This window comes from Arachis ipaensis, chromosome B5, assembly GCF_059453495.1.
Source record: "Arachis ipaensis isolate K30076 ecotype BB chromosome B5, ASM5945349v1, whole genome shotgun sequence".
In the NCBI taxonomy this organism is placed as follows: domain Eukaryota; kingdom Viridiplantae; phylum Streptophyta; class Magnoliopsida; order Fabales; family Fabaceae; genus Arachis; species Arachis ipaensis.
The window spans coordinates 15,596,398-15,650,165 of NC_142440.1; the positions used below are offsets into that span (position 1 = coordinate 15,596,398).

Sequence of the window (53,768 nt, forward strand, 5' to 3'; positions counted from 1 at the left end):
TTAGAAAGATGTGTTGTACTTGTTACACTAAGACGAATTATACTTATACACATGTGAATGAGGTTCATGATTAGTGTGTGACTCTAACGGGTATAACAGCTCAGCTAATAAATCAACTAACTGAATGGTGCCAACTCACTAATTGCTAACTGTATCTAACTGGCGTACCTAACACTCCTCCTCAAACTAAGGAGTGGTTCTGCCACACAAAGTTTCAGTCTAAAGCTGAGGAATTGAGCTTGCAAAACTGGTTTGGTTAGAACATCCGCAATTTGATCTTGGGAAGGAATATGCACAACATGATATATTTGTTGTACCATTCTATGCCTAACAAAATGAAGGTCAATTTCAAAGTGTTTGGACCTATGATGGAGGATAGGATTTTTAGTCATCAACAATGTGCTTTAGTTATCGTAGTACAAGGTTGGAGCAGGACCTGATGGGAGGTGCACTTCATATAACAACTTTTGCAATCAAATAGTGTCAGTCATAGCATCAGTTAAGGCCCAAAACTCAGCTTCTGAACTTGATCGAGAAATTGCTCCTTGCTTGCGGCTCAACCAACATATAAGATTGGTTCCGAGAAAGACATAGTATCCTGTCATCCTGTGATCGACCTCTGATCATCCAAATCGGCAGCTCAATCCAAATCATTGAAGGCAATGATTCTGAATTCAGAATTTTTGTGCATCTGAAGACCCATTTTTGAAGTACCAGCCAGGTAGCGCATTATCCGTTTGTTGACAATCCAGTGCTGCTCATAGGGTGAATGCATATCTTGCGAGACTTATTCACTGCATAGGGGATGTCTGGCCGCATTATTGTGACATACTAGAGTCCGCCTACTATTGATCGATACAGTAAAGGATTGTCAACTAGAGTGTCCTCAACTGCTATGAGCTTTAAGCTACTCATCATTGGGGTCGGAGCTGGCTTGGCATCAAAGAGCTTTGCTCTCTTCAGGAGATCTTTGATGTACTTGGTCTGCCTTAGTGTCAGGGACTGATCTTTATGTTTTATAGCTTCAATACCTAAGAAAAAACTCATTTCTTCAAGATCTTTCAAAGTGAATACAGCATCAAGTTGATGAATTAGCTCATCGATGAATCAGCAGCATTAGTGCCAGTGACCAGTATATCATCAACATAGCTCAAAAGATAAATTGTAGAATTGAAGCAGTGACGCACAAACAAGCACATGTCAGAGATAGTGTTGGAGAAGCCAAACTTATTTAAAGTTCAACTGAGCTTGAGGAACCAAGCATGGGGGGACTATTTGGCCCATACAGAGCCTTTTCCAGCTTGCAAACAAGCCCAGTGCCAAGCGTGTAGCCATCAGGTTTAACCATATGCATTGTTTCAAACAAATCACATTAAGAAAGGCATTGTTGAAGTCAAATTGGCGCACTTTCCAGCCAAAGGTCAAAGCCACAAAGAGCACTATTCAAACAGTGGCGAGCTTGGCAGCCGGACTAAAGACTTGATCATAGTCTAGCCCTTTTCGCTGATGAAATTCCTTCACAACAAGTGTCTCTTTGTACTTTTGAACCCTCCCATCAGGTTGTCGCTTCACTCAAAAAACCTATTTGCACCGTATTGCCTCATGCGCCACTATATCTGGGACTAGCTTCCATGTTTTGTTCTTGAGGAGTGCTACAAATTCCTTATCCATAACAGCTTTCCAGTACGGTGAGGCGAGCACTTGAGCCATTGTTGTGGGCTCCTGCTATGTGAGATCAAGAACTTGTTCTTGTAGAAGTGAGACAAACACTCTTGGTTTGAAGATTCCTCCCTGGCTCTGAGTTGTCATAGAGTGCATATTTCTTGTTGCATCTTGTGCAGCAGCTTCAGAGTTCTCAGCTAACCCTGCAATACATGAGAAAAACACAGAAGTAGAGAGAGATAAATTGATATTAGCAGGTAATGAATAATTATTAACATGATTAATATTGGTAGGATCTGCAAAATTTTTTTGGGTTTGTGATTGATTCGGAAAGGTCTCTAGGGTGTGGATGACTCTACGGTTAATGGAGTACAAGTTGATGTTTGCATGATAGGTGTAGGGTCTTGAACTATTGTGATTGGAAGAGGTGAGGTGAGTGGTGCTGGAGCTATAGAGCAGTGTGGTAGTGGAGGCAGATTTGTCTTGATTAGAACTATGGTGACAGTTGTAAGGTTTGGGAGATGAGGGACAGAGCTGTGTCGAGGTTTGGGATCACTGATTTTGAAGAACATGGATTGGTAAAGGAACTCAGTTTCGTTAAACAACACATGCCTAGAGATGTATAACTTTCCACTTTTATCCAAGCACTTATATCCCTTGTTATGAGCTGAATATCCAAGGAAGAGGCACTTTTCAGAGTTAAAGCTAAACTTGTGAGGTTGGTAGTATCTTAGTTGGGAAAAGCAAGCACACCCAAACGTTCTAAGAAACTTGTAATAATATTCTTTATGGTGAAGTAACTCAAATAGGAACTTTTGAGAGGTGATTTGGGAAGGCAATAGGTTGATGAGATGAGCTACTGTCAGGAAGGTCTCATCCCAAAACTTGAGTGGCATGGCTTCCTGAGCTAGAAATGCAAGCCCAGTCTCTGTAACATGTTTGTATTTGCATTCTATTTGCCATTTAGCTAGTGTGTGTAAGAACAACTTAGTCTGTGAGCTATTCCATTTTGAAGAAGAAACTACATGAATTTTTGGGAGAAAAATTCTTTAGCATTATTATTTGGAGGGTTTTGAACTTATTTCCACTTTGGTTTTCCACCATTTACTTGTATTGAGTAAAGGCTTGATAAACATGTGCCTTGTTTTTAAAGCAAGTAAACACTTGTGAACATGGTTGCTGCATCAATGAATCAAATATGATACCTAAAGCTTAAGCTACTAATGGTAGGAGCTGGTCCCCACACATTTGAATACACAAGTTCCAGAGAGTTCTTATAAACTGTACTTGAATAAGAAAATGGAAGGTTATAATGCTTCCCTTGACAATAAGCATTACACAATGATTTAATCACCAAATTTGATTGTTTGTTAAATTTGCTAGTATCAACATTACACAATTCCATAACTCTCTTTACAACCTTACATTGGTTGTTGGATGTCCCAGCCTTCTATGCCATACATCATACAGTTCTCCAAACTTACACGCATCAGCTGCACTAATTCAATATCTCTATTATTGCCACTAGGGTTACTTTTATTTTGATGCTCAACATCAGAAATAAGAACTTCTACAACCTCATTTATTTCAATTGAGCTACTAGTATCTTAGTTCGCAACATCAGACTCACTGTGTTCTACAACTACACTATTCTCTAAACCAGCAACATTAGAAGTGCTTACAATGCGATTCGAAGCTCTTAAACTTTGTGAGTTTTGAGTATGCACTTTATCAAGACTAGGTTGTTGCGCACAATTTATTGATGCAGCCTTTGCAATGATACCAATGTTATTAAACTGATAGAGTCCTCCCTAAGAGAGCCTTCAAGCAGTATTTTCCTAGTCGCCTAAGATTTCACAAAGCAGTCAAAGGGATGAAATTCGAAGAATACATGGTTGTCACGGGCAAACTTAGCTACATTAATAAGGTTCTTGGTTATTAAAGGTACAAAGAGCAAGTTTAGCAATTTGAAATAGGATGAGGGGTGAGACTCAGAAAATAAAGAAGATTTACCAATACCTCTTATGTTCATACCTTGTCCATTACCTATGAATACCTTATTTGTGCCTTCATACTCTGAGCCTGTGATGAGGTTGTTGCTGTCAAACGTGAGGTGGTGAGAAGTACTAGTATCTAAGTATCAGGCTCAATCTGTCAGAGAGGTTGAAGGTAGAGCAGCAACAAGGAGAGCTCTAGCTTGTTGTTCCTATTGTGATTGTGGTTGATGGAAGGAAATAGAGGGAGATACTGGTGAGTGTGAAGTTGTGCCTTGTAAATTTGGATTGGAGAAATTCTGGTTGAATCTGTGGTAGCATTTTCAGACTGTGACCGAGCCTTCTGCATAGTTGACACTGGATACGAGCTCCATAAAAGTTAGATATACCACCTCTGAAGCCTCTTCCTCTAAATCTGCCTCTGAAATTCCGACCTCTTGCCTAATAGCCTTGTTGTTCCAGATAGCTTTTTGTCCTTGATAAACCATTATTGGATCTGTCTTAGAATCAGACTTTTGTGACAAATTCATCACCTGAATAGCTTCTAGTTTCACCTTCTTGAACCGCTCAACTAATTCTTTTTGACTCACAAGTAGTGCCTCCACTTCACTTTCAGTGATAGTTTTGGCTCTTGATGAGATCATGGTGATGAATGCACTATATTCTTCAGCGAAACCTTGTGTTACTGATTCTACAAATTTTTCATTGGAGGGTGGCATTCCTAATGTTGAGAGAGCGTTGGATATCTTTTTTATTTTTGTCAAGTATTCATAAACTAAGCTTTACAACTTTACGATTTTCACTTGCATATTTGATTGCTTGACCTTCGACTTCATTCTTTTAGCAAAATAATCATCTAATTTGTACCAGATCTGACATGCAAATTCACAATCTACTAATAAACTAGTAAAATCTGGATCTATTGAGGTGAAGAATCACAACACGAGAAATTGATCATCCTCTTCTCATTATAGAAATTCTTTTATTTCAATTTCAACAAGTTTGTGTCAATCAAATTCATACTGTACCGAAATTTTTCTCGCACTGAGGCGATTTTTGAGACCGTTCGACTTCACAAACACTAGGGCTTGGTGGTAAGATATATAATTAAGAAATAGTTAAAATTTACTGAAATATCAGTGTACTAGTATACTTGAAAGATATATATATATATATATGTGTGTGTGTGTGTAAAATTGAAATTGAATAGTGTATAATAAAATAATATAATATAATCTTTTATATGAAAGTTATACAAATAAATTTAATACATATAATCATATAGATAAGATGTGATTAAGTTTAAAAGTTCATAAAAAAATTACATGATTTTTTAAAATATTAAGTTACATGACTTTTGATTTTAAATAATGGTCATTCATACAAAATTTAACGATTAAAATTTGCTTGTTTCTTTTTTTTTTTTTTGGTGACTAAAATTTGCTTGTTTCATTCTCATATAACTGTTACTCTGAAAACCAATTTCAATTTCAAAGCAACAACAAGCAAAAAATCATGAGTATTTTGTTGGTTATGATTTGTGATTTATTGGTTTATATTAAGCATTATAGTTTGATCTGTGATATACAATATTAGCTTAAACATTTTTAGAAAAATTAACTTTTTATATATTTAATTTCAATGAAACTTTAAAGTAGTAATTGAGCATTTATTAATAACATTTAACAAAAACCTTATTTTGTTTATTACACGACAATATATTCATTCACTATTGTCAGATTTCATCAGATCATACGAATTTCGACGGAAATATATTACCATTGAATTTTGTATCAGATATAATCAATATTAGTTAGGAGACCATAAAAATAAATATTGACAAATATATTCTTAGAATATGATATTTTTTCTGTTAAAAAATTTGATGGTAATAGTTGTGTTTCTAGTAGTGTTATGTACTGTCGATTTTGTAGAGATTCTATTCTATTTTTATAATCTTCCGATAATATTTGGAGGGAAACAAAAATGAAATAGTGCGTTTTTTATTGTTGGATTTATTGGCAGATTTTTTCGACGGTAAAGCCAATTAGTAAAACGATGTATTTTGGTGACCCGCAAAATTTTGCCGTCAGAAAAGTCCGACAGTAAATTCGACGGTAACTGAAACGTAAATTCAAAATGCAAACCCTCTTTCTCTTCATTCAGATTCACTCACTCTCTCACTAAACCACCAAAACCACCATCTCATTCCCTCTACGTTCCCTCTCCTCAAAACCACCATCTGTCGCCGCTGACACCGCCACCACCACAGCCCCCTTTTTGTCACCGTTAGCCCACCCACCCCCAAGACCCCTTCGTTCTTCTTCTTCTCCCTCTTCTCTCCATGACACTTCACCGTTAACCTTCTCCGTTCTCCGAACCGCCGCGCACAACAGAGCCACCACCGCCGCTCTGCAGCTTCGACTCTCTGGTATATGCTCGTCACCACCGCTGCCTAGCTTCTCCTCTTTGAATCAATTCTGCCTCTGTAATAATAAGTAATAGATTCAATTGTGAATATTAAAAATAGAAGCTTGTATGCTTAATATTGGTGCATGTTGAAATTCAATTAGATTATACTTTATTTTGTTAATTGAAATCTCTATATTAGGCTAAAATATTTTGTTGTAAATTGAAAAAATTGCCAAGCTGTCTATTTTAACAGATCCAAAAATGATTGAGAAATTAAGTTATATTGAAGCATATGTTGCTTAATAAGGATGCATATTTAAAAAAGAAAACTAGTTTAACATGTTCTTCTGTTTGATAAAAGTGAAGATGGGTGTTTATGTCTGGTTGTTTATATCCAACTATTTTTCTTTTAATAGATTATATTGAATGAGACATTATCCTAACAGATTTTGTTAGTAGAGTGAAAAGAACTTTGTTTTCTATTTAATTGTTTTTTTTTTCCTATGAAAACCTGGTTAGATGATGTATATGAGGAGTATGGAGACTGTGTTTTTATATGTGTTTGAAGATGGCTGAATTTGAGTTTATGAATATGCTGAGGTTTTGTTGATTGTTGAATTGGTTTTTCTTATTTTGATTTTGAATTTGAACTTTGAATTTTAACTTTGAAAAGTGTTTTGATTATTGAATTGAATTGCTAAATATTATTGCTGGAGTTGTTTGACATTGTTTGAAAGATATTGATTGACTGTGTTACGGCTGATTTTGATACATGCAGACATGACGACTAGAAGAGGTGCTGCGGATTAGGCTGCCAGTCGTGGTCGCACCGTGGCTGAGATAGACTGAGGGTTTCCTCCGGTACCCCCGGGACTTTTGGATCCTCTCCCTTTACTATGACCACCCCAGTCACGTCACAGGTTGCGGGTTTAGCGAACCAGCTGTTCCTCATAGTCCCTAACTCAAACTACGTGCCACCATCCACGACGATAATGCCGCATCCTGCCACTCAGCAGTCCGCATCCACGGCGACGCCAAGTCCAGCGATGGATGTCGCAGCCCCGGAGTCCACCCACGGCAGTGAGACAGTAGCTGATGCTCCTTCATCACCTACCATCATATAGTTGCGCATTTGGCCTGATGACGGCACAAGATAAGTATCACGTTCAATGCTCATATATTTCCTATTTATTGTTTTCTAGTTTTATTGATTATGATTCCTATTGTTGCTAAGATTTTCTAAAAATTAATTCATGTTTAGTGGATTTAGGTTGATTTGGAAAGCTGTTGGTTATTGTTTTCTAGTTTTATTGATTATGATTCCTATTGTTGCTGAGATTTTTTGAAAATTGATTCCTGTTTAGTGAATTTAGGTTGATTCTTGTTTGTGGGTTGTTGTTAGGTTTTTTCCAAACCCAAATGCATGTACTCAGGAGATGATGAATGTCATCAAGCTGATGTACGACCAGCTCTGACCCAGCTACACCGAAGATCCCCGTTGAGACCAAGCAGCGCTGGTTTGAGAAATGGGAGGTAATTACTTTCATTGTTTCTATTTTAATTATTTTTAACTAGTTTATATCCTCTATCATGTTTAATTGAATTTAAAGCTTCTTTGTTGCAGCTGCACTTCATTTGGGATGCTTAGCATGACTTGGCCATCTGGAAGATATTTGACTATGGGATGGGTCAGGGGTTCCCGTAGATGCTGGGTGATGTTCACCATGACCGAGACCAGCAGACACGCTGGCTCAGACTGAAGATAAAAAAAAGGGCCTGTTAACTCATTGGGAGGTCAATGCAGGATTTAGGCATCGGCGTCTCACCAACCGAGCTAATAGGGCATCGGAGAGGTCATCAAAGTACACCGACGGCTCGGTGACCTTCATGAAGATGAAGGCCAGGCTGGCATGTAGTTCCTTTAATATTAATAATAACTTTGATATGTAATCTGTTTTGCATATCATTACTAGGCATTCTAATAATTTTGTATTTCAATGCAACTTGTGTAGTCGAAGTCATTGGACCGCGAGGCCATATTGGCGGAGACTTTTAAGTACACCCGCACGCTAAAGGAGAACAAAGTGAGCTTTGTTGATCAACGATCTCGGGACCATTTTGTGAGTAAATGTACGTCTGATTATCTTCTGCTATGAAACTATTAGATATTAATTGTATATCTGTCTTAGCTTACTAATCACATAGCAACTTGTCTTAATTGCACAGAAGTCCTACACACAGAGACTACACTACAAAAAAAGGCCTATGGCCACGCTTTTTTTTGCCACGTTTCAAAAGCGTGGCCAAAAGTGGTCAATGGCCACGCTTTTGTGTGGGTGGCGATTGAATAGAGATTTGGCCACGTTTTTTCTTGCCACGATTCAAAAATGTGACGAAAAGGGTCAACGGCCACGCTTTTGGAAGGGTGGCAATTGATTAGAGAAACGGCCATGTTTTTTTTCTGTCACGCTTCAAAAGCGTGGCCATAGAGAGAAAGAGGGATGTTTTAAAAGAGTGGCGACATGGTTTCATTACGGCCACAATTACAAAATGTGGTCATATCCTGGTACTTTTTTGGCACACTTTAAAAGCGTGGCCAAAATGTTATTTTTAAAAAAAAACCCTAATGACCTGGCCCCCAATCCCGTTCCCAACCCTAATGACGCTCTTTCAACCCGGTCCCCAACCCTAACGACACTCTTTCACCCTGGCTACCCTAATCGAGCTCACATCCCTTGGTCACTCTTTCACCCTGGCTACCCTGGAAGAGCTCACATCCCCGTCGTCACCGGCACCACCCTCGCTGCGCCGTTAGCCTCTGCTCCCTCTCCACCTCGTCTCCTCGTCACGGTTACCAGCATCCTTACCGTCAGTGTCAGCGTTAGTGCCACCTCTTTTAACCGATTCCTTCCAAAAGCGAATACGACAAGGGACAATGTGGGAAGATGTCAGAGCTCAGAGGCGGCAACTGTTTTCCGCATCTCTTGCTCGGTGTCAATGTCGGTCTTGCCCTTGTTGAAGGAATCGTTGCTTTCGTTGTGTTGTTTCAGGTTCTTCTCCTCTTTCTTTCATGTTTCAATTCACGCCGGCATTGCTTTTCGGATATGAAATTGGTTCGTGCATTTGCAAATTTTTGGGGTTTTTTTAGTGTTGTGCACAATTTGGGGGATGTTTTGGTGGGGAACGGGAATTGAAAAATAACGATGAAAAGAGGATGGGTGATTGGTGTAACACCCTAATTAGCCTAAGTTTTACCTCGTGTCGTAAAGCAAAGGTTAATCAGAGATTACGACAGTTCTAAACTCATACGTATAATATATATATATAAAAAGAATAGTATAATCTAGAAGCCCGATGAAGGATATAGCTCAAAATAGGATTTCAAAAGCACAAAACGTACTAACGAAGCTACTATCTTAAGGCACAAGAAACAGATAAGATATAATAAAAGATAAGTATATAATATCATAGAAAGCTAGCCACGGCTCGCGGAGTTTAAGCTGGCTAGCCATATACAGATATACAGAACCAGACAGTAAAAATAGCTTATACAAGTTTTGTTCTCTCAAATACAAGCCTCTAAGCAAAACAAAATACAAAAGTGAGAGACATATACAAAATGAGCCAAAAATACTGAAAAGAGATATTCGGATCCTCCGCTTTTGTCACCAACTAGACAACTCACCGAGGTGGGTTGCGACTTGCATCTGAAAAACACAACAGAAATATGGTATGAGAATCGGAGGTTCTCAGTATGGTAACAGTGCCCAATGATGTAGGATATAAGACCCCAGGGCGCCAAAGGTAATCCTAAGCTCCATACCCATCACAAGATTCAATCTTAAGGCATACTAAAACAGATAAGCATAATATATAAACCGTAACATAAATAAACCGGGTAATCTATCTTAGGGGATTTCTACTCTAACCAAACACCGCTGTCCCACAGCCTTCACCAACCTATCCTATGTGCGATCCCATCACCACCGCCTACCTAACCTCCTCAGCACCGGACAATCATAATTAATGCAAACAAATAAAACACAGATAATATTCATATACAACAAGTAGGTCAAGAAGCAGGAAGGCATGTTATACAATTAGGAAAACTCAAGTAAACAAAGCAAGCAAGCATATAAAAGATGTACATGATGAATGTCTGCCCTATTGGCTGTGATATCACATGTCGGTTAATGCCAAACCCGACAAAAAATCCGGCCGACAACTCCCGGATTAGTCTCTCTATTGCGCATAAGGAGGAATAATTCCGAGGGAAAGTGCCCTACCACCTTCTCCTTTCTGAGGGAAATATTCTGAGGGAGCATGCCCTACCACCTTCCTCTGGTTGCCGTATGATTCCGTGGGTTAGTGCCCTACCACCTTACAATCAGAGAGAAATCGCATTTTCAGGAGGAATAATTTCGAGGGATGAGTTCCCTACCACCTTCTCCTTTCAAAGGGAAATATTCCGAGGGAGCGTGCCCTACCACCTTCCTCTGGTTGCGAGAAATATGAATGAGAAGTCCAAATTCAACTTTCACATCCGAACGTAGGTGGGAGACTGCCACAACCCCTACGACGGAGAACACTGCATATCGTAATTACATATTCAGTCTTAGAGGCCACTCCTCTAAACACACTTTCCCTCATACTCATCAGAACCATCATCAAGTCATAAGTTCCATTCCGAACTCTCTAGTTCATCAGTTTCTCAATTTCGTTATCAGAAATCACCATATTCACCACTCTTCCTTCTCTCTCAACCAACTCATCTTCACTACACCAGAAACCTAAATCTCTATTTGCTAACTTTTCAAAGTAAAACCCAAATTAAACCTCCTAAGACCTTTCCCATATTCCAAAATCCAAAATTGAGCCCAAGAGTCTTAAAATGGTGTTATAGAAGCTTACAACCTTGTTGGGAAGATAGAATAGTTGAAAATAAAGGAAAATTTGAGAAACAGGGCGTGTGCGTCCGCACAGGGGTGTGCGTGCGCATGCCCAGGAATTTTGAAAGTGTGCGTATACATAGGAGTATGCGTACGCACAGGTATAAAAACTTGTAAGGTCTGTTCATTTGCACAGGATGTGCTAGCACTCCCAACAGACGACCCTTCCCGACTTATGCGTGCGCACAAGGCTGTGCGTCCGCACAGGTTGCAATTCTTCATTGATGTGCGCGCGCACAAGCTGTGTTAACGCTGCAAGCAGTAAGCCTTTACCTGCCTGTGCGTATGCACAAGTATACGCGTCCGCACAGAATGAGATTTTTGCAGGGTTGTGCATGCGCACAAGGCTGTGCGTACACACATATCAGAAATCCTGAAATTCTGCAACTTTACAGAATTTCAGATTTTCAACACCAACTTTGAATGATCATAACTTCCTTTACAAAATTCCAATTTTCACAAATTTTATATCAATTAAAAGGATTTTCAAAGATCTTTAATTCTAGATAAGTTTCATCAGATTTTGAAAATTGAAGCAAAAGTTATTACCAGACAAAGTTTACCAAAAACCAAATTTTACCCAAAATCACAATTTCCATAATTTCTTTGTAAGCACACAACCAAAACCAAACCAACCCATTCCAAACTCTATTTCTCACCCAAATCAACCCTCTAGGTCATATTATACCAAGTTTACCACATTTTCCTTTATATTTCATCATCCTCAACTTCAACATCTACATATCACATATATCACATTTTGATCAATCCCTTTTCTCATTTTCCAACCATATCATCATTTCATCAATTCCAACATCACACAAATTATCACATTTCACTTCTCAAATTCACACAATTAGTCATCATCACCATATCATCATCAAATCACAATAATTCATCATACATCAATATTCACAACTCATCAACCATTATAATTCAAACCTATCCTATAGGTCAATAGTCTAAGTATCCATGAATATTATATACTACATAGAGGAAACCGAAACCATACCTTGGCCGATTCCCTATATGTACCAAAGCCCAAAATGAGCACAAGCTAGGCTTTCCAACACAATCCAAGCCACCAACAATCACCAATAAGCTACAACAAGTTCCAATAATCACAACTTCAAGCTATAACACACATAATTCACAATAATTCAACCTAGGGCTCATCAAACTTGAAATTTCACAAGGGTTCAAGAGCTCTTACCTTTCCCAATAGCTTTGGAAGCCAAAACCCAATGCTAAGCAAGGATTAGAGTGAACCTAAACATCCAAAATCACAAAAACTCACTTAATCCAAAACCCTAGAAACCCGAAATTTAGAGGGGAGGAACTGGGAAGATTTCAAACTTTTCTTACCAGTTTCTTATATGATTTTTGTAAAGGAACACATAGCCGCTGACGGCACGCAAATCGGAGCACCCTAGCTCGAGATATCGCGAAGAGAAGAGATGTGTGAATAGTGTTCTCTTCTTCCTCTCCTTCCCTCTTTCAAATCTGAAGTGTGTGTGTGTGTTTGAGGTGAGGGTTCATTAAATGAACCTTTTATATGTTGGGCTTGGGCCCAACTTGGGCTCGGTCCAACCCGTTAGCGTTTTTAGCCCGTTTGGCCCAACTTCGGGCCAAACCTTTAAAATCAACGCCCGGTTTTTTATTTCTAAAGTTTTTCTAACGTTTTTGACGGTTTTCACTTTTTCTTGTGCGGTACTGGGAAGACTTGAACCGTTTCAACCGGTTCAACTGCCGGTTTGCAGTTTTTCACGGTTTTTCGCAGAAAGCACATTTTCTGACTCAGAAAGACCTACTGAGTCCAGAAATCACCTTTAAATCCTCAAATTCTCTCTCTAACTTTTCAAAATCCAATTTGGGCAATATAATTACTTAATTAACTGGTTGATTAGTTGCGGTTCTTACAATTGGCGTAATTTGAAAATTTGGGGAATTTGTGAGAAGATATTCAAATTTCGAAACTTGCATTTTGAATTTTGATATTTTAGCTGTTATATTGTTTTACAATCCCTAAACTGTAGCCTACTTTTTTTTTCTTGCCCTAAGAAAATTTTTTCTATATATGAATTCGGTAGCTTCATTAGCTAATAAACAGATTAGCTAAGGTTCTCGAAACCTAATAAATATTGTATTGAAAGATATCAAAACCGGGTTAGTGTGATCTTAGCTTGTTGTTAATATATATGAATCTGTAAAGGTATGTCTTCTTATTTGCATTTTAATCTTTACAATGATGGTTGCCTGATGTTCAGTGTTATCAATTCACTTTATTTTAGAATTTTTATTTTGTATACTTTCTATTTTTCTCAAAAATTGCTATACTTTATGGCAAGAAATCATCAAGCATGTGTTTCTTTACAAAGAGTTATTTATCTTGTTTCTTTAAATAGCTATGTAAGTTTAACTTGCAGAAAATGTGTTAATAAGCTAGAATGTGAGTCAATTTTTTAGCATTTTTCTATTTTCTGTACTAAATTTCAGACTAGCAACTGTGATTAGTTGTAGAATAATCTTATGTATTTCTCTTGTGCTCTTTTGGTTGATGCCTTCTATTTTGAATTCCATCTCTTTCATTGCCTGAAGAGTTTCAGATGGAAAATTTGAAACTTGATTATATCAATAAGTTCCACATTTTCAACACTAATGGCCTTCTTTATTATTAGCTTTCCCCTGAAGAGGTTTTAAGTTACTGACTTGATATGATGTCGTTTCTAATGTTGGATAGTGATTGAGTTTTAAGATAATCATACAATCGTCTTACTTATCAATACTTGATATGATGTCGTTTATTTGAACTAATTTTATTCTTGTTCAGCATGGCACTCTCGGGGCACTTGTCCAAGATTCTGTTATCAGCTTCCATGAGACCAGCTTCAACGGCCACGTACAACGCTATTCATAACAAGACTGTGACAATGATAATGATTCCCCTTGTCCAATAGTGGTGTATATTGATTCCCCTTATTCGTTGATGGAGAATGTTAGACTGTGACAGTCCATTAGAAGCTCTTGAGACATTAAGCTCTTGTATGCAAAAGGGTGCTGCACTGTAGTTCTTTGCCTTTACTTACTGCCTGTTTTTCTTCTTCTACGTCGTCGTCTCCATTACGCGCTAGCGTCGTCGCCGCAAAATCACTACCAAAATCATTACGCCGCCGCAACCACCACCCCTTTCTCCGTGAGCCCAGAGCCACTAGCTCTTCCTGACCGCGATGGCCCAGCGTTCCACCGTCGCTAGCGTCGCCGCAACCTTCTTATTCCATCTCCCTCTTCGCTGTCTGAGAAACCAAGAACAAGGCAAGACCCTGTTTTACTGTGCACCCACCTTTCGCCACTGCCGCTACCCTAACGCCACCACTAGGCCGCCACCGTGTTGCTCCGGCCATTCACTCATCATCATCAATCTTTCCCTTCCCTTCCCCTGTTCCAATTCCCTGCTTCCCAGGTTCCCCTTTCATCTCATTTGATTTTATTTCTGTTCGATTAATCTAGTTTAGCTCATTCTGTTTAGCTTGTTTAGTTCAACTAATTTAGTTTAGTTGAATTAGGTGGTTAGAGAATCTGGACTGGTTAGTGGGTGTAGGTTTTGTTTTGTTTACTGCTGCTGTTCGGAATAAATTTGTCTTTCCTCTGAATGTTGCCCTAGATGAACTTGTTTATTGTGCTGTTTTGGTGTTGAATTCTGGACTTGTGATTGCTGTTTATTGTATTTTTTTTCATTGTCCAAAATAGATGCTGTGAAAGTGTTACTGTTTCATTAATTTTTCTTGGTTTGCTGTTGCTGAGTGCTGCTCTGCTTGTTGCTTGGTCCATATTATATGAACTGCAATAATTTCAGTTTGTGGAACTGGTTAAGTCATATGAATTCTGTTTGCTGCTTGCTTGAACCTGGGAAACATGCTATTTACTGCTGCTGTTTAATAAGTGTTGCTGCTTCGTGCCATGTGTTAGCAACTCGTTTCCTCGTTGCGATTCTTTGTGCTTATTATGCATTCATGCTCATTACATCCTTAATCATTGGCTGCTGCTGATTTCTCAATTTGCATTTCCTCTTCTGCTCACTTCCTATGCATGCATATATAATGTTGATGAATTTAATTGTTAAAGCATTCATATGAAATTTGATTTGATTGATTGAGTTTGGGAAATAGCCAATTTACTGCTGAAATACTGTTAGATTTTTCCTAACCTTGTTTTATTAAATGATATTGTTTTGTTTGGTGCAACAAGATTCTATTTATCGGATTTCTGTGTCAAAAAGAATCTTATTTGCTAAAGGGTTTTGGAAATTTCCGCAAGAGTCTCCTTACAAGTCTTGGTCAATTCTTTAATCTCTTTACCTGTTTTATCTTATATGTTATTTTTAAGCATTGAACAATCCTTGATTGAGTTTCGGTTTGACCATAAACTCTCATTTGCTTGCTCTCATTTAAATTTCATTATCAAGTTTCACTTGCAAATTGATTTTGGTAGTGATTTTTTTTTCCTTTGTTATAGCTAGGTTTTTATGATAAGTGACTATATTATTCAGAATTGGTAATTTCAATTATTTCACCGTATCTGATTCCTGTGTGTATTTTTGCTTGTCGTTTACATGAATTTTTTTATGTTTTATTTGATCGAAAATAGAAAATTATGCTAGAAACTAATTAACAAAGTAATATTATTATGCTTTGTGTTTTGCAGTAACAACCACTAACAACACAGAAGCTATTGAGAGAGAAGAAGAACAAGTTTGAAGAGGTTCCGCTGTTTCGGCTTTGCTCCTTCGTCCCTGCTGGTGCCTTCGTCTCTGCCATTCCCTACTCAGTCTTCTCTGCCATTAGTCACTGATTCTGCAGTTTATTGGTTAGTTTCAAGGTGTACTACAGTTTCTATGTTTTTAAGTTTTATAAGGTTCAGAGTGTGACGAAATTAAAAGTTGTGGAGCCTGGACCATAGTAGTAGCTTCATCCACACTGAACATAAAACTTTCATTATTCTTTTTTCTTTTTTTCTTTTTTTCTTTTTTTTTTTCATTTGCACGCCATATAAATTGGACCACATACATCCACATTCCACTATTCTTCTTCTTTTTCCCTTTATATCATTTATTTATATTTATATTTATAATGTCATCATTTTTTTTTTTCAAAAAATTGTTATATACAGTTTTTTTATTTTTCATAGCATCTTTCAATTTATAAGGTTAAGAACTAATTCGTCACAAATTTCTTTTTAAAATTTGTTGTTAGCCAATAGATTATTATATATATAAGAAGGAACTCAAATTTTTAACACTTACTTAAATAGACAATAAATTAATTACTTGACCAACTTAAGTAAGTTTTGTTGTATAATTCTTTTATATAGAAAAAAAAAGCTTTAGATAAAAATGGTTATCCCCTTCACTTTTTTGTCTAAGAAAAAATAGATTTAGAAAAATAATATTTTAAAATTAGAAATGCTATTAAATGGGTCATATCAGTTAAAATAAACCTTATATATATATGAAAACAGTAAGCAATGGCAGTGTAATCTTTTTTAAGATTGTAACATTGCTGGAAATTTGTTAGCTGTTACCCTACGTATGAAGGAAGAAATAGACCTTAAAAATAATGAAAAGCTGAAGGCAAAGCCTAGAGCCTAGTTGAGAGTAGGGAGAATCAAAATCATGAAAGCTTGGACAAGAGAGAATTATGCACAAGAGGCAAAAAAGAAGGGACACTTTCAAAAGTTTGATACAATTTAAATAAGAAGCTAAAACTATCCACTGGCTAAACTAAATCTGATTGTTAGAATGCTTTTATGTTACAAAAATTAAGTTTGATATCAAATCTGATTGTTAGCAAAATTAGTGGGCTGAAGTTTACTGCATCATCTATTTTTCATTTGTGTTTTTTATTTTGCAAGACACAGGTCAAAACAATTTAGCTTGCAATAATACATGAAGTTTTTATATCTTGGCATGAAGTACAAGAAGACTTTTATTAGGAATTCTAATTCATGTATTAGGAATTCATGAGTAGTTGTTATGACTTTGATTTTTGGTATTTTGTTAGTGCATGTTGTTATGTGATCACACACTTATTTTGGTGACAAATTTATGAAAATTGGATTACTTGATTATTGGTCATTGACTAAATTATAAAATTATCTATGAATATATGTAAGTTTTTATTTATGAAGATTAAAAAGGAATTAGGTTACTGACCATCTTTTTCGCCACGCTTTAAAAGCGTGGCCATATGGCCATATCTCTGTCTACTGCCATGCTTATAAAGCGTGGCCATATCTAATCTTTTCGCCACGCTTTTAAAGCGTGGCCATATCTCCTCCTGTTGCCACGCTTTTCAAGCGTGGCCATACCTCTTCTACTACCACGTTTGTAAAGCGTGGCCATATCTCCTCTTGTTGTCACGCTTTTCAAGTATGGCCATATCTCCTCTATTACCACGCTTTAAAAGTGTGGCCATATCTGCTCTATTGCCACGCTTGTAAAGCGTGGCCTTACCCTCCACATACGGTCACGCTTTAAAAGCGTGGCCATAACTCCCACCTACAGCCATGTTTTTAAAAGTGGCAATTTGTAAAAAAGCGTGACAAAAAAAAGCATGGTGATTGGCTGAAAAAAGCGTGGCGATAGAGCAACCGCCACCCTTTCAGAGGTCACCCTTTCAAAAGTGTGGTGGTAGCTCAAAAAGCGTGATGAAAAGCTATTGCCACGCTTTTTTCAGCTTTTCGCCACGCTTTAAAAGCGTGGCAATAGAGCTATTCTCTTGTAGTGCTAGAGGTCGTGACTCAGCCGTCTCAACAGTCTTAGCAAAGTGGGGAGGACGCCACCAATGAATTTGCGGCCTCAGTTGTCGACCCCAATGTGGTTTGGCGTGAGACCGCCTCAGCCCTGTACAAGAACCGCGTATACGGGATAGGGTCGTTCTTCGCCAGCAGCCTCCGCACCTTGACGTTGAAGCCGTTGTCAGGCTCCGCCACCAGTCGATCCGTTCAGCCCGAGGAAGGGATGGATTTGAGGCTCCAGGTGCAGAAGCTCTAGCACAGCTTTCACCAACAGGCTTAGGAGTAACGATTATCAAAAGAGGTATCAGAAGATCCTCACCCGCGTGATGTCTACGGATGAGCTTAGGCTGGAGTTTAGAGAGTCATTGGAGCGGATGCAGCGTATGGAGGCTGAGGTGGAGGTGTATCCGGCCCAGATGTGTGCTGCTGGCATCGACCTTGCTGGTGGCAGTAGTCCTGTTGCAGGTGGTAGCAGTAGCGCTAGTGGCACGGACATCGACACTGCCTCCTGCACCGTCAACTCAGGGCCACGGGACTAACAACGATGATGACTACTTGAATTTGTAGATATTAGATTTTTGTTTTATTGTTTCATACATTTATTTGATGTACTTGACTTTCATTTAATTTACACATTGTATTATTTATTTCTTTTAAATAAAAACTCTTCATTATTTATGAATTGACCACTAATCATGTGAAAAAAAATTTAAATTTAAAATTAAAATTGATCATTTATTTCAATTTTTAAAAAAAATGACATTACCGTTGAAATTATCGTAGGACTAATTTGACGGTAATATGGCCGGAACAACATGTTTTGGCGCCAACGTTACTGTTGAAAAATCCGTTGGCAACCAATTGGGTTTCCACGCTGGTAATCCGTCGCAAAATCTGACGGTAAGTACCGTCGGACAAAAAAAATCTGACGGTAAATTGATAACCATCGAATTTATTCGACGAATTCGACGGTAAATCCAACAGTACTTAGTGTTTTTCTTGTAGTGACCACAGCTACCATCTCTCCCTTTTTCTTCTCCTTATCCTCCCAATCCTTCTCTTGCCCCTGTCTCTATTTGGTTTCACACTAAATCCTAAATATTCATCTCATGCAGAAAATCTTACATCGAACAAACCTTTCATATAAAAATCGATACTTTAAGTAAATATCCATAATAAATCATCAAAATCCAAAAAAAGGACAACTTGTAAGACCATATCCCAAATCAAATTCAAGTATTTAAACAGATAAAATTACTCAATTGAAGAAGGAGGAGGTGTGAGTGGAGTGGTGTAGCGAAAACAGAGAATGGTGGTGGATGTTAGTGATGATGGTAGACGAAAATAATGTTGAGGAGGAGAAAGGAGGGTTGGCCTAGTAGTGTTCTGGTTCGTAAGGAAGAGGAGTGGAGAAAAGAGAAGAAGAAGATGGGCAATTTATTCGATTAAATTGTTGCCTAACATGTGTTGACTTAACGGTCCACGTAGGCAAAATCCGTTAGCTCTAGACGGAGATATTAACAAATGGGGCAAAAGGTCTCACGGAATTAATTTTTAGGGGTCGCGATGACATTATACCATTTTTAAGGGGCGAAAAAGAATTTTGTGAAATTGTTAGTACTCAGAGTGAGGTTTCACTCTATTTTTTATTCAAGGTTTAATTACTTTGTTGGTTCCTATAGTTTTACAAAATTTTCAATTAGGTCTCTATATTTTTTTTTCTTTTAATTTGGTCTCTGTACCAATTTTTTTTCAATTAGGTCTCTCTTGACAGTAATTGGTTTAATTGTATAGGAACTCAAGTAAAAAAAAATAGTGCAGGGACCTAAATAAAAAAAAATTTAAGGACCCAATTAAAAAAATTGGTACAAAAATTCAATTAAAAAGAAAAAAAATATAGGGATCTAATTAAAAATTTGACAAAATTATAGGTATCAATCGAGTAATTAAACATTTAGTCAATTGAGTTTCTATCTTAGGCCCATTTTTGTAAATTTCCTGAAAAAATACTTCTTGTCAGCCCATTATAAAAATGAACCATATTTAACATTTAACCAGTTTGGTACTTTCTGGACCCAAAGTTTTTGGTCATAACCTAATGTTTAGAAGTACTACCATTATCCAGTCCAAAAAAAAAAAGAAGAAGTACTAGCCTTATGACAAAAAACAATGTAGTACTACTGTACTAGCGTGATCTAACCAAAAACAGAAAGAGAAAAAAATAAAACAGTACTGATGGTTACCGGTACTTCGGTAGAGTATGCTTCTTGAGAAAAGCTGAAAATAAATAGAATTTATAGTTTTTAATTTCTTTGGTCTAGCATTCTAACTATATATTTTTAGCCAATATTTTTTAACATTATTGACCGACTCCTATCAAGACCAATAAATTTTGTTAGTCCTTTAATATTTATTGAGACCAAACTGTTGTGGTCCCCACAAAAAAGTTAACATGAAAATGGGGACGAAGATTATGTTCTGTCCTTCATCCATATTCAAAACAAAACACCAAATAAGTACTTGCAATGTTCATGATTTGAATGTCAAGTTTGAAATGTTGAAAATATTTTACCTCATTTATTACATTTGACATGAAACTGAAGTGCTTAAATAAATTATAATAATGGCCAAATTTGCCATGCTTACAACTTGAGAGCCGAGCAAAAAGTAAGCCAAATTACTCCATAAACCATTTATACCTCAATTCATTGGTAGTTCAATAAATCTAGATTGTGAGTTTGAGCTAATAATTATGAGCTACTGACGTGAATGCTATTCATCAAAGGAGTCAAGTTTTAGTTTTGTTGTTTAACACAATAGCCCGCAAGTTAGCTATGTTTGTAGTTTGTACAATTTTTTAGCGAAGTAATGAAAGAATTATTTATTTCCATGTAAGATTTTAAGAGTAAATTACGCTAACTTGCCCTGTTTGTTTATTATTTATCGGTTCTCCATTGTTTGGTGTTTCTTTCGAAGAAACAGAAATTTGGTGGAAATGGAATAAAGTCTAACTCAAAGAGGGAACGAAAGGGATAAAAAACACAAGTGCATAGTGGGACCACTGATCATAAGGCTAACCAACCTCTGCACAATTTTATCACAAAGGTCAAGGTCCTTCTTACAAGAAAAGCATCATTATTCTTTTCGACTTGGGATGCATTCTCTTATTTATTTAATTAATTTTAAATCCATAATTCTTGCAATAAATTTCTTGACAGGGGTTCCATTAACCCACAAGCCCCCCCCCCCCCACAAAAAAAAAAAAGAGAGAAGAGGAAAAAACAAAGTAACTAGGCCATTATTTGAAACAAAGTAACAAGGCCATTATTTGAGGGTGGAAACGCCCCTTTATTTTGAACCTTTTTCTTTTCAGCATTGGTTTATGTTAAAACCACAACCTAATCAAGATTTAAAAAAATGGTTTTCTTTTTCCCTTTTTTCTTTTTGTTGGGAAAGAACCATACTGTTGGGTGCTCTGCTAAGGCGACGAGTTTGAGTTTTTTATATTGGACTTGGAGTTAAGCCCCAAAATGGTCCATGAGATTGGCGTCGTGCACTAAAATCGTCCCTGAGATCCCAATTGCACCAATTACGTCCCTGAGATTGAGAAAAGTGCACCATATTAGTCCTTGACCCATTTTTCCTTAACGACGTGATGACATGGCTGGATGACGTGGATGGTAAGTGACACGTGTCACTCCATGATTTGACCACGTGTAATGATATGATGATATGGTGACCAGTGACACGTGGCATGCTGACGTGGATAGTTGTGCCACGTGTCACAATGTTATTTGGACACGTGTCCGTTTGTGCCACGTGTCGCGACAGTATTGGTCCACGTGTCATCCATTATGTCATCGTTGTAAATGCACCAAATTAGTCCCTCACTTTGCATTAAGTGACTCATTTTAGTCCCTGAAATTGAATGTCGTGCACCAAACTAGTCCCTTCACCAATATTTTTTTATTTTTTTTCTATAAATTCAAAATTCTTAATATTTTTGAATACATTAATTTCAATTCTATTTTTTTACATGTTATTCAAATAAAAGTGCTTTTATAAAATATTTTTTCTCTTGCGAATATCCTAACCGTCGACTTGGAGTTGACGTGAAGGTATTTCAAGCACCTTCACTACTATCTCCAACCTCTTTCAGTACTTTTATAAAATATTTTTTTCTCTTGCAGATACCTCTAACCGACGTGAAGGCATTTCAAGTTTTCCTCATTACTATCTCCGACCTCATTTATTTATACTGTAAAGGTCGGAAATGATAGTGAGAGTGCTTGAAAAACCTTCAATCTAGCTCATTTACACATAACGAAAACATGTACTTCATAAGAATAAAAAATATATATATTTTAATTATTGATTTCTTGTTAAAAGCACATGTTTTTTTTATGAAAACAAAAAGTATCCAATCAATCATATAATTATTTTTTTATAATAACATACTTATATATTACAAAAATTACCAATGTTCAATTATTAAAAAAATTATATAATTAAAACTAAAATCTTACAAATTTTTATGAAAGCACTTGTATTTAAATGATATATGAAAAAATAGAATTGAAATTAGTGCATCTAAGATATTGAAAATTTTAAATTTAAAAAAAATGAAAAAAAATTGGTGAAGGGACTACTTTGGTGCACGACATTCAATTTCAGGGACTAAAATGAGTCACTTAATGCAAAGTGAGGGACTAATTTGGTGCATTTACAACGATGACATAATGGATGACACGTGGACGAATATTGTCGCGACACGTGGCACAAACGGACACGTGGCCAAATAATATTGTGACACGTGGCACAACTATCCACGTCAGCATGCCATGTGTCACTGGTCGCCACATCATCATATCATTACACGTGGCCAAATCATGGAGTGACACGTGTCACTTACCATCCACGTCATCCAGCCATGTCATCACGTCGTTAAGGGAAAATTGGTCAGGGACTAATATGGTGCACTTTTCTCAATCTCAGGGACGTAATTGGTGCAATTGGGATCTCAGGGACGATTTTAGTGCACGACGCCAATCTCAGGGACCATTTTGGGGCTTAACTCATTGGACTTGTTTGTCTGTGGATGAAAGTATTTTTAAAAAGTAATATTTTTTTAAATCATATTTGAAATGACATTTTTATATTTTAGTTAACTTATTTTAATAAACAATTTATTTAAAAAATCAGGAATATGAGTTAAAATTTTGGACAGAAAAAATTAGAAATAAGATTTAAAACTTTAGGGAAAAAAAAGGAGAAAAAATATGGCTGAGATGATCGAAAAAAATAGCGTACAAAAAATATTATTGATATTCATTTCACCTAAAATTTTAGTTAGCACTTAGCACGCACTGAAGTACTTAACCTTTGCCGTTTATAGTTTAATAAAGTGAGCTGCGAAGAACTGAAGAGGATACAGTTCTTTTCAGTTTTGCTTTTCCCTTTTAATTCCTTTAAGCAAAGGATCGAGTACATTTTACTTGTTAGAACGTGATCTAGGAAGTAGGAACCATAAATTTGTGAACAGCAAAAGGATATTATATGAAATATGAAATAATATTTGTACGTCTATATACATATGTATAAAGAATAATTTACATTGATATCAACTGAGAGCCTATACAGTTTTTATAACGGAGAGGTTGCGATTTTTGTAACATTTTCGAAATACTCATGCATAAAATTTGGAGTTTTTTCTATGATCTGAATCTTTGTTAGGAGCCAAGTTTTAAAAAAGTAATTTATGAAGTAAATAATGTGGAAATAAGAAAGAACACGAGATTAATGTGGAGATGTGAGGTAGTTTCCAATCTCCGCCTCTAACTAATAAGAAAGAACACGAGAGAGAGACTAGCACCAAGTCTCCGTCTGATAGGCACATATTTGCACACCTAAAAATGAAAGAATGATTCAATTTCTAACCACTCTAGTTTGTGTTGCTCCTTTTTCCTAACTTGTGGACCCCTATCAAAGAATTATATCATTCTTTATCTTTATCATAAAAAAGTAGATTATAAAGATGTTCATCTTGCAGCTTCGTAGTTACACCAAAAATCGCAAGCTCTTGTGCTTTTTGTTTGCCGTGAGTTTCTTTTCATTATCTGTCACCTTCGGTTTTACATTTGCTTGCATCCCCCTCCACCTATCAAAGTATCCAAATTTTAAAACAAAAGAAATCCAATCACCGAAATCACGTGGTTTCGACTTTCTATAGTGACTCACCCACAAATTTGAAAAACTAATTAATTAAGTATGATCTCTTTCTTTTTTATTAAAAATCGAGAATAAAATAAAATCAGTAATTGTATAATGTGTATTGACTAAAAAAAATATTAATTACTTTGATTCTTTTTTATTTTTAAATACTAATGAAAATGTTAAAATTTAATTATATTATCTGTATACTAAAATTAATCACCAATTAATTATTTGTACATAACTTACAATAAAATATAAAACATATATTAATATATATAAAATTGATTGATTTATTAAATAATATTTTTATATATATTATTTTTATTTTTATTAATGTCATCGGTTTAAATAAAAAAGACTGTTGGAATCTTCTCCTTGAATTAGAGAAAAAAAAATTATAAATTAAATTAAATATCAATTCATTAATTTTTCCCTGAAATACACTAGTAATAATACTCTTTCTATATAATCCTAACTCTATCGAATTAATTAGTGGGTCCATCGTAACTTAAATGAACATATTATGGAAGCTATCTTGTATAGATCCTTTTTCTAATCCTATTATAGTTAATCTGTGCTTGGAATTAGCGTTACAGGTGTTGTTCCCATGCTTTCTTCTTCCCATCACATTAAATTCACCTGTTCTGTCTCTCTTTCCTAAATGAAAAATAAAACTACCACGTGTTTCTTCACTGATTCCGTGATTTCTGTTTGGGTCATTCTGTTTAACTCTCCATCTTCAAGTTAGAATATGCTTGAAATTATCACTAACTCAAAAATTACAACTGTATTTAACGTAAAAAGATACACCAACTACGTGCATAAATAAGGCCGAACGTCATCATATATTCATCTTGTTAGTAGTTAATTTAGTTAATCATCATAAAACATATCTTATTGGAATTAGAAAATAAAGTGCAACTTGGGTGAATTTTGAATAACATTATTTAGCTACCATCACTTTGAATTATAGATTAATTCATATTTAATTGACCCATATAATAACAGAGGGGCGATGATAACAAAGAGAGATTAGAGGTGGCGCATATTTTAGCAGGCTACATGTCCACCATATGAATGTGGTGGTGGTAACTATTTAAGATGCATAATATTTATAATAAATATAAATATAAAAATTAATAATTTAATATTAGAAGCAAAGTAGTAATAGTCACCAAAAAAAAAAAAAAAAGAAGCAAAGTAGTAACAGTAATTGCAGAGACTTTGAATCTAGAAAAACGGAAAATGGAAGCGACAGTGATCAAGTATGTGTTGGTGCCTCCTGCTTCCTCAACACACACACTTAAAGCATATCACACTATACTATATACTTTCTAGTTTCTACACTCATCCATACCCAATAATTGCTGCAACAATAAAATCCTCGCAAAAGCCCTAAATAACTTAGGGTTCCTTCAGCTCCAACAAGTGCAACAACATTACTTGCATTCATTGAGTCATTTACGCAAACACCTATAGCAATGGACAACGGGGATTGCCATGAATGAAGGAAACGATGACGGTTAGAGGTTTGCGTGTTGTGTGACCCAAGCAAATGGGAGTAGGGGTGGGAAAGGCGTGGAGGTTCAGCTTGTTGTGGACAAACCTGGCTCTCTCATCGCAACCCAACACCAAAACCAAGCATGTTTGTTGGAGGTCCAATACGACGCCGTTTCACCACAGGAAGCCGATCTGGCGCTCCATGCTCTGCTGGTTCATGCTCTTCGGCTTGGGAATCGTTTCCCTTCTCACCGGTCACATGGCTTCTGATCTCGAATGGTACTCCCAACACCGCACCTTCTACTCCGCCCTGGTATGTTCACAACCAATGTCCTAATCTTCTTTATTTGTTGATTCCACGTTTTAGCTTTGCATGAGAGCCAGAGCCGTTATCGTTTCTGTAGGATGGGAGTTATCGTTCGCCGATTGATATTTGGGAATCGCAGTATTCTAAGTACTTCTATGGATGCAGTGAAAGGGGACGCCGTTTTGCTCGTAAGTCTATTCATTATTAAAATGTGTTAGTTACAGTATATAACAACAAAATTCAAGTGATTGTTCCTTCATGAATTCCCAAGAATTTTAGGATGTTTCGGTTGATGCTATCTTGTTGCCATAAAAGGAGATAAGTAGAGGGTTGTTGCGTTGGTTACTTTGTTTGCAATGGATGTGATTTTGCCTTATTAAATGAAGAGCAACGTTTTGTTATTTTGGTGATCTCTTCAAGATTTTGCTGATTTTTTAATAATTTACTTTCTTTCTTATTTTGGTAATGGGATGAAATAGCTGCTGTGAGTGAACAAATGTCAAATGGGTACTTGCTTATTGCAACTAGCGGAGGGCTCAACCAACAACGAACTGGGGTAAGCAGGAGATGAGTTTTACAATGTAATCATAATAGTAAGACTTTTGTAATAGCTCTGCAGTCTTAGCTTCTCCCCTACTGATTAAGAGCTTAACAAAGATATAAGCTTATTAACAATCTTCTGTAGGCTAATTGGCCCTAATTCAGTGGTTTTCATGGAATGAGGCTTAGCTCAGCTCTGTCTGCCCCCTAATTGTTCTAACAATTTTAAACTCCTTTAGTAATAACTAATAATGAATAAGTTCTATATGTGAAAATGAAAATCATGTTCCTGCATCCAGATAACAGATGCCGTTGTTGTTGCACGAATTCTTAATGCCACACTAGTTGTGCCCGAATTGGATCATCAGTCTTATTGGAAGGATGACAGGTATTCTGCAGATCCTATAATTCTTTCCCTAAACCCGGGTTATAATTATGAGAATCTAGTTAATTATCGTTCTTGTAATAAACTTACTGTTTATTTTTTTAAATGCAGTGACTTCCATGATATTTTCGATGTTGATTGGTTCATTTCTTCTCTTGCAAAAGATGTTACCATTGTCAAAAGGGTCCCCGATAAGTTCATGCGATCAATGGAGAAACCTCCATATACAATGCGCGTCCCAAGAAAATCTGAACCTGAATATTATCTGGATCAAGTTTTGCCAATACTGTTGAGACGACAGGTATGGTCCCATTACCTATTGTAATAGATACTTTTTTTAATACTATTATTTTGCTAGAAGTTCTTTTGTTTCATTGAAATGACTTTCATGAGGAAACTATATTAATTGGTTGCCAGTTTACTGGATGTCTTTATTAAGTTGAATGCACTAACTAACATTTGGGATATTTTTGCAGGTAGTGCAATTGACAAAGTTTGACTATAGACTAGCAAATAACCTTGATGAGGAACTACAAAAACTACGTTGCCGAGTTAATTATCATGCACTGAGGTTTACAAAACCTATAGAAGAAATAGGTCAAAAAATTGTTATGAGAATGCAGAAGATGGCACACCGTTATATAGCAGTCCACTTGAGGTATCTGATTTTTCCTGTTTAGTAATTTCTTAGTGTTCTTGGTAAGGAGACAAGCTTGTATTGGTTGTGAAAGGCGAAAATCATTGTAATTCTTTCAACAAAAGTAAAAAAGCTTTATTCCACTAGGTGGGGTTGATTACGTGGATTAAATAGAAAATGTTGAATTATTACTTCTACTTTGAGTTATTAAGGAAGTGGACGAGTGAAATTCAACTTTATCATGCAATTTATTGGAGTTAATAACAAACTTTATTGTTCTTTCATTATGAAATGGGAAATGGAATAAATGAATAAAGACTTAAAATGAAATGTTTGGATTCTCATAGCACCATTTACAACTGATATATGACAGGTTTGAACCAGATATGCTGGCATTTTCACGTTGTTATTATGGTGGCGGAGAAAAAGAGAAACATGAGCTTGGTGAAATAAGAAAAAGGTGGACAACACTACCAGTAAGACTACAATCCTTTTGACATTTAATGATAAACACTTGTCCATTCAACTAGCAGAATTATGCTGTTTTGTCTTTTCTTAATACTTGCTGAATTTATTAAGCAGTTGAAAACATTCATACATTGTTTATTTATGCATATCCTAAATGAGCCATTGCTTCATGATAATACAGGATTTAAGTGCTGATGGAGAGCGAAAGCGAGGGAAATGTCCTCTTACTCCTCATGAAGTAGGGTTAATGCTGCGGGCACTTGGTTTTACAAATAACACATACCTCTATGTTGCATCAGGTGAAATATATGGTGGGGATGAAACTATGCAACCCCTGAAGGATCTTTTCCCTAACATCTACACGAAAGAGATGCTTGCCGATGAAGAGTTGAAACCTTTCCTTCCCTTCTCTTCCCGCCTTGCTGCTATAGACTACATTGTTTGTGATGAAAGCAATGTATTTGTCACCAATAACAATGGTAATATGGCCAAGATTATTGCAGGTAGAAGGTAAATATAAATTTACTTTGATTCCTTCGTTTTATTAATTTACTACATTACATAGACTTCTTAATTCTGGATAACAAAAGTGATTATCATTAACAAAAGTAAGAATGCTGGGCTAAAAAAACAATGTTCAGCAGCATCAAATCGTACTTAAGTGTGAGCTGTCAGTGATTAGATTCAAATGAGGACTTTTTGTTTTTTGGGGGGATAGCATGAACCAAACCTTCAACAGGGGATCGTAAGGCTGAAGAGAACGTTGGGGATGATGAGAGAAATAACGGCTGCAATGTGGATCTTTTGAATTACAATTAGTTAAGGAGTGCCACAAATATGATTATTCTGTCATAAAATGCTGTTACTTTTGATGCATTATTCACTTTCGATGGAAAACAGGTGGGAGAACTGTAACTTTTTTAAGTTTGTAATTTTGGCAGTCATGTAGAAAATTAGGGATGTAAAAAGTCTGAAAGTACAAGTCAGTCCACACAATGCATCTCATAACTGAAAATTTGAATTTGAATAAGAAGCTCAATGGATTGTAGATTTACAACTCCTGCTTTAAAATCTCTAGTTATTCTCGCCCACATGTACTTCAGTGGGTTATAGATTTTTTACAGCTCTTCCAATTTTGTTGGTTTACTTGTTATCATGCTTCCAATAAACTTTTCATTGCATTTGTAATAGGAGATACATGGGTCACAAGAGAACCATTAGACCAAATACAAAGAAGCTCAGCTCTCTGTTTATGGCAAGGCATAAGATGGACTGGGACACCTTTGCCAAAAAGGTTAAGTCATGCCAGAGAGGATTCATGGGAGAGCCAGATGAGATGAGACCTGGACGAGGAGAGTTTCATGAATATCCTGCCTCGTGTATTTGTGAAAGAACATCTGTGGATGAATTTGCCAGAGATGGATACCGGCCTCAGGCAAATCTGACTGGAAAAGCTTAATTCACCGTGAAGGGAACAAGGGTCTGCACGCTATTAAGGTGAATAGAATTTTGGACCAGGGAGGTTATTAGGTGAGGAAAAATGTTCCCCACACGCTTTGTTATCAGTATCGTTGTGCTGATGGAAGTTGCAATACTACGGCAATCCCGTCTCACTTTAACCCACTGACTTGAAGATCACCAGGGGGATCAAGTGGTTGGTTGATAGCCAAGTTTGGATCCTGAAGACATCAAATACGTTGCAAATGTTGATAGATAAATGCCCAAGTGTAAATTGTATCTAAGCCCTTTAGTGTCGTTTGTCTTGCAACCTGATTTAGTTTCTCTAATTTTCTATCAATCAATTCTAAGTTGAATTAAAGCCAATTTTGCATGTCCGTCCTGAAGCACAGGCCAATGTCAACGGTAACATCTAGAAATTTTATTAAGGAAAACTGGAAAGCCATGCTAAGAAAGCATAAACCGATAAATTAATAGAACACATATGGTGAAAAGGTTACATTGGTTCTTATTTATATTCACTAAAATATCTCATTTTTCCCGCGTGAATATCAATAAAGACGAAGAAATTCTCAGCCTTAAAGCAGAAAAGGTGCAAAGCGTAAAACTGGATCGGCCAGCAATCAGCAAAGGAAGTGGTTACTGCGCAGAACACGTTATCATTCCATCATAAAAACTCTACAGACGAGTACGGAGAAATTCCATATACAGTGCCAGAAAACTTGGAGGGGGGTCAAGTCATACTTAAATATAAGACTAAAAATCAATATGACCATCTATTAGACTAGTCTGCCTAAAGTTTCAAAGGAAGCAATAATTTTCATTCATTCCTAAATTCCTATTATAAATATACACATCTATGCTGGGTGTGTCCATCATCTTATCACGGGTCGCCATTTTAACTGAGATTCGCGTCATTGCATGTTTTTCCCCTTTCAACCCTAGTTATTACCTGTTACAGTTGAGCAACGAAATAAGATGAAAAAACGACCCATCCATCAGTGATGAACATAATAAAATACTAATATATGGATTATACCTTTAGAGGCATTACGATTATGTGAAACCGACGGAATCTTTGATATGATTAAAGAGCTCTGCAATCCTTCTAATAGCTGTCAACAAGTCAACCACCACATCAGGTTCAAAAGGAGGGGCCACATATATATTCGTTTTAAAGTTAGTCCATACGCTTGGTAAAAGTCAAGACAAGATTGTTATATTAGACATGCAACCGTGTACATAGTTCAGTGATAGAACTTACTCTTGACGTTGGTTGGATCCTGCGATTGGATCTACGAGGCTGCTCAATGGCATCAGAAGTTGATTTAATGGGGTCATTTGAAGGCTTTTCGGTCTCACCCTTACCCAACTTGCCACCAGCAGGTGCAAGTTTTCCTTTACTCGCTCTTGATGTGGATGTCTTTTTAGCAGGAACAGCATCTGTTGAAGTTGCCAGTGATGAAAATAATATTGGACCCTGTGTAGCTCCATCCGTAGTGTAGGGTGCTTTTTCCAACTGATTTTCACCATGCGATGCATTCTTGAAATGAGTTGAATCTTTGATCCTTTCTGTATGACCTGGTAGATCACTGCTAAGAGAAGAAGCACTTGATGGATTGTCTTTTGGTGGGATTGCTCTACCAAATGCACTATGTGGTCTCCCTGACCTAGAAGTCTTGGGCTTGGAGTCGGCTCCTAGTCTCTCTCTGGTATCATTTTTGGAACTATTTTTCCACCCTCGGGGTCCTGAACTTTGAGGTGGCATCAAGAAATTTGCAAGTTTAACCGAATCATTTTTATCACTAATCTTACTCTCTTGTGCAACATAATGCTTGCTTACTTCCATAAATTTCCTTTTCTTCCCAGGTTTAGGAACACCAAAAATCACCTTAGAACCTTCTTTCTGAAGACCAGTCCTTGCAGTTCTGTGTGTATCCAATTTATTTTCATTCTTGCTGCTGTTACCTATGTTAAACACTTTCTCATTTTCAGTCAAATTAAGTAATCTCAACCCATCAGAATTTGATGACTCCGTAGCATCAATACTCTTTGACATATTGTCTTGTCCATTAACATCTGCAGGATTACTGAGTTTAGGTCTTTTTTCATTAGGCGTATCACCCTGTGTGCAAAATGTACAACTTAGTAAAGACAGGCATGTAGGTAAGCTGAGAGCAGCAGAAGGAACTAAAAAGTACCTCATGCGTAGAACTAATAGTTGCTACCACCTTAGAAGACTCGATCCATTTTCCTTCTTTCCAGATAAGGGATGGACGTAGATGCCAAGCTCTGACAACTGTTGTTTCTCCACTAGCTGCAGAAGATCAAGCAGAATTATATTTCCTTAAACAACAAAAAATATAAATAACCACTATCAAATCAAATAATATACATACCAGGAAAGTGAACGGTGAACGTTTTTTCATCTTTCTTGTTCTTTTCTGTGATTACTCCTTCCCACCAGCTGATAAATGAGCCACCAAACATAGAACTTTAACATCCATATTCATCTTCCTCAGTTATTTATTTAACGGTTGCAGACATAGATCTTTTAAGTTCAGAGAAAAGGGAAATTCCCTAGAAATTTTAAGCAATAACATCTATTTCACTGTTTGGAATTTATCTAATTAGTGTCATCTCTCTCACTCACCATGTCTCTCTTCCTCATTAAAAAACCCCATTCCATAAGCTAATCAAACTCACTAACACCAAGAATATCACCAAGAATATCGCATAAGAAATCAATAGTGAGCAATTGGGGATATTATATTTTATCCATACACCATAACAGTGTAAAGTATAGAACTCATCGGTAATAAATAACTAAATAGAACGAAATTGTAGGCAACTATACCTTTCTTGTACCCAAGCATCTACTTTATCCCCAACAGACCATGCATAATCTCCCAAAGCTGCCCTACGTCTCTTCCTAGTTCCTTCATAATGTAAACTAGTGAGAGGACGAGCAGCCCGTATTCTGGGGGGTTTGTCGCCTTCAGCTTCGAGAGAAACCCATTCCTTCAAGGGCCCGGCACCTAGAAGACAGCACTTCCTTTTAAATTTGTATCACGTTGTTAACAGTAATTAGAAGTTAAAAACACAATTGGTAGATATATAAATGAATAATGGCCAGTGATTCATTACATCCAACATGTATACATCCAATTGGTTAACTAATCTTTTTTCAACATAAATATTTTATCAACAACCCAATTATTTAATTTATTTAAATTTTTTAGATCATTCATCCAAAATGAATAAAGTTCATATTCAAAGCCCCAATACAAACAAAACGATGGTAATATTGCTTGGTAGACCATGGCCAAGGATTGGGTTTTTAACATTTTTTCAAAGAGAAAAAAACTTCAATTAAAACATGTATAAATAAGAATTGAAATAAATTTTTTCTTGATTTAATATTTGATACTATATTTAAATTCAAATAAATAAGTTTAAAAAAGATAAATAACTAACAGAAATACATGAAGACAATTTAAGAATGTAAAATTGACACCAACAGTTCAACTGCAAGAGGAATCTGCTTAACATATGTTATAGAAAATTGATACAAGTATTCATAAGCTTGACAAACCTTCAACAGCTACAAGCGAAGTGTATCCGACATAAGCTTTACCATCTTTCAAACTCAAAATATTGGCTGTGAACCATGCTGCTTTATATCCTTCCTCATCTTTGAAAACCTGACATATATGCTAGCTTCAGTTTACTAGGAAAAACATTATCTGGTAAAAGGTAAACCATGCACACAAAATTCAATGAAAGCAAGTACCTAATCATCATCAAAGTTGGTATAAAAACAATGAATGCATGTCCATTAATCTGGAAATTTTAACTAGTAAACAGAAAAAAAAAGTTATAAATAAAATAAATGGCAACCTCTATAAGAGAGCCTTCCTTGAAGTTATTGCCCTCCACAGTTTCATTTTCATCGCTAACAGTGTTAGAAATCTGTATTTGAGGTTCAGATTCAGGAACCACATCAACTGGCTTGGTTAACTCAGTAACCTTGCGGCCTCTTGGCCCTCTTGAATTCTTTTCATTGATAGAAGATGAAATACCAACCAATGAAATGTCTCTGTTATGAGTATTAGAAGTTTCAGGAATGTCTCCAACATTGTCAATGCTGACCAGATCTCTGGTCATGTCTTTTGATAATCCAACGTGCTGAGAAGACTCTCCAGCTGATTTCCAATAACCCTCTGGACCAGCATCCACTAAGTCACTTAATGGCAAAGGATCACCCATAGTTACAATCTTTCCTGCTTGGGATACTGCTTCTGCTGCAAGCTCAGCAGCCTTCACAATGGCATCCATATTTTCAGCTCTTTTTGAGGCAGCTGAAGCAGCTTCCACTCTCCTTCTAGCAGCTTCCTTTGCAGCAACAATGATAGAACCAGGGCTATTGGTTCCATTAGCACCCTTCAAGATGGAAGCAGGGCTAGCTTGTCCAAAGTTACTTGTACCCTCAGAAAGAGATATTTTATTAAATTGGCTGGAATTATCAGAGGCACATGAGATCAATGCTTCATCCGCCATCAATTTTGCTTGAACTGCAGCATTTGATGCAACATTAGCAGCTGCAGCCGCTGCCTTTGCAACAGCTGCAGCAGCAGCAACAGCAACTGCTGCAGAAGCTAGTTTAGCCTCAATGTCTGGCATCAACCCAGAATTCTTATGCTTATCCAACTGGGTCCATATCTCTAGGCTATGATTCACAGCAGCAGCAGAAAGAGCAGAAGCTTCCTCTGCATGTAGTTTGGCCTCCTTAACTTTCATAAGAGACTCATCTGACAGAATCCGCTTCTCCACATTTTGGTCAATTTTGAGGCGTTCAGCAAGTGGAGGTACAGAGACAACTGATTTTTCACTGGTAGTTATGGGCAGAGTCACAACAGGGGTTGCAACGGCCACAGAAGTAGATACATAAGTAGTAACAACAGGAGGTGGTGATTGCAAAGTTTTTTGACCAAAATCCTCTGACACCGTAATCTTTTTTCTTTTTCTTGGCTTTGGATCTGAAGACTGTTGAGGAAGTGATACTGTCACATTGTTTGCATCAAGTGCAGAAACAGAACCTATTGTAGTACTTGGAATGCTAGTACTCAATTCAGGAAGACCAGGAGTACCATTCTTTATGACAGATGTGGGAGGCAGAGAAGGTCCTTTAGCTGAACTTAACTTAATTGTATCTGAGAAAGGAGATGCAGAAACATGGGCACTGTTATCGGGTGCAGGAGAGCCAGAAGGAATATAGGGTCCACGAATGGAGGCCTGGGATATCCAAGATGTGTTGTGTCCAAGAAAATTTCTCAGAGGTGGAGTTTGGTAAGGATGCAATGAGGGAAGTGCCTGTGAATAATCCACAACAGAACCTCTTCCAAGGGCATTAGGTTGCACTGAATCACAAGAAGGAGTAGGCAGATTCCAAAGGGGAGATGAAAAAGGTACTAAGGGGTTCACAGTTGTTGGAGTAGCCTTGCTGCTGCCTCGACCAAGTGGAGATGAGATACCTTTTCCTGGAGCAGTACTCTGCTTAACAGCTGAATCAGCAGTTCTGGCACCTGCAGATCTCAATGGGTCAAACAACTAAATCATATCTGCAGACACGTGTGTGTGTGTGTGTTAAAAACTTAAAATCACTCGTACCAGATTTAGATTGTAAAGGTGTTTCCGGGTTAACAGGATGAGATTTTTGACCATGTTGTCTTTCCATGCAGGCACGCCAGGCCTTCTCCCAAATGCTCCTTCCACCATCTAAAAGAATGTCTAGAAACTCAATCTTGTGTTAAAAATAAAAAAAGTCAAAAAGGAGATACAACAAGATCATAACAAACAAAAAAATTAACCTGGTCCCCCAAAAGCTGATATCATATACGGTTCATCAGGTGCTGTGCCTTGACTGTATAAACATCAAACAAAAGTCACTGCTACAATTGATTATCATGCTGTAAGGTCTAGAACGTTCTATGCTAACATTAGCAAGCAACTTGGCTGCAGATAACAGTAACTGAACAAAGGGCATGGAACACATCTGAGATTCAACACACCAATTAAAACGGAAAGGCTTAGAATACTTGTTAAGCACCTATGAAAAGTGGAGAACCACACTTTAAAAGCTAGTTGTCAAGGGAAAAGAACCCTAAATATACCATCAAGCATCCCATCCTCCCCGAGTCCCGTTTTGAGACTTCAGGCACCCCATATTACCCGAATTCCTAACAAATACAAGCAGTGGAGATTTGACCACTTTTCCATTAATCAGGTCTGGTCATGCCAGGTCTCATAATAAAATGCATGATGGTGATTCATAAGAGCAAGCACACAACATACAACTATGATTCATAAAATATTAAATGACAGAACTTAACCAACTTTTGAACTCACATCAAAGCTCCATAGACAAATATTTGGGCACGCAATTGTACTTGTTGTAGATCTGTGAAAGGTTGTTGAAACAGAACAGGTGGAGAAGCAGAAGTGTTCAAATCTGGAAGGCTAGATGTTGAAGGATTTACAAGAGCAAATGGCTTTGAGCTATTGGGATCAATGTGCCCATACTGCTGCACCTCGTTTGATTGCATCAGCTGGAAACCAGGAGATGGGCTCAAGGAGACATTGGTTGATTTATCACCTCTATCCGACTGTCTACCTAGAGTTGTATCTTTCACCCGACTTCCTTTTGTAGAAGATTCCTTTACAGGTTTCTTATTAGATGTCCGCCTAGGTTTGCGTTCAGGGGTAGATTTTGGAACACTGTGTGCTGCCACTCCATCCAGTATTTGTGGGCTTTCATGGGATATATTTCCAGAAATTTTGGATTTTGAAGCACGTCGTCGCCCAGAAGTTTTAGGAGAACCATCCACAGCCTTCGATAATAAAGAAGAGAAAATAATAAATTATGCCTATAAGGTTACCTTGAAAACCACATAATATACATTTTATATATTACATTTTTCAACAAGACCACTTGCACATTTAAGAATAAACTCAATCAGGAAATATATGCAATAAAAAGATCACCAATGGGATAACAAAATTCTGGCCTGGATTATAAACTAAAACAAGACTTACAGTAGATGTTTTCTTGTCTGCAATAACAGGAACTGGAACTGGTGGACTCTTGCCAATATCTTCTTGGTTCACATCCATGACATTTTTTATGGACGAATCAATTGCAGGATGTAATTTTGGAGTCAAACTGCTCTCAGCTTTGGAAGCATTTTCTCCCTTCAGATCCTGAGAAGTTGGGGGATTCTGACTAGCAGAAACCTTAATTTGGTTCTTATCCTTATCAGTCTTAGAAGGGCTTCCAACTGTACTAATGGGAGGGCGGGCATTATTAGCAGGAAAGCTTTGCAACTCAACACAAGAGTTATGTGAAGGAGCAGAAGATAAGGAAGTTTTGTTTCCTGGTACAATGTCATCACCTGCAAAGAAAATGTTGTAAAGAGGACTAAATTTGAATGGATGTGGTGACAGAAAGAACAAGCAATGGACTCCACAAATCCTCATCAGCATCACATATTATATCAATATATCCATAAATATACTACCACGAGGTGTTGTAATTCAAATTCAAAGAGCTTCACAAAATCTTTTCAACCAAGAATTTCAATACCGTCTTTACCAGGCAAATATGCAGTCTCAAAAGAAACAATAATAAACAAATAGATTTCATGTTCACAGAACAGTAGATTAGTAAACAGGAAGAGCCATAGCCACAATGTTAGCATTTGATTCTCTCTGATAAAAGATTTAATGAATTAATGAATGAAACCATGTGATCAGAGCATTTCTAAAAGTAGTATGGCATAACCAGACAAATATACTCATTTGACAAGGGGTACATAAAAATTCAATGCTAAGTTCAATCAAAATGCAATTTCATCATAAGTGGAAAACTAGACTAGAATAAGAATTACCTGAAGATGACTTGGCATCATTGTTCTGTGCATTCCCTTTGTCATCCTTACTAAAAGGAAATTTGACACCATCTCCCAGTTTATCTGTTGATTCATGAAGAACTGGAGGCACACCATCCTCATTATTGCATCCCTGGATATCCTTATCATCTACTTTCCCTTGAGGTTCAGCAGTGTTTACAGTACCACTGGTCCCTTCAACGTTATGCAGACAGTCGATTACTGTCTCACATGACACTTGTCTAGAAGCATCAGATGAATGATGTTTATCAGCTCCAGAAATAGTACAAGGAGCAGTATCCCTTTCAGAAGATTCAACAGGAGCAGAAGTTCCAGCTTCTTCAGGTAATTTGGATGCAGACTCTTCCTTTTCATCAACAGCAGGCCCAAGAACAGTTATGCTTTGAAAATCATTGTGACTAGTAGCTTCATGAGAGGAAACAACTTGTTCAGAAGGAGGTGGAACTATTTCACAGGATGTTGAACTAACATTTCCCACAATAACCTGTGAAGCTGGAAAATAAGATGTAAAATATACCTTATATGTTAGGGGCTTAAAATGAATCAGGTCCAAAAATAGATTCAGCCAAAATTATTATTTCTGAATCAAAATAATCAATGTGAACATTTTACTCAATCACCAAAGAAGTGACACAACTCTGGTAGCTTAAATACTTCACCTTCACCACTAGAAGTTTGTAAAATGTAAATGTGATTATGTGAGCCATCATATGATTCACTGATAGTATTAAAATGTTCTGCATTGTCGATACATTGAAAGTAATTTCAATTGAAAAATACCTGAATTGTTGACCGGTGTGACATTAATTGGCACAGCAACTGTTGTCAACCCAGTTTGCACAATGCCTTCGCATGGCAATGACAAACCACCTCTCTTATCTACAGGATGTGATTGGTCAATATCACTATGGATTGGACCAGACTCAGAAGGGGTCTTACTCTCTTTGTCATTGACAGATGCGTCTTGATCAAATTTTTCATGGTAAGTTTGGCTGTCAGGTTCACTGTTCTGACATATTTGAGCTGAGTCACCCAAAACTCCTTCACTTACTTTAGAAATGTCATTTACCCCCTCTGAAGAAACAAAATTCTCTGGCTTGCTTGATAACATCTCTGTATCCATGTGGCCACCAGTGTTCAATAACTTATTTTCCTTAGTGACACTGCACTCACCAAAATCTGTCTTCTCCACAACATCCACATTATGCTTGAGATTAGGAGAAATCTCACAAGTGGAATTAGTGGCCTCACCTCCTGGTCCCTTAGAAGTAGAATCCTCTTCTGAAACCTTTGGCAACTCCTGCGTAGCTAGTGCAGATTGATCAGGCATCAACTCATCCTTAAGGACAACTACATCTTCTCTTGCATGGTTTCGAGACAGATCATCTTCAGTGCATCTTTCCTCTTTCTGTAACGAATCTTCTACAATATTTACCCCCTTCTCAAGGGCTTCAATTACACTTCCACCTTCCAAAGCGCCTGTTGTGGCAATTGAACAGAGAGATACCTCGGGATGATGAGCATCACCCATATCCGTGATTCCATCCAAGTCTTGTTTATTAATTGGTGTTTGTAAAGCACCTTGTTGCTCATCAACCACACTTTGAATAGATGCTTCAGTAGCATGAGTTTGCACCCCAGATACAGATGAATCAACTTGGGTTTTGTCACTGTGCAAGATGTCAGCCGCAGTCTCAACTTCAGTTAGAATTGTAGTATTACTCCTGTTATCATTATAGATAGTTGGATTCCCATCGGAAACAGGTAAGTCAATATTTCTGTGAATATCACTTGGTTCCAGGTTACCCGAACTTCCGCCAATAGATGGTCCAACTTCATGACTTTTGGAAACTCCATCCAGAGGCTGCTCCATTCTTACATCCTCCTTCAATCCAGGCAAATTCCCATGACTACCTCCAGGAGGCTGTAAATCTGTAACATTGTCTTTAAATTCATTTTTATCGTCACGTTTTGGATGGGGGTCCATTTGCTTAGTTATGCAGGCCAGTTCATCACAGGCATCTGATTCCTGAATAATAGTTTGTCTAGGAATAAACTCCTCCTGTCCAACAGATTTCAATAGCATTTCAACAGATTCCGAGGAAGTGGCCTCGGACCAAATATTTCCATGCCTTGATATGGGGCAAGATTCAGCAGCAGTTGAACTAAACTCTATGCCACTACCCCCTCGGGAGAATGCGTCAATCCACTGGTTATCTTCGTTACTTTCAATGCCAAGAAAAACTTCAGTTTCGACCAAACTATCAAATCTTAAATTCCCTTGAAGGCTTTCATCAAAATCAAACTTAGAGAGCGCATATGGCCTTAATGCTGGAGGAAATTTGGTGCTCCCTTCACCAGCTAAATGGAGATTCTGGCTTTGAAAATCATTGTCATCATAATCCATGGGTGTATCCCTAAAACAAAAAATGAGAATGGTGTGAGATCAAACTCGATGTACATATATGCACACATGGGCAGAAATTCATGAAAAGAGACAAATATGCAAGAAAAAGAGGTTCACATAAGATCAATCACATTTACATACTCACCCCTCACCGAGCATCATCATCATGCACACAACATGCATACACCAAGATGAACAAACAGATTGAGATTACCATTCCACACAAAACATGGTGAGATAGAATCTCAATTTGATGAAACCAGCATAAGAATATACCATATTCAGCACAGCAAGGAACATTTCAGAATTGTAAAGCCATTCACAAGATGTTTAACTCTTACCTCACAAGCCTCAATAAAAGAAAATCAAACCATCATATTCCAAATAATTTGGTTTCTCCTGTAGTAATATAACTATGTGATTCCAATAATACAAAATATATGCTTCGAAGAAGACAATAGATGAGCAGTAGCTAGGCTGTCTAGTTATCTGAAGATTTTTGTTGTAAGAACATTATGTCAGAGGAAAAAACCAAGTAAACCTAAATAATTGAAAGAGACCAAGTTATTTGATTTCAGAAATCACTGAGATAGATTCATCGTTATCCTATCATACAATCAAAACAGCATCTTCGGAATAGAGCCACCATGGCAATTAGGATCTTTATTTTGTGACGCAGAAACGGAAACAATCAACCACTTCAAAATAAAAAGAAAAAATTACATGTTGACAAAAGTGGAAAAGAAGAAGCTGAAATCCTAAACCAAGTGAACTGAACTCTATTGTTGTCTTGTCTCATATGAGAAATCTACACCATCAGAACGATTGTTTACACTTCGCAGCTATACAGATAAAAACCTAAGTAATAGAGACCAATAAATAAAAAATTACCACCTGAAAAGTTCAATTAAAAAGCAGTTCAGGAACAATTTATTCTCTGCGTGAATTGTCCTTTTCAAGTGGCTACGAAGAAAGTAAACATCTTTCACACAAAACTTGCCATTTCAATGCAGAAATGAAAAGAAAAAACAAAAGCAAATTTTTGTTTGCCCTAATCACACCAAAAAGGAAAAATAATAATAGTAATAAGTAACTCGAAAGTCGGACATGAACAGTACCAGTACAAATAAGTCTAGAGACGCTACCTCCCTCCATCCGGCGAGGAAATCCAATCCTTTTGATCTCACCTTTTCCCCAATCGTAAACTCATCTACTGCCTCAGAAATACCAAAAATCCCTTCGTCAGTGAAATTTTCAGTACAGATAAAAACAACACAGCAAATAAACGGAGATAACAACGAGCAGGTGTGGTCAATTGAACCTCACCGGTGGATTCGAGTTCCGGCGGATCGAATTAGGGTTCCGGCGAGCGTAGCAGAAGGATGAAACGACACCGAAGAGTGTGATGCTGACTAGTTTCAGAGTGGATTTGTTTTTCGTTTTACTTTATTTCCCTTTTCTTTTCTGTTCGGGTTTTTGTGTGTTGTGTTGTTCACTGGCTGAGAAAAAAGGACTGCGAATATTTATGGCTTTTTTTTTAACTCTTTTCTTCCTAACTTAGAGAAAATAGATGTCAGCGATGGGAATCCGAAATGAAAAAATAAAAATAAGGTGGGTTTGTTTGTAAGTAGCCAAGATCCGACGGATGTAAAGTGGAAGTTGTTTGCAATGTGCCACGTGGGTGGTCCTGATTAGATAATAAGAAAAGTATCTAGTACTTAGTCTAGTCTAGGGTTAAATTCAAAACTGCTTCCTTTAGAACGCAGCATTACGTACACATTGATAATTGGTTATTTCACTAACTTGAGTAGAGAAGGGCAAATGTGTCATATTTCTCTGTCATTGCGGATTAGATGGTCTAGGATTAGATGGTCTAATCCAACGGCCCTAGTGGAGAAGGATAAATCTGGAGCGTTAGATTTGGCAAGTGGCAAAATTGTATTTGCATCTAGATCTTAATAATCTTATTATATATCCTCCTAAAGATGTGATATCTAAATATAATTAATCTTATAGTTTAAAAGTAATCAACTATTCCTAGATTTTTTTCTAAAATAAATTAAAAAATATTTATTTTCAAAAACATATTATTTGAACTTTAATTTTATAGAAACATTTGTTTTTTTAAATTTGCCTGAAACATTTGTTTTTTTAAATTTTAGGCAAATTTACAGTATATTCTAACTAACTCCATAATATTAACAAAGTTTGCCTTATTCCAGCGAATTTCATATAAATTATGAATGTCAATTCGACTTCTCAAAAAATAATTGACTGATTCAAATTCTTAAACTGCACAACTGATAATGGTAATTATTATCATCGTTTCGAGAGTACACAAGAGTACACAGGAGTACACAGGAATAAGTTGTATTTTTTTTTAAATAATAATTTTTTTAATTTATAATAGAAAAAATCTTGGTTAAATATAGCTTATTCTTGTATACTTGTGTATTTATGGGGATGATAATGGTTGCTATTATCATGACAATATTGAAGAAGTCATATTTGTTATATGTGTACTCCTATATACTCTCTTGAGCTGCGTTTGTTTTTGAGAACAAGATAAGACATTGAGAATAAGACATAAAATTTTGTGTTCTTATATTCTGTTTGGTGATAAACTATAACAAATTACAAAAATATAATTTTTTTTCATTTTTTTTCATTCAAAAATTTGAGACGAAAAATACAATAATAAAAAATATAATTATGAAAAATTATAAATGTACATTCACCTTTTTTCTAACTTTTAAAAAACATCCTCTTTAGTCTATTTTAAACTTTTTGTGTTAATTAAGGTTAACTTTATCCATTTTTTAAGAATAAAAATTATTTTTTAAAAAAATACCTATTAACAAAAATTTTATTTTTTATCATTAAATTTTGCTTACCAAAATTAGTATCCTTTAATAAATTATTCTTTTATTGATTAAATTATATTTTAAAAAAATTTTAATAATTATGTTATTTTTTTTAAATATCCTTCAATAATTTTTTAATTATTAAATTATAATTTTACTAAAATTTTTATTAACAATTTTTTTATATTTTACTATTAATTTTTCGATATCTATATATATTATTTTAACATTAAATAAAAAAATCTTATCACTATTAATATGTATAACAATTAATATATATTGATATTGAAAAATAATCTTACTAAAATCTTTTATTTAATATTATTTTAACATTAAATAAAAAAATCTTATCACTATTAATATGTATAACAATTAATATATATTGATATTGAAAAATAATCTTACTAAAATCTTTTATTTAATATTAAAATAATATATATAGATATCGAAAAATTAATAGTAAATATAAAAATAAATTTTAATAAAAATTTTAGTAAAATTACAATTTAATAATTAAAAAATTATTGAAGGGTAGGTATCTTAGAAAAAAAATTTAATTATTAATTTTTTTTTGAAAATATTTTGATAAAAATACAATTTAAACAATAAAAGAATAATTTATTAAAAGGTATTTTGGTAATCAAAATTTAATGATAAAAAATAAAATTTTTGTTAATGGATATTTTTTCAAAAAATAATTTATTTTTTCTTAAAAAATGGATAAAGTTGACCTTGGTTAACACAAAAAATTTAAAATGGATTAAAGAGAAAATTTTTTAAAAGTTAGAAGGGAGAGGAATGTACATTTATAAAATAGAGGGGAGGAGAGTATCATTTTAGCATCTCGCAGGGGAGTAGAATTTTCTCTAAAATAAAAATAAAATATAAAAAATAAGTTTCTTGTTAGTGTCTCCATGATGGATACAAAATACACTAATTTAATGTTTCTAGACACATGGTCTCTCTTCATGTCTCTTCTGTCAAACACAATTTTATGTCTCTATGTCACTGTCTCAATGTTCTATCTCCTATCTCCGTAAACAAACATGATAATGACTTAAAAATTTTAAATTTTCTTTTCAGCCAAATTTTGTGGAATATAACGGTAAAATTCATCGAATGGGACGAACTCATCCTAAACAAAAAAAATACATTTCAAAAATTAAAGTTAAAATAATTTGTTTTTGAAAATAATATATTTTTAATTTTATTTCAGAAAAAAATTCACTATTCCTTCATTTACTAATTAAACTTAAAAAGATGCTTAGGATTGTTTGTCATGATAAATTGTTTCCATTATAACTTCTATTTATGTTATGGTCATATTATAAAAAAAAAAAACTATTTATCCTTTAAATTTTTAGCTTTTAGTTGTGTTTTGATTTAAATAATATTATTTAATTAATTTAAATATTTATTTTTATAGAAAGTTATTTATTTTTTATGTGAAGTTACTTATTTTTTAGTTTTTTTTTTCTAAAGATTGAATGATGAATAATTTTTAAAGATATCTAATTACACTGATGAAAAAAATATTAATATTTGTTATTTATGGCATGTTTTTCTTGTATTTTTTTATTATTAAAGACCACATAATTGAACGAAAACTGAGTTGAGTATTTAGAAGCCTAAAGCAATCACTAACCCATGTTATTCTAACCGGTCATCATTTTTCCGTAAACACGAAGCATGCGACGTGAATTTTTAAAAATTTTCCTAAATAAATAAGAACTTAAATAAACCTAAACCAAAATCATATATTGTGGTGGTAAATGAATTTTTATATAACATAGAAATGTGTATTTTTGCAAATTATAGAACTTTAAGGATTTGACCTTAATATTGAGTATTATGAAATTGCCAATAACAATTTCAGCAAATATATTGAAATGCAATTACAGGAAAATATAAAATAACTGCAGAATTTTTTCCTTATAATATCGGCAGAAACCCCTAAAATTAATGCTTCATAATTTGATAACACATCTATCGAGAAAATATTCAATTTGGTCCTGAAATTATACTTGAATTTCAATTTAGTCCTTGAAATTTAAATTGTCTCAATTTAGTCTCTAAACTTTTCAAATTTTAATCATGTTAGTCCCTGCAATGATTTATATCACAGAATCAATCGAAAAGTTTAAGAATTAAATTAAGGCAATTGAAATTTCAAAGACTAAATTGAGACTCGAATGTAACTTCAAGAACCAAATTTATGTATTTTCTCCACATCTATCGGTCTATCCTGTATAAACGTTAAAAATCCATCGTTGGTAGACCCATGTTGTGTACTTGTGTAGAAGTTTTTTTTTTTCTTCCCAATAATAATAATCACTCTTATCTAAGTATTTCATATTTTTGAATATTTCAGTGCTTCTCAACACGTGTCAAATTTCTGGAGGCGGAAAAATCTACAATCTTTTTGCCATTCTATCATCACTCACGCATGCCACCATTAATATACCTCTGTTGATCCATCCTACAAGATGATACTGTGTATTATTCTAATCTACAAATCTACAGCATCTAAGCTTAAAGAGTTTATTAGTACAAATTGTTAGGTATGAATTTCAAATATAGTAATAGTAGGTTTATCTAGTACTTAACATCTCATTTTGTTAAAATGTCCATGAATTTTCTTTAAGCACCTACTATCATTTCTTCGCTTTCTCAAACCATGTATGATCCATGGCATATAAGAATCTCTTAAAGAGGAGTAAGATGTCATACCCACCATGGCTTGTCTATTAGATCCTTTGTGAACATGTACCTGAACCTAGAACTGTAAGGCAGCCATTCTATGATCTGAGATGTCTTTTTATTTGATTTACGATCAAGGCACTTCTGTATTGAATCATGGAGCTTCTTGTCAACATTCTTCGTAACCCATCCAAGGAGATCATCTAAACTGATTGATGCTTCTTTGGAGAACCTTTCCATCAACTTTGGGAGAAAAACTTTACGTGACTTCTTCACAACTACATTTGATTGAAGAAACTCTCTCATGGCCGTGTTCAGTTCTTCTTTCAAATTTGATGCTGAATAAACCTTAAGCTGCAGCATTTATAACAACAAAACATATGATCCACTTTTTAAAATGTGTGCATCCTCAAGAGAGGAGAATTATGGATGCAAATTAAATCTATATCATATTTGTTTTATACTTGTGCTTCATCTTTGAAATAGCAGTTATGTAGACTCGATAAGAAAAGCACTACATGAGTAGATTACTAACATCATATTTTCCTAGTGATAGTCGAACTGCAATTCTATGAAAGAAAAAATATAAATGAGAGAAAAATTACCAACGGATCTGACCATGCTCCAGTACAAAGGGCAAAGCAGACAAGCGGTTGGGAATCAGTGATACCCAATTTTGAACTGATACGTTGTCTTTCTTCACCATTTTTCTTCCTCATTGCAGTGGACACAATGCTCTCAAGCCACTACATTCGGCAAAACATAAAATAGAAATATGTAATTAGATAGGGAAACAAATAAAAAAGAGGTCCTGATGGTCTAAGAATCCCATCAATATTAGTATTAAAATTTATTGGTGTTTTATAAAGTTGTCTTCTGATTCTAATGTTATACTGCAAATCCTCTAAGTTTGCAAGATCATAAGAGAAGATCTAATCATATTTACAGTTCTACGAAAGCATAGATTACATCATTACAAGCACCAGATGCAAATCAAGTGAAGCGTACTGCCGCCAACAGGCAAAAAACAGAAAAACATCTTTGAGTGATCATTATATTCAATTACTTGACAATGTATTCATAAACCTTGTAACTCATTAGGATAAGATGAGTACCCGTCCAATGCGGGGTGTTCTGAAGCAAAATATTGATTGCTCTATCGCATTTGCACTTATGATATGGCCGCCAATATTGTAAGAAGCCTGCACTACACATATAAACACATGAATTCATATAGGGCACGATGTATCCAATATCTATGTAAAATAAAAATAAAAGGTGATATCACAGTGAAATTGTATCAATAAGATGAAAAGTGCCAAAGTTCTACGACTGATATCACATGTTTGCATTCACTTCTAGACATCACCTAAATGTCCTAGACTGGCGTGGCAATTTTACTTGGAATTAATTAGAATGTGCAGAAAAGAAGGGTCTGTCTCTGATTTTGGGATGCTGGTGTGGCTACAAAGAGAGAATTTAATTGGCCCTTGTAAACATGGCGATTGAATGGTCTAGACAAAATTCCTAAGTCAGATATACTCCAATCAGCATGAAAAAGTTTCACAAAATGTTTTATAAACTCAGAATTTGCTTAAAGACATTATACAATAGAATAATAAAGAACAATACCTTGTGAAACAAGGCTAACCTCCTGAGAGTGCCCTGGGGAATTCCATAAGCTAAATATGCCTGTCAACAGACCAAGAAAGTTATATGTGTTGAAAATTTGTAAAACAAAATCACTTTGATCATGGGAGTGTGAACATTACATGCATCACAAGTGCATTATGCACATTGATCCAGAAAGCAATTTGTCCATCACATTCCATTTGACTGACATTCACCTTTTCCAGTTGTTCAACTAGAATTCTGAAGGTAAAGAGACAAAAGAATGTGTTAAGTCAACAACTAATTCAAAAGTAATCAAGCACAGGCATCAACATAAAATGATTATACAACTAACTGAAATATTACCCATTAGTTAGGATTGGCTACATAGATAAGATAACATCATTGGATTCAATCAGAAACAATTTCTTATTCTGAAAATGCAATTAGATCAAGTTTTTTCAGTAGTTTTTCATAGTTGTGTTTAATGTTTTATAATTAATGGAATAGAAAAAGCAGGTGCATGCTGGAAAAAGAAGGGAATGAATAAAACAGAATGAATAAAACAAAGTTATATTCGCTCTTGTTTGGTTGATCTGAAAGTAAACGAAATATAACTTAAATTAATGTTGTTTCAAAGTTATACTAATAAAGGAACAGAATTGGCAAATTATATTGTTTAGAGTATATAATCTTTATCTCCTTTCCACCCCCAATTATGAGGAATTAACGAAGGGCATTGGTTTCACTTTTCCCTATTTCCTTAACATTCCGCTTATTACTCATCCTACTCTATCCCTGTCTCCAGTTTCTTGAATCCAGTAGACGAATTTATTCAAAGTTATCCTACTTCTAAAATTTAAGAACCAACCTGTAGTTGTTGATGGCATAAGAAGCATGAGAAGAATGACGTTTACGAGTAGATATCCAAGATATTTCCACTGCCGATTTGCAAGACCAGTCTCGATCCTCTCCTACTCCATGTCGAGGCTGTATAGCATTGGTTGATGACCTTGACAATAAAGGTGACCTACTATTTTCAGCATTTATGGAGGTTGCACTTCGGAGCCAGCAATATACAGTGGCCATGCACCTCACCATCTCCTCAGACAGCCTACTCGGACACTGGTATAGATGATCTTTTAATGTTCGCAATACTGGAGTTTTGTCCATGGTAGAAAACTTCTCTTGAACCTGGCATATGAATGAGGTAAGAACATCTTCATTATACCAGTTCCATCTTTGACATAGCATTGTATATAAACTGCTATTTAGGTTCACATAAAAAAAAAATTCAACATAGACGAGCAATATATCTTACCTTGGTAGGATCGGAAGAAGTCTTTCCAAAATAAATTTTGCCTTTGCCACTCGATAAAGAAGCATGATTTGAACCAAAGATTCTACTCCTTAAATCATTATTAGAAATCAGAGCTTGCAGGGGTCGCAGGGGGAAGTTTTTCGATGAACAGAAGGCACTTGATATGATACTTGGATGCTTCCTGGATTCGGGTCTTGTATGAGCTGGTGAAGTCACACCAGAATTTTGTTCAGAAGGTGGCCGGCTAACACACTGTTCAAAAATACTCCTGTACATAGCAAGCACATGCTGCTCACGGCTCGTAACCTCTTCTTCAAGTAATTCAATTTCGGCAATTAAATCTTTTGTCTAAGGAGGGAAAAAAAGAAGGAATAGTTAATTCTCACCCAAGAAACCATTATAACCACAGCTAACATCAGATAGATTACATTGTGCATTACACGAGTCCTTTTTTGCTTGACATTAAGCAATGAGACTCAGCTGGTCCAGTCCCAAAAGTTCACGGTTGTGAATATCTTATTCTATGTTAGGACAAGTTATGCAAAATTAAGACTAATAAATTATTCATGCAATTAAACGTCCGTCACAAGGGAACTACATAAGATTGTAGTCATGAACCAAGTTGACCAGAAAGCTTAGGTTGTCTAGTAGGTGTCTAAGATTGTTTTACCTTTTTAGCACAACTGTTCATAACAGCTACAATTTTAGACTCTGCAGATACCTTTTGCCAAAGTAACAAATGTCAAATTACCTGAGCAGCAAAGTGCCTGTGTCCAGGAGATAAAGTACTTGAGGCCCGGCCCATTGCCCTCTCAAGCAAAATACGCATAGATTTCTCCTCCTGTAAGCGTAACTGTAGCTGCTCAACCTGTAGATCAGTATATGACTCAGGGCATTAATCAGATACTGAGCTTTGCTCAGTGTAATAAAAATAAGAACCTACATCATCTGGAGTTGTCTTCTAATTTATCCCAAAAACACAAAAAATGCATCATGCTGAGCTTTGCTTATTTCATATGATCATTTACTACATTTTTTTCTTTTAGTTCATCATGATTTCTTGAGCTGAAGATACTTCCAGTGGTAACTCAAACCAAGAAGAAAGGCAACTTAGATAAGAGACGTAAGCAAAAAAAGAAAAAAAGCTTACATCTTTTTCCAACGATGCTCTATGACTTGAAACGGTACTCTTGTTTGTACAAGTGAGGTTATCATGCAAAGGACTTTGTAATCTAGAAGCTCTCACTGAAGGGGGCGATAACTGTTCAATTCACAACAATGCCAAAACCAGTGAAATGTAATAACTCACAAATCACATTCAAAAATAATACACACCCTACACAGACTATGTGCTTATTTTAAGGCGGGATCTCAGAGCGGTGGGAAGAAATGGGAACGGTTAATTAAAGAGTAAAAAGAGAAAAACTGAACTCCATTTTGCTCCTCAACCCCTTCCTTCAGTCTTTCCTCCCTTTCTCTGTAAGATCCCAACTCACAAATACATTTTTTGTTTTTAAAGAAAAGTAAGAGATTCAAATAGTGGTCTCACAACTCACAAGAGTATCATTCTGATCCTTTTCCCGGGGATGCAAAAATCCACCTCTTGAGATCTTCAGGTTCTTGTCAGAAGCACTGGAAAAATGCACAAGCTGTGTCACAAAACGAAGCAACTATAGCTGAAAACTGAAATTCTTCTAACTAAAAAGATCGAAACTAATGTAGAGCACGTAGGTTTTTCCAAATGCCTAATAGATTTCAATTAAAGCCTATGAATCCTAATAAATACTTAGCATTCGTAAAATCTGTAATGTACGAAACTAACACACAAAAAGACCTCTTAGAGCGCCTGTGTCGTGCATGAAGAGTAGTAGAATCCGGGGTGTGAGCAGCATATTGAGCTGCGTCACCGTCTTTTTCAAATGAATGTTGATGATGAAACTCAGTCATCATAAATTCTTGACTATTGTAGGAAACCGTCGCATTCTATTCTAGCTGGTATGATTTTCAGGGTTCCGTGATTGTGCTTCACGTAAATGTCAATTTCAGCAAGAAAGTTAAATAAATAAATAGAGAGAGATCTACGCTGAAATGAATGAGGGTTGAGAGGAGAGAGTGGGCCTCAAATAGTAATAACAAAGAAAAAGGAATCTATTGAAGAGCAAAGGCTGGAGAAATGAATTGAATGAAAGAAAGCAGAAAAAGGAAGGTGTTAGTGGTTTTGAAAAGGAAGAGAGGGAGGGAGAAGGGAAGGTAGGTGGTGGTGGAATTGAGAATTGAATTGGAAGTGGGGGAGGTTGTTGGGGGCATTGAATGGAGGGATTTAATTTCATGTACTGATTCATTCATGCTGCTGGGCCTGGACAGTAAACACTTCTCTTTCTCATTGTTTGAAACTGTGAGAGTGAGACTTTGTTACATGATCAAGATGCCTGCCTGCCTGCCAAGTCTGGCGCCACTGCTACCGACGCGTTATGAGTGAGTGTCACTCAGTCACTGATCCGTTATGACTTCCATTTTCAAACGGAAACCATCTCTTTCTCTTTCGCTCCCCCTTTTGATTCACCCGCCAATGCTAAACACTTTCCTATTCTGTTTTCCCCATTTTTTATGCACTAAAACATTTTAGATCATTTAAAAAAAACTTAAACTAAAGTTTAGAACGATATAAAAGTACATAAAATTCGGGCAAAAAACCATATTAAGCCACATGCAGAAAAGTTTAACCAAAATACGCCAAACAGAAATTTGTTTCAGCAATAAGCCAAGAGGCATTTTTATATAAATCGAACCAACAAGGTTCGAACTGTATTAGCTAGTAATTCGAACCAAGTTGGTTCGAACTAGTATTGGAAAATTTTGAATAATTCGAACCGGATAGGTTCGAACCAAGAAAGCATGTAATTCGAACCTGGTTGGTTCGAATTATGGGGAGAGAGCTTGGTTGTAGTAATTCGAACCAGGCTGGTTCGAATTACATGCTTTCTTGGTTCGAACCAACCTGGTTCGAACCAAAGAGAGGTTGATTGTAGTAATTCGAACCAGCTTGGTTCGAATTACGTGTATCATGGTTCGAACCAGGTTAGTTCGAATTAGTACGAATCAGAGCTCTATATAAACGCTGTAAACGTGAATTGCTCTCATTAGAGGACATAAGATGGCTAGTGAGGAGGAGAGTTTTGCTGTTTTGGTACACCATAAAGGATCCATCAAGAGGAAAACTCGGTCCGGAGTGAAGTTCACAGATAAGAATCCTCTCTATATTGTGGTGAATCGAACGACAAGCTATGATGACTTGGTTAGAGCTGTGCTGATGAAACTTGGCCTGGAAGGTGCGAAGCGGATTAAGAAGTTTTTCTATCGCATTCCAGTCACGATCCTGCACGATACGGTGAAGTATGATTGTCTGACGATTGGTAGTGATGAGGACCTCCAAGTCATGTTTCTTTGTCGGAGACAGTTTCCGGAGGTCCGCACACCAGAGTTGCTGGCAAAGCTGGTTGATGTGGTATCCAGCTCAGGGGGTTCGAACCGGAATACCGCCAATGTAGCCACGGCAGCTGGCTCCAGTTCGATGGCTGCTGTGGCTTCTTCCTCCGTCCCAGTTTACGAGACAGCGGCCCAACTTGTCGCCTCTCCGTCATTTGCTGTTGATTTGAATGACGGCGTCCGCGACGAGGTAGGATCCTTTGATGTTCTGGCAAACGCTTTACAGGGCGTTCCACCGGTTGGCGTCGGAGACGGAGAATTGGGTGATCCTGATGAGGACGACGTTGAGCCCGAAACGATTGAGGACGATAGCGGGGACGAGGTTCAAGCGGCTGGGCCTGCATTGGCTGGCGGTGGTTCTAGCTCTGGCACACAGCAGTATCCACCATATTTTTCTTCTCTGGACCTGGGCGCCATGACGCATGAGGTTGCGCTAGGTCACCCTGTTGGATTCGGAGCTAGAGATGCGGAAGGAAATGCTGGTCTCACAGAGTTCCAGGTTGGTCAGCAATTCCAGGATAAAGATGAGGCCCTGTTAAGTGTGAAGACTTACAGCATCCGGCGAGGGGTACAGTACAAGGTGGTGGAGTCCGATCACCGCCGGTATGTGGGCAAGTGTTCCGAGTTCGGGAATGGGTGCACATGGTTGATTCGGCTCAGTCTCCGGAAGCGGAAGGGCATTTGGGAGGTCAAACGGTACAATGGCCCTCACACTTGCCTGGCCACATCCATATCAAGTGATCACAGAAGTTTGGATCATTCTGTGATTTCCGCGTTCATTATGCCAATGGTCAGGGCTGACGCATCGGTTAGCATCAAGGTGCTCCTCAACGCCACGGCAGCGCATTTTGGTTTTAGGCCGACTTACAGGAGGGTTTGGATGGCGAAGCAGAAGGCCGTTGGCATCATCTACGGTGACTGGGATGAGTCATACAGCGAGATACCTAGGTGGGTGTTGGGTGTCCAGCTGACGATGCCTGGTACTGTTGCGGTCCTCAGGAAGGTGCTCCTCATGCTCCTAATGCATCGCTCGGGCTGCGCATGAAAAGAACCGCATACTGAGATATATAACTACACAGGTTTTACAGTAAACCGGTTCACATAAACCGGTTCACAGTAAACCGGTCTACGTAAACGGGTTTACATAAAACGGTTTCCATAAACAGGTTTACATTAACCATTTTTCTAAATTAAACAGCATAACATTACATGAAGGATAACTAACTGGAAAAGAAACCCCTAAACCACACAACTAAACCGCTAGCATATACCACAAATACCGAGACCCATTAACAAGAAACAAATTCAATAAACCGGCTTACTTAAACCACCTAGCATTAAACAACTACCATAAACCACATAAAAAAACCGCTTGCAAAAACCGCTAACAAAAACCGCTAACATAAACCACCAACATAAACCACTACCAAAAACCACTGACTTAAACCACTAACAAAAACCACTACCCTAAACCACCACCCTAAACCACTAACATAAACCACTAACTTATACCGCTAGCTTAAACCACTATCATAAACCACCTACAAGATCCCCTCACCTAAACCGCCTACATAAACCACTAACATAAAGTACCATCTAACTAAGATACAAAACCACTAACGCACAAGTAACGCTAGGATCAAAAAAAATTTCCGTACTAACCTCGTCGTTGATGACCCCGGCTATATGAGCGACTCCGTCCAACAGATATAACCGTGCCGGATCGTCCTCCATCAGCAGACTCGTCCGTTCAGGTCTTTCTCGGAGAGAATCTGGGTCGTTTTCTCTGGGATTTTGTGGGGTAGGGGGGAGGGATAATGGTTCGAATGAGGGTGATTCGAACTCCTTTTATAGTCGAATCACACATAATTCGAACCAGCCTGGTTCGAATTATGAAGGAGTGCATTAGGAGTAATTCGAACCGACCTGGTTCGAATTACATGAACTCGAATACAAAGCATAATTCGAACCACCCTGGTTCGAATTATGTGTTATTGAAGTTCGAACCATACTGGTTCGAATTATGTATGGGAGAAGTTCGAACCATCTTGGTTCGAATTATTCAAAAACGTAGAACACTAAATCGAACCATCTT

At 36.5% G+C, this 53,768-nt stretch overlaps 3 protein-coding genes across 15 annotated transcripts; 1 reads left to right on the top strand and 2 right to left on the bottom strand.

Annotated features, from left to right (window-relative positions):
* Positions 1–25,195: 25,195 nt before the first annotated feature.
* Positions 25,196–29,683, top strand: LOC107643048 (O-fucosyltransferase family protein). The gene is made up of 9 exons (XM_088486429.1): positions 25,196–25,835; positions 25,927–26,017; positions 26,309–26,385; positions 26,669–26,757; positions 26,866–27,055; positions 27,231–27,412; positions 27,765–27,867; positions 28,041–28,369; positions 29,051–29,683. Exons 1-9 carry the CDS (start codon positions 25,578–25,580, stop codon positions 29,316–29,318), a joined length of 1,587 nt encoding a protein of 528 aa, XP_088342555.1. The 5' UTR covers positions 25,196–25,577; the 3' UTR covers positions 29,319–29,683.
* A 273-nt stretch (positions 29,684–29,956) lies between these two features.
* Positions 29,957–41,280, bottom strand: G2484-1 (protein). 12 transcript variants are annotated; one of them, XM_088486423.1, is made up of 16 exons: positions 41,018–41,280; positions 40,810–40,901; positions 38,065–39,701; positions 37,264–37,776; positions 36,413–36,768; positions 35,726–36,207; positions 35,188–35,240; positions 34,988–35,095; positions 33,218–34,902; positions 32,913–33,021; positions 32,175–32,355; positions 31,717–31,784; positions 31,519–31,634; positions 30,582–31,442; positions 30,357–30,432; positions 29,957–30,269 (listed from the first exon to the last, which is right to left on the bottom strand). In XM_088486423.1, the coding sequence occupies exons 3-16, from the start codon at positions 39,689–39,691 to the stop codon at positions 30,259–30,261; spliced, it is 6,246 nt and encodes a 2,081-aa protein (XP_088342549.1). In that variant the 5' UTR covers positions 39,692–39,701; positions 40,810–40,901; positions 41,018–41,280; the 3' UTR covers positions 29,957–30,258. The 12 variants fall into 12 exon arrangements, with proteins under 12 accessions (XP_088342549.1, XP_088342548.1, XP_020978780.2 ...); XM_088486422.1 differs by having other exon boundaries at positions 40,837–40,904; XM_021123121.2 differs by having other exon boundaries at positions 34,988–35,107; positions 41,018–41,269.
* A 3,667-nt stretch (positions 41,281–44,947) lies between these two features.
* LOC107643050 (electron transporter, putative (Protein of unknown function, DUF547)) lies at positions 44,948–50,764 on the bottom strand. Of its 2 annotated transcripts, none has more exons than XM_088486428.1 (11): positions 50,022–50,764; positions 49,744–49,819; positions 49,338–49,448; positions 48,939–49,055; positions 48,188–48,535; positions 47,738–48,060; positions 47,028–47,127; positions 46,888–46,947; positions 46,371–46,457; positions 45,861–46,001; positions 44,948–45,609 (listed from the first exon to the last, which is right to left on the bottom strand). In XM_088486428.1, exons 1-11 carry the CDS (start codon positions 50,135–50,137, stop codon positions 45,280–45,282), a joined length of 1,809 nt encoding a protein of 602 aa, XP_088342554.1. In that variant the 5' UTR covers positions 50,138–50,764; the 3' UTR covers positions 44,948–45,279. The 2 variants fall into 2 exon arrangements, with proteins under 2 accessions (XP_088342554.1, XP_088342553.1); XM_088486427.1 differs by having other exon boundaries at positions 50,010–50,371.
* Between the last annotated feature and the right edge of the window lie 3,004 nt (positions 50,765–53,768).

Coding starts and splice junctions, on each gene's coding strand:
- LOC107643050 (XM_088486427.1), bottom strand. CDS start 50,137: ATGATGACTGAGTTTCATCATCAACATTCATTTGAAAAAGACGGTGAC. Junction 49,449..49,743: donor AGGATCAGAATGATACTCTT/GTGAGTTGTGAG, acceptor TGAATTGAACAG/TTATCGCCCCCTTCAGTGAG. Junction 46,458..46,887: donor GGTTAGCCTTGTTTCACAAG/GTATTGTTCTTT, acceptor TGTGTAGTGCAG/GCTTCTTACAATATTGGCGG.
- LOC107643048 (XM_088486429.1), top strand. CDS start 25,578: ATGGGAGTAGGGGTGGGAAAGGCGTGGAGGTTCAGCTTGTTGTGGACA. Junction 25,836..25,926: donor GCACCTTCTACTCCGCCCTG/GTATGTTCACAA, acceptor TCGTTTCTGTAG/GATGGGAGTTATCGTTCGCC. Junction 27,413..27,764: donor TATATAGCAGTCCACTTGAG/GTATCTGATTTT, acceptor GATATATGACAG/GTTTGAACCAGATATGCTGG.
- G2484-1 (XM_021123121.2), bottom strand. CDS start 39,691: ATGGATTATGATGACAATGATTTTCAAAGCCAGAATCTCCATTTAGCT. Junction 37,777..38,064: donor CACACCGGTCAACAATTCAG/GTATTTTTCAAT, acceptor CTTATTTTCCAG/CTTCACAGGTTATTGTGGGA. Junction 32,356..32,912: donor TTCGCTTGTAGCTGTTGAAG/GTTTGTCAAGCT, acceptor GCTGTCTTCTAG/GTGCCGGGCCCTTGAAGGAA.